The sequence below is a fragment of the Schistocerca serialis genome, unplaced genomic scaffold, assembly GCF_023864345.2.
Source record: "Schistocerca serialis cubense isolate TAMUIC-IGC-003099 unplaced genomic scaffold, iqSchSeri2.2 HiC_scaffold_1417, whole genome shotgun sequence".
NCBI lineage: Eukaryota > Metazoa > Arthropoda > Insecta > Orthoptera > Acrididae > Schistocerca > Schistocerca serialis.
In genome coordinates this window covers 18474465-18546553 of record NW_026047644.1, presented here as the reverse complement: position 1 = coordinate 18546553, position 72089 = coordinate 18474465, and positions in this window count along the sequence as shown.

Genomic DNA, 72089 nt, shown 5'->3' with positions numbered 1-72089 from the left:
CGAAACACAGAAATTGCATCGGTATTACATTGAAAAGGCGCAATGCCGACTTAAGCTCGAGAAGACTGACCCTTCCTATTGTCTATGATTGAACCATTCCTGTGACACTAGTTATAGATTCCGATGCTTCACTTCAGGTTTACTGTATCCCTCTGACCTTCCTATTGAAGATGAAACAAAGAAATTGCATCGGAATTAAATCGACAAGGCACAATGCCGACTTAAGTACAAGAAGACTAACTCATCTTACTGTCTATGATTTGAACCATTCCTGTGACACTAGTTATAGATTCCGATGCTTCATATCAGGTTTACCTTATCCCTTGGACCTTCTTATTGACGATGAATCACAGATATTACATCGGAATAAATTAGAAAAGGCACAATGCCGACTTATGTACAAGAAGACTGACACATCTTACTGTCTATGATTTGAACTATTCCTGTGACACTAGTTATAGATTCCGATGACTCACTTCAGGTTTACTGTATCCCTCTGGCCTTCTTATTGACGATAAAACACAAAAATTTCATCGGAATTAAATACAAAAGGCACAATGCCGACTAAAGTACAAGAAGACTGACTCTTCTTACTGTCTATGTTTTGAACCATTCCTGTGACACTAGTTATAGATTCCGATGCTTAACTTCAGGTTTACTGTATCCCACTGACACTCTTATTGACGATGAAACACAGAAATTGCATCGGAATTAAATAAAAAAATGGCACAATGCCGACATAAGTACAAGAAGACTGACTCTTCGTACTGTCTATGTTTTGAACCATTCCTGTGACACTAGTTACAGATTCCGCTGCTTCACTTCAGGATTACTGTATCCCTCTGACCTTATTTTTGACGCTGAAACACAGAAATTGCATCATAATGAAATACAAAAGGCACAATGCCGACTTAAGTACAAGAAGACTGACTCTTATTACTGTCTATGTTTTGAACCTTTCCTGTGACACTAGTTATAGATTCCGATGCTTCACTTCAGATTTACTGTATCCCTTGGACCTTCATATTGACGATGAAGCACAGAAATTGCATCGGAATTAAATACAAAAGGCACAATGCCGACTTAAGTACAAGAAGACTGACTCATCTTACTGTCTATGTTTTGAACCATTCCTCTGACGCTAGTTATAGATTCTGATGCTTCACTTCAGGTTTACTGTATCCCTTGGACCTTCTTATTGACGGCGATACACAGAAATTGCATCGGAATTAAATAGAAAAGGCACAATGCCGACTTAAGTACAAGAAGACTGACTCTTCGTACTGTCTATGTTTTGAACCATTCCTGTGACACTAGTAATAGATTCCGATGCTTTACTTCAGGTTCACTTTATCCCTCTAAAATTCTAATTGACGATGAAACACAGAAATTGCATCGGAAATAAATACAAACGGCACAATGCCGACTCAAATTCAAGTAGACTGACTCTTCTTACTGTCGATGTTTTAAATCATTCCTGTGACACTAGGTATACATTCCGATGCTTCACTTCAGGTTTACTGTATACCTCTGCCCTTCTTATTGACGATGAAACACAGAAATTGCATCGGAAATAAATAGAAAAGGCACATTGCCGACTTAAGTACAAGAAGACTGACTCTTCTTACTGACTATGTTTTGAACCATTCCTGTGACACTAGTTATAGATTCCGATGCTTCACTTCACGTTTACTGTATCCCTATGACCTTCTTAATGACGATGAAACACAGAAATTGCACCGGAATTAAATAAAGAAGGCACAATGCAGACTTAAGTACAAGAAGACTGACTCTTCCTACTCTCTATGATTTGAACCATTCCTGTGACACTAGTTATAGGTTCCGATGCTTCACGTTAGGTTTACTGTATCCCTCTGACCTTCCTATTGAAGATGAAACAAAGAAATTGCATCGGAATTAAATAGACAAGGCACAATGCCGACTTAAGTACAAGAAGACTAACTCATCTTACTGTCTATGTTTTGAACCATTCCTGTGACACTAGTTATAGATTCCGATGCTTCACATCAGGTTTACCTTATCCCTTGGACCTTCTTATTGACGATGAATCACAGATATTACATCGGAATAAATTAGAAAAGGCACAATGCCGACTTATGTACAAGAAGACTGACACATCTTACTGTCTATGATTTGAACTATTCCTGTGACACTAGTTATAGATTCCGATGACTCACTTCGGGTTCACTGTATCCCTCTGGCCTTCTTATTGACGATAAAACACAAAAATTTCATCGGAATTAAATACAACAGGCACAATGCCGACTAAAGTACAAGAAGACTGACTCTTCTTACTGTCTATGTTTTGAACCATTCCTGTGACACTAGTTATAGATTCCGATGCTTAACTTCAGGTTTACTGTATCCCACTGACACTCTTATTGACGATGAAACACAGAAATTGCATCGGAATTAAATAAAAAAATGGCACAATGCCGACTTAAGTACAAGAAGACTGACTCTTCTTACTGTCTATGTTTTAACCATTCCTGTGACACTAGTTATAGATTCCGATGCTTCACTTCAGGTTTACTATATCCCTCTGACCTTCTATTGACGATGAAACACATATATTGCATCGGAACTAAATACAAAATGCTCAATGCCGACTCAAATACAAGATGACTGGCTCTTCTTACTCTCTATGTTTTGAACCTTTCCTGTGAGACCGGTGTTAGATTCCGATGCTTCACTTCAGGCTTACTGTATTACTTGTACCTTCCTATTGACGACGAAACACAGAAATTGGATCGGAATTAAATAGAAAAGGCACAATGCCGACTTAAGTACAAGAAGACTGACTCTTCTTAATGACTATGTTTTGAACATTTCCTGTGAGATTCCGATGCTTCACTATATGTTTACTGTATACCTTGGACCTTCTCATTGACGATGAAACACAGAAATTGCATCGGAATTAAATACAAAAGGCACAATGCCGACTTAAGTACAAGAAGACAGACTCTTCTTACTGTCTCTGATTTGAACCATTCCTGTGACACTAGTTATAGATTCCGATGCCTCACTTCAGGTTTACCTGATCCCTTGGACAATCTTATTGACGATGAAACACAGAAATTGCATCGGAATTAAATACAAAAGGCACAATGCCGACTTGAGTACAAGAAGACTGACTCTTCCTACTGTCTATGTTTTGAACCATTAGTGTGACACTAGTTATAGATTCCGATTCTTCACTTCAGGTGTACTGTATCCCTCTGACCTTCTTATTGACGATAAAACACAGAAATTGCATCGGAATTAAATACAAAATGAACCATGCCGACTTAAGTACAAGAAGACTGACTCTTCCTACAGTCTATGTTTTGAACCATTCCTGTGACACTAGTTATAGATTCCGATGCTTCACTTCAGGTTTACTCTATCCCTCTGACCTTATTATTGATGATGAAACACAGATATTGCATCGGAATCAAATAGAAAAGGCACAATGCCGACTTAAGTACAAGAAGACTGACTCTTCTTACTGACTATGTTTTGAAACATTCCTGTGACAATAGTTATAGACTCCGATGCTTCACTTCAGGTTTACTGTTTCCCTCTGACCTTCTTATTGATGATGAAACACAGAAATTGCATCGGAATTAAATAGAAAAGGCACAATGCCGACTTAAGTACAGGAAAACTGACTCTTCTTAATGACTATGTTTTGAACATTTCCTGTGAGACAAGTTTTAGATTCCGATGCCTCACTATATGTTTACTGTATCCCTTGAACCTTCTCATTGACGAACACAGAAAATGCATCGGAATTAAATACAAAAGGCTCAATGCCGACTTAAGTACAAGAAGCCCCACTCTTCTTACTGACTATGTTTGAACCATTCCTGTGACACTAGTTATAGATTCCGATGCCTCACTTCAGGTTTACTGTATCCCTTGGACCTTCTTATTGACGATGAAACACAGAGATTGCATCGAAATTAAATACAGAAGGCACAATGCAGACATAAGTACAAGAAGACTGACTCTTCCTACTCTCTATGATTTGAACCATTCCTGTGACACTAGTTATAGATTCCGATGCTTCACTTTAGGTTTACTGTATCCCTCTAACCTTCTTATTGACGATGAAACACAGAAATTGCAGCGGAATTAAATACAAAAGGCACAATGCCGACTTAAGTACAAGAAGACTGACTCTTACTACTGTCTATGTTTTGAACCATTCCTGCGACACTAGTTATAGATTCCGATGCTTCACTTCAGGTTTACTGTATCCCTCTGACCTTCTTATTGACGCCGAAACACAGAAATTGCATCGGAAATAATTAGAAAAGGCACAATGGCGACTTAAGTACAAGAAGACTGACTCTTCTTACTGACTATATTTTGAACATTTCCTGTGAGACCAGTTTTAGATTCCGATGCATCACTATATGTTTACTGTATCCTTTGGACCTTCTTACTGACGATGAAACACAGAAATTGCAACGGAATTAAATACAAAAGGCACCATGACGACTTAAGTACAAGAAGACTGACTCTTCCTACTGTCTATGTTTTGAACCATTCTTGTGACACTAGTTATAGATTCCGATGCTTCACTTCAGGTTTACTGTATCGCTCTGACCTTCTTATTGACGATGAATCACAGAAATTGCATAGGAATTAAATACAAAAGGCACAATGCCGACTTAAGTACATGTAGACTGACTCTTCTTACTGTCTATGCTTTGAACCATAACAGTGACACTAGTTATACATTCTGATACTTCACTTCAGGTTTTCTGTATCCCTCTGACCTTCTCATTTACGATGAAACACAGAAATTGCATCGGAATTAAATACAAAAGGCACAATGCCAGCTTAAGTACAAGAAGACTGATCCTTCCTACTGTGTATGTTTTGATCCGTCCCTGTGACACAAGTTATAGATTCCGATGCTTCACTTCAGGTGTACTGTATCCCTCGGACCTTCTTATTGACGATGAAACACAGAAATTGCATCGGAATAAAATAAAAAAAGGCTCAATGCCGACTTAAGTACAAGAAGACTGACTCTTCCTACTGTTCATGTTTTTAACCATTCCTGTGACACTAGTTATAGATTGCGATGCATCACTTCAGGTTTACTGTATTCCTGCGACCTTCTTATTGACGATGAAACACAGATATTGCATCGGAATTAAATGGAAAAGGCACAATGCCGACTTAAGTACAAGAAGACTGACTCTTCTTACTGACTATGTTGTTAACATTTCCTGTGAGACCAGATTTAGATTCCGGTCAGAGGGATACAGTAAACCTGAAGTGAAGCATCGGAGTCTATAACTAGTGTCACAGGAATGGTTCAAATCATAGTCAGTAAGAAGAGTCAGTCTTCTTGTACTGAAGTCGGCGTTGTGCCTTTTCTATTTAATTCCGATGCAATTTCTATTTTTCATCGTCAATAAGAACGTCCAAGGGGTGCAGTACACCGGAAGTGAAGCATCGGAAACTATAACTAGTGTCACAGGAATGGTTCAAAACATAGTCAGTAAGACGAGTCAGTCTTCTTGTACTCAAGTCGGCATGGTGCCTTTCGCATATAAATCCGATGCAATTTCTGTGTTTCATCATCAATAAGAAGGTCCAAGGGATACAGTAAACCAGAAGCGAGGCAGCGGAATCTATAACTAGTGTCACAGGAATGGTTCAAAACATAGACAGTAGGAAGAGTCCGTCATCTTGTACTTAAGTCGGCATTGTGCCTTTTCCATTTAATTCCGATGCAATTTCTGTGTTTCATCGTCAATAAGAAGGTCAGAGGTATACAGTAAACCTGAAGTGAAGGATCGGAATCCATAACTAGTGTCACAGGTATGGTTCAAACCATAGACAGTAAGAAGAGTCAGTTTTCTTGACATAAGTCGGCATTGTGCCTTTTGTATTTAATTCCGGTGCAATTTCTGTGTTTCATCGTCAATAAGAAGGTCAGAGGTATACATTACACCTGAAGTTAAGCATCGGAATCTCTTACTAGTGTCCCAGGAATGGTTCAAATCATAGACAGTAAGAAGAGTCAGTCTTCTTGTACTTAAGTCGGCATTGTGCCTTTTCTATTTAATTCCGATGCAATTTCTGTGATTCATCGTCAATAAGAAGGTCAGAGGGATACAGTAAACCTGAAGTGAAGCATCGGAATCTATAACTAGTGTCACAGGAATGGTTTAAAACATAGTCAGTAAGAAGAGTCAGTCTTCTTGTACTTAAGTCGGCATTGTTCCTTTTCTATTTAATTCCGATGCAATTTCAGTGTTTCATCGTCAATAAGAAGGTCCAAGGGATGCAGTACACCTGACGTGAAGCATCGGAATCTATAACTAGTGTCACAGGAATGGTTCAAAGCATAGACAGTAAGAAGAGTCAGTCTTCTTTTACTTAAGTCGGCATTATGCCTTTTCTATTTATTTGCGATGCAATTTCTGTGTTTCATTGTCCATAAGGAGGTCAGAGGGATACAGTAAACCTGAAGTGAAGCATCGGAATCTATAAGTGGTGTCACAGGAATGGTTCAAAACATAGTCAGTAAGAAGAGACAGTCTTCTTGTACTTGAGTTGGCATTGTGCCTTTCGTATTTAATTCAGATGCAATTTCGGTGTCTCATCGTCAATAAGAAGGCCCAAGCGATACAGTAAACCTGAAGTGAAGCATCGGAATCTATAACTAGTGTAACAGGAATGGTTCAAAGCATAGACAGTAAGAAGAGTCAGTCCTCTTGTACTTAAGTCGGCATTGTGCTTTTTGTATTTAATTCCGATGCAATTTCTGTCTTTCATCGTCAATAAGAAAGTCAGAGGGATACAGTAAACCTGAAGTGAAGCATCGGAATCTATAACTAGTGTCACAGGAATGGTTTAAAACATAGTCAGTAAGAAGAGTCAGTCTTCTTGTACTTAAGTCGACATTGTGCCATTTCTATTTAATTCTGATGCCATTTCTGTGTTTCATCATCAACAAGAAGGTCAGGGGGATACAGTAAACCTGAACTGAAGCATCGGAGTCTATAACTAGTGTCACAGGAATGGTCCAAAACATAGACAGTAGGAAGAGTCAGTCTTCTTGTACTTAAGTCGGCATTGTGCCTTTTCTATTTAATTCCATGCAATATCTGTTTTTCATCGTCAATAAGAAGGTCAAAGGGATACAGGAAACCTGAAGTGAGGCATCGGAATCAATAACTAGTGTCACAGGAATGGTTCAAAACATAGTCAGTAAGACGAGTCAGTCTTCTTGTACTTAAGTCGGCATGGTGCCTTTCGTATATAATTCCGATGCAATTTCGGTGTTTCATCGTGAATAAGAAGGTCCAAGGTATACAGTAAACCTGAAGTGAAGCATCGGAATCTGTAACTAGTGTCACAGGTTCGGTTCAAAACATAGACAGTAAGAAGAGTTCGTCTTCTTGTACTTAAGTCAGCATTGTGCCTTTTCTATTTAATTCCGATGCAATTTCTGTGTTTCATCATCAATAAGAATGTCAGAGGGATACAGTAAACCTAAAGTGAAGCATCGGAGTTTATAACTAGTGTCACAGGAATGGTTCAAAACATAGTCAGTAAGAAGAATCAGTCTTCTTGTACTTAAGTCGGCATTGTGCCTTTTCTATTTAATTCCGATGCAATAACTGTGTTTCATCGTCAATAAGAAGGTTAGAGGGATACAGTAAACCTGAAGTGAGGCATCGGATTCTAAAATTAGTGTAACAGGAATGGTTCAAAATTAGTCAGTAAGAAGAGTCAGTCTTCTTGTACTTCAGTCGGCATTGTGCCTTTTGTATTTAATTCCGATGCAATATCTGTGTTTCATCGTCAATACGACGGTCAGAGGGATACAGTAAACCTGAACTGAAGCATCAGAATCGATAACTAGTGTCACAGGAATGGTTCAAAACATAGACAGTAGGAAGAGTCAGTCTTCTTGTACTTAAGTCGGTATTGTGCATTTTGTATTTAATTCCGATGCAATTTCTGTTTTTCATCGTCAATAAAAACGTCAGAGGGATACAGTACTCCAGAAGTGAAGCATCGGAATCAATCACTAGTGTCACAGGAATGGTTTAAAACATAGTCAGTAAGAAGAGTCAGTCTTCTTGTACTTAAGTCGGCATTGTGCCTTTTCTATTTAATTCCGATTCAATTTCTGTGTTTCATCGTCAATAAGAAGGTCCAAGGGATGCAGTACACCTGACGTGAAGCATCGGAATCTATAACTAGTGTCACAGGAATGGTTCAAAGCATAGACAGTAAGAAGAGTCAGTCTTCTTTTACTTAAGTCGGCATTGTGCCTTTTCTATTTATTTGCGATGCAATTTCGGTGTTTCATCGTCAATAAGAAGGTCCAAGGGATACAGTAAACCTGAAATGAAGCATCGGAATCTATAACTAGTGTCACAGGTATGGTTCAAACCATAGACAGTAAGAAGAGTCAGTTTTCTTGACATAAGTCGGCATTGTGCCTTTTGTATTTAATTCCGGTGCAATTTCTGTGTTTCATCGTCAATAAGAAGGTCAGAGGTATACAGTACACCTGAAGTTAAGCATCGGAATCTCTTACTAGTGTCCCAGGAATGGTTCAAATCATAGACAGTAAGAAGAGTCAGTCTTCTTGTACTTAAGTCGGCATTGTGCCTTTTCTATTTAATTCCGATGCAATTTCTGTGATTCATCGTCAATAAGAAGGTCAGAGGGATACAGTAAACCTGAAGTGAAGCATCGGAATCTATAACTAGTGTCACAGGAATGGTTTAAAACATAGTCAGTAAGAAGAGTCAGTCTTCTTGTACTTAAGTCGGCATTGTTCCTTTTCTATTTAATTCCGATGCAATTTCAGTGTTTCATCGTCAATAAGAAGGTCCAAGGGATGCAGTACACTTGACGTGAAGCATCGGAATCTATAACTAGTGTCACAGGAATGGTTCAAAGCATAGACAGTAAGAAGAGTCAGTCTTCTTTTACTTAAGTCGGCATTATGCCTTTTCTATTTATTTGCGATGCAATTTCTGTGTTTCATTGTCCATAAGAAGGTCAGAGGGATACAGTAAACCTGAAGTGAAGCATCGGAATCTATAAGTGGTGTCACAGGAATGGTTCAAAACATAGTCAGTAAGAAGAGACAGTCTTCTTGTACTTGAGTTGGCATTGTGCCTTTCGTATTTAATTCAGATGCAATTTCGGTGTCTCATCGTCAATAAGAAGGCCCAAGCGATACAGTAAACCTGAAGTGAAGCATCGGAATGCATAACTAGTGTCAAAGATTCGGTTCAAAAGATAGACAGTAAGAAGAGTCAGTCTTCTTGTACTTAAGTCGGCATTGTGCCTTTACTATTTAATTCCGATGCAAGTTCTGTGTTTCATCATCAATAAGAAGGTCAGAGGCATACAGTAAACCTGAAGTGAAGCATCGGAGTCTATAACTAGTGTCACAGGAATGGTTCAAATCATAGTCAGTAAGACGAGTCAGTCTTCTTGTACTTAAGTCGGCATTGTTCCTTTTCTATTTAATTCCGATGCAATTTCAGTGTTTCATCGTCAATAAGAAGGTCCAAGGGATGCAGTACACCTGACGTGAAGCATCGGAATCTATAACTAGTGTCACAGGAATGGTTCAAAGCATAGACAGTAAGAAGAGTCAGTCTTCTTTTACTTAAGTCGGCATTATGCCTTTTCTATTTATTTGCGATGCAATTTCTGTGTTTCATTGTCCACAAGAAAATCAGAGGGATACAGTAAACCTGAAGTGAAGCATCGGAATCTATAAGTGGTGTCACAGGAATGGTTCAAATCATAGTCAGTAAGATGAGACAGTCTTCTTGTACTTGAGTCGGCATTGTGCCTTTCGTATTTAATTCCGATGCAATTTCGGTGTTTCATCGTCAATAAGCAGGTCCAAGGGATACAGTAAACCTGAAGTGAAGCACCGGAATCTATAACTAGTGTCACAGGTTCGGTTAAAAACATGGACAGTAAGAAGAGTCAGTCTTCTTGTACTTAAGTCGACATTGTGCCATTTCTATTTAATTCTGATGCCATTTCTGTGTTTCATCATCAACAAGAAGGTCAGGGGGATTCAGTAAACCTGAACTGAAGCATCGGAGTCTATAACTAGTGTCACAGGAATGGTCCAAAACATAGACAGTAGGAAGAGTCAGTCTTCTTGTACTTAAGTCGGCATTGTGCCTTTTCTATTTAATTCCATGCAATATCTGTTTTTCATCGTCAATAAGAAGGTCAAAGGGATACAGTAAACCTGAAGTGAGGCATCGGAATCAATAACTAGTGTCACAGGAATGGTTCAAAACATAGTCAGTAAGACGAGTCAGTCTTCTTGTACTTAAGTCGGCATGGTGCCTTTCGTATATAATTCCGATGCAATTTCGGTGTTTCATCGTGAATAAGAAGGTCCAAGGTATACAGTAAACCTGAAGTGAAGCATCGGAATCTGTAACTAGTGTCACAGGTTCGGTTCAAAACATAGACAGTAAGAAGAGTTCGTCTTCTTGTACTTAAGTCAGCATTGTGCCTTTTCTATTTAATTCCGATGCAATTTCTGTGTTTCATCATCAATAAGAATGTCAGAGGGATACAGTAAACCTAAAGTGAAGCATCGGAGTTTATAACTAGTGTCACAGGAATGGTTCAAAACATAGTCAGTAAGAAGAATCAGTCTTCTTGTACTTAAGTCGGCATTTTGCCTTTTCTATTTAATTCCGATGCAATAACTGTGTTTCATCGTCAATAAGAAGGTTAGAGGGATACAGTAAACCTGAAGTGAGGCATCGGATTCTAAAATTAGTGTAACAGGAATGGTTCAAAATTAGTCAGTAAGAAGAGTCAGTCTTCTTGTACTTCAGTCGGCATTGTGCCTTTTGTATTTAATTCCGATGCAATATCTGTGTTTCATCGTCAATACGACGGTCAGAGGGATACAGTAAACCTGAACTGAAGCATCAGAATCGATAACTAGTGTCACAGGAATGGTTCAAATCATAGACAGTAAGAAGTGTCAGTCTACTTGTACTTAAGTCGGCTTTGTGCCTTTTGTATTTAATTCCGATGCAATTTCTGTGTTTCATCGTCAATAAGAAGGTCAGAGGTATACAGTACACCTGAAGTGAAGCATCGGAATCTATAACTAGTGTCACAGGAATGGCTAAAATCATAGACAGTAAGAAGAGTCAGTCTTCTTGTACTTAAGTCGATATTGTGCCTTTTCTATTTAATTCCGATGCAATTTCTGTGTTTCATCGTCAATAAGAAGGTCAGAGGGATACAGTAAACCTGAAGTGAAGCATCGGAATCTATAACTAGTGTCACAGGAATGGTTCAAAACATAGACAGTAGGAAGAGTCAGTCTTCTTGTACTTAAGTCGGCATTGTGCCTTTTCTATTTAATTCCGATTCAATTTCTGTGTTTCATCGTCAATAAGAAGGTCCAAGGGATGCAGTACACCTGACGTGAAGCATCGGAATCTATCACTAGTGTCACAGGTGTCACAGGAATGGTTTAAAACATAGTCAGTAAGAAGAGTCAGACTTCTTGTACTTAAGTCGGCATTGTGCCTTTTCTATTCAATTCCGATTCAATTTCTGTGTTTGATCGTCAATAAGAAGGTCCAAGGGATACAGTAAACCTGAAGTGAAGCATCGGAATCTATAAGTGGTGTCACAGGAATGGTTCAAAACATAGTCGTTGAAGAGTCAGTCTTCTTGTACTTACGTCGGCATTGTGCCTTTTGTATTTAATTCCGATGCAATTTCTAAGTTTCATGGTCAATATGAAGGTCAGAGGGATACCGTAAGCCTGAAGTGATGCATCGGAATCAATAACTAGTGTCACAGGAATGGTTCAACACATAGACAGTAAGAAGAGTCAGTCTTCTTGTACTTAAGTCGGCATTGTGCCTTTTGTATTTAATTCCGATGCAATTTCAGTGTATCATCGTCAATGAGAAGGTCCAAGGGATACAGTAAACCTAAAGTGAAGCATCGGAATCAAAAACTAGTGTCACAGGAATGGTTCAAAACATAGACAGTAGGGAGAGTCAGTCTTCTTGTACTTAAGTCGGCATTGTGCCTTTTGTATTTAATTCCGATGCCGTTTCTGTGTTTCATCGTCAATAAGAAGGTCAGAGGTATACAGTACACCTGAAGTGAAGCATCGGAATCTCTAACTAGTGTCTCAGGAATGGTTCAAATCATAGACAGTAAGAAGAGTCAGTCTTCTTGTACTTAAGTCGGCATTGTGCCTTTTCTATTTAATTCCGATGCAATAACTGTGTTTCATCGTCAATAACAAGGTTAGAGGGATACAGTAAACCTGAAGTGAGGCATCGGATTCAAAAATTAGTGTCACAGGAATGGTTCAAAAATAGTCAGTAAGAAGAGTCAGTCTTCTTGTACTTAAGTCGGCATTGTGCCTTTTGTATTTAATTCCGATGCAATTTCTGTGTTTCATCGTCAATAAGAAGGTCAGAGGTATACAGTACACTTGAAGTGAAGCATCGGAATCTATAACTAGTGTCACAGGAATGGCTCAAATCATAGACAGTAAGAAGAGTCAGTCTTCTTGTACTTAAGTCGGCATTGTGCATTTTCTATTTAATTCCGATGCAATTTCTTTGTTTCATCGTCAATAAGAAGGTCGGAGGGATACAGTAAACCTGAAGTGAAGCATCGGAATCTATAACTAGTGTCACAGGAATGGTTCAAATCATAGACAGTAGGAAGAGTCCGTCTTCTTGTACTTAAGTCGGTATTGTGCATTTTGTATTAAATTCCGATGCAATTTCTGTTTTTCATCGTCAATAAGAAGGTCAGAGGGATACAGTACTCCAGAAGTGAAGCATCGGAATCTATCACTAGTGTCACAGGTGTCACAGGAATGGTTTAAAACATAGTCAGTAAGAAGAGTCAGACTTCTTGTACTTAAGTCGGCATTGTGCCTTTTCTATTCAATTCCGATTCAATTTCTGTGTTTGATCGTCAATAAGAAGGTCCAAGGGATGCAGTACACCTGACGTGAAGCATCGGAATCTATAACTAGTGTCACAGGAATGGTTCAAAGCATAGACAGTAAGAAGTCAGTCTTCTTTTACTTAAGTCGGCATTGTGCCTTTTCTATTTATTTGCGATGCAATTTCGGTGTTTCATCGTCAATAAGAAGGTCCAAGGGATACAGTAAACCTGAAGTGAGGCAGCGGAATCTATAACTAGTGTCACAGGAGTGGTTCAAAACATAGTCAGTAAGAACAGTCAGTCTTCTTGTACTTAAGTCAGCATGGTGCCTTTTGTATTTAATTCCGATGCAATTTCTGTGTTTCATCGTCAATAAGAAGGCCAGGGGATACAGTAAACATATAGTGATGCATCGGAATCTAAAACTGCTCTCACAGGAAATGTTCAAAATGTAGTCAGTAAGAAGAGTCAGTCTTCTTGTACTTAAGTCGGCATTGTGCAATTTCTAATTAATTCCGATGCAATTTCTGTGTTTCGTCGTCAATAAGAAGGTCCAAGGGATACAGTAAACCTGAAGTGAAGCATCGGAAACTATAAGTGGTGTCACAGGAATGGTTCAAAACATAGTCGTAAGAAGAGTCAGTCTTCTTGTACTTACGTCGGCATTGTGCCTTTTGTATTTAATTCCGATGCAATTTCTAAGTTTCATGGTCAATATGAAGGTCAGAGGGATACCGTAAGCCTGAAGTGATGCAACGGAATCAATAACTAGTGTCACACGAATGGTTCAAATCATAGACAGTAAGAAGTGTCAGTCTACTTGTACTTAAGTCGGCATTGTGCCTTTTGTATTTAATTCCGATGCAATTTCAGTGTATCATCGTCAATAAGAAGGTCCAAGGGATACAGTAAACCTAAAGTGAAGCATCGGAATCAAAAACTAGTGTCACAGGAATGGTTCAAAACATAGACAGTAGGAAGAGTCAGTCTTCTTGTACTTAAGTCGGCATTGTGCCTTTTGTATTTAATTCCGATGCAGTTTCTGTGTTTCATCGTCAATAAGAAGGTCAGAGGTATACAGTACACCTGAAGTGAAGCATCGGAATCTCTAACTAGTGTCCCAGGAATGGTTCAAATTATAGACAGTAAGAAGAGTCAGTCTTCTTGTACTTAAGTCGGCATTGTGCCTTTTCTATTTAATTCCGATGCAATAACTGTGTTTCATCGTCAATAACAAGGTTAGAGGGATACAGTAAACCTGAAGTGAGGCATCGGATTCTTAAATTAGTGTCACAGGAATGGTTCAAAAATAGTCAGTAAGAAGAGTCAGTCTTCTTTTACTTAAGTCGGCATTGTGCCTTTTGTATTTAATTCCGATGCAATTTCTGTGTTTCATCGTCAATACGAGGGTCAGAGGGATACAGTAAACCTGAAGTGAAGCATCAGAATCCATAACTAGTGTCACAGGAATGGTTCAAATCATAGACAGTAAGAAGTGTCAGTCTACTTGTACTTAAGTCGGCATTGTGCCTTTTGTATTTAATTCGAATGCAATTTCTGTGTTTCATCGTCAATAACAAGGTCAGAGATATACAGTACACCTGAAGTGAAGCATCGGAATCTATAAATAGTGTCACAGGAATGGCTCAAATCATAGACAGTAAGAAGAGTCAGTCTTCTTGTACTTAAGTCGGCATTGTGCATTTTCTATTTAATTCCGATGCAATTTCTTTGTTTCATCGTCAATAAGAAGGTCGGAGGGATACAGTAAACCTGAAGTGAAGCATCGGAATCTATAACTAGTGTCACAGGAATGGTTCAAATCATAGACAGTAGGAAGAGTCCGTCTTCTTGTACTTAAGTCGGTATTGTGCATTTTGTATTTAATTCCGATGCAATTTCTGTTTTTCATCGTCAATAAGAAGGTCAGAGGGATACAGTACTCCTGAAGTGAAGCATCGGAATCTATCACTAGTGTCACAGGAATGGTTTAAAACATAGTCAGTAAGAAGAGTCAGTCTTCTTGTACTTAAGTCGGCATTGTGACTTTTCTATTTAATTCCGATTCAATTTCTGTGTTTCATCGTCAATAAGAAGGTCCAAGGGATGTAGTACACCTGACGTGAAGCATCGGAATCTATAACTAGTGTCACAGGAATGGTTCAAAGCATAGACAGTAAGAAGAGTCAGTCTTCTTTTACTTAAGTCGGCATTGTGCCTCTTCTATTTATTTGCGATGCAATTTCGGTGTTTCATCGTCAATAAGACGGAGCAAGGGATACAGTAAACCTGAAGTGAGGCATCGGAATCTGTAACTAGTGTCACAGGAATGGTTCAAAACATAGTCAGTAAGACGAGTCAGTCTTCTTGTACTAAAGTCGGCATGGTGCCTTTCGTATATAATTCCGATGCAATTTCTGTGTTTCATCATCAATAATAAGGTCCAAGGGATACAGTAAACCAGAGGCGGGGCAGCGGAATCTATAACTAGTGTCACAGGAATGGTTCAAAACATAGTCAGTAAGAAGAGTCAGTCTTCTTGTACTTAAGTCGGCATGGTGCCTTTTGTATTTAATTCCGATGCAATTTCTGTGTTTCATCGTCAATAAGAAGGCCAGGGGAGACAGTAAACATATAGTGATGCATCGGAATCTAAAACTGGTCTCACAGGTAATGTTCAAAATATAGTCAGTAATAAGAGTCAGTCTTCTTGTACTTAAGTCGGCATTGTGCCATTTCTAAATAATTCCGATGCAATTTCTGTGTTTCGTCGTCAATAAGAAGGTCCAAGGGATACAGTAAACCTGAAGTGAAGCATCGGAATCTATAAGTGGTGTCAAAGGAATGGTTCAAAACATAGTCGTAAGAAGAGTCAGTCTTCTTGTACTTACGTCGGCATTGTGCCTTTTGTATTTAATTCCGATGCAATTTCTAAGTTTCGTCGGCAATATGAAGGTCAGAGGGATACCGTAAGCCTGAAGTGATGCATCGGAATCTATAACTAGTGTCACAGGAATGGTTCAACACATAGACAGTAAGAAGAGTCAGTCTTCTTGTACTTAAGTCGGCATTGTGCTTTTGTATTTAATTCCGATGCAATTTTAGTGTATCATCGTCAATAAGAAGGTCCAAGGGATACAGTAAACCTAAAGTGAAGCATCGGAATCAAAAACTAGTGTCACAGGAATGGTTCAAAACATATACAGTAGGAAGAGTCAGTCTTATTGTACTTAAGTCGGCATTGTGCCTTTTGTATTTAATTCCGATTCAATTTCTGTGTTTCATCGTCAATAAGAAGGTCAGAGGTTTACAGTACACCTGAAGTGAAGCATCGAAATCTCTAACTAGTGTCCCAGCATTGGTTCAAATCATAGACAGTAAGAAGAGTCAGTCTTCATGTACTTAAGTCGGCATTGTGCCTTTTCTATTTAATTCCGATGCAATTTCTGTGTTTCATCGTCAATAAGAGATTCCGATGCTTCACGTCAGGTGTACTGCACCCCTTGGAATTTCTTATTGACGATGAAACACAGAAATTGCATCGGAATTAAATAGAAAAGGCACAATGCCGACTTAAGTACAAGATGACTGACACTTCTTACTGACTATGTTTTAAACCATTCCTGTGACACTAGTTATAGATTCCGATGCTTCACTTCTGGAGTACTGTATCCCTCTGACCCTCTTATTGACGATGAAAAACAGAAATTGCATCGGAATTAAATACAAAATGCACAATACCGACTTAAGTGCAAGAAGACTGACTCTTCCTACTGTCTATGTTTTGAACCATTCCTGTGACACTAGTTATAGATTCCGATGCTTCACTTCAGGTTTACTGTATCCCTCTGACTTTCGTATTGACGATGAAACACAGAAATTGCATCGGAATTAAATAGAAAAGGCGTAATGCCGACTTAAGTACAAGAAGACTGACTCTTCTTACTGTCTATGATTTGAACCATTCCTGTGACACTAGTTATAGATTCCGATGCTTCACCTCAGGTGTACTGTATACCTCTGACCTTCTTGTTGACGATGAAACACAGAAATTGCTTCGGAATTAAATACAAAAGGCACAATGCCGACTTGAGTACAAGTAGACTGACACTTCTTACTGTCTATGATTTGAACCATTCCTGTGACACTAGTTATAGATTCTGATGCTTCACTTCAGGTTTACTGTATCCCTCTGACACTCGTATTGACGATGAAACACAGAAATTGCATCGGAATTAATTAGAAAAGGCACAATGCCGACTTAAGTACAAGAAGACTGACTCTTCTCACTGACTATATTTTGAACATTTCCTGTGAGACGAGTTTTAGATTCCGATGCATCACTATATGTTTACTGTTTCCCTTGGACCTTCTTATTGACGATGAAACACAGAAATTGCATCGGAATTAAATACAAAAGGCACCATGCCGACTTAAGTACAAGACGCCTGACTCTTCTTAGTGACTATGTTTTCAACCATTCCTGTGACACTAGTTATAGATACTGCTGCCTCGCTTCTGGTTTACTGTATCCCTTGGACCTTCTTATTGATGATGAAAAACAGAAATTGCATCGGAATTAAATACAAAATGCACAATACCGACTTAAGTACAAGAAGACTGACTCTTCCTACTGTCTATGTTTTGAACCATTCCTGTGACACTAGTTATAGATTCCGATGCTTCACTTCAGGTTTACCGTATCCCTCTGACCTTCTTATTGACGATGAAACACAGAAATTGCATCGGAATTAAATAGAAAAGGCACAATGCCGACTTAAGTACAAGAAGACTGACTATTCTTACTGTCTATGATTTGAACCATTCCTGTGACACTAGTTATAGACTCCGATGCTGCACTTCAGGTGTACTGTATACCTCTGACCTTCTTATTGACGATGAAACGCAGAAATTGCATCGGAATTAAATACAAAAGGCTCAATGCCAACTTAAGTACAAGTAGACTGACACTTCTTACTGTCTATGATTTGAACCATTCCTGTGACACTAGTTATAGATTCTGATGCTTCACTTCAGGTTTACTGTATCCCTCTAACCTTCTTATTGACTATGAAACACAGTTATTGCATCGGAATTAAATAGAAAAGGCACAATGCCGACTTAAGTACAAGAAGACTGACTCTTCTTACTGACTATGATTTGAACCATTCCTGTGACACTAGTTATAGGTTCCGATGCTTCACTTCAGGTTTACTGTGTCCCTCTAACCTTCTTATTGACGATGAAACACAGAAATTGCATCGGAATTAAACAGAAAAGGCACAATGCCGTCTTAATTAAAAGAAAACTGTTTCTTCTTACTGTCTATGTTTTGAACCATTCCTGTGACACTAGTTATAGATTCCGATGCCTCACTTCAGGTTTACTGTATCCCTTGGACCTTCTTATTGACGATGAAACACAGAAATTGCATCGGAATTAAATACAAAAGGCACAATGCCGACTTAAGTACAAGAAGACTGACTCTTCCTACTGTCTATGTTTTGAACCATTCCTGTGACACTAGTTATAGACTCCGATGCTTCACTTCAGGTTTACTGTATCCCTCTGCCCTTCTTATTGACGATGAAACATAGAAATTGCATCGGAATTAAATAGAAAAGGCACAATGCCGACTTATGTACAAGAAGCCAACTCTTCCTACTGTCTATGTTTTGAACATTTCCTGTGACACTAGCTATAGATTCCGATGCTTCACTTCAGGTTTACTGTATCCCTCTGACCTTCTTATTGACTATGAAAAACAGAAATTGCATCGGAATTAAATACAAAAGGCACAATGCCGACTCAAGTGCAAGAAGACTGACTCTTCCTACTGTCTATGTTTTGAACCATTCCTGTGACACTAGTTATAGATTCCGATGATTCACTTCAGGTTTACTGTATCTTTCTGACCTCCTTATTGACGATGAAACACAGAAATTGCATCGGAATTAAATAGAAAAGGCACATTGCCGACATAAGTACAAGAAGACTGACTCTTCCTACTGTCTATGTTTTGAACCATTCCTGTGACACTAGTTATAGATTCCGATGATTCACTTCAGGTTTACTGTATCCCTCAGACCTTCATATTGAAGATAAAACATAGAAATTGCATCGAAATTAAATACAAAAAGCACAATGCCGACTTAAGTACAAGAAGACTGACTCTTCCTACTGTCTATGTTTTGAACCATTCCTGTGACACTAGTTATAGATTCCGATGCATCACTTCAGGTTTACTGTATCCCTTGGACCTTCTTATTGATGATGAAACACAGAAATTGCGTCGGATGTAAATACGAAAGGCACCATGCCGACTTAAGTACAAGATGACTGGCTCGTCTTACTCTCTATGTTTTGAACCTTTCCTGTGAGACCGGTTTTCGATTCCGATGCTTCACTTCAGGTATACTGTATCCCTTGGACCTTGTTATTGACGACGAAACACAGAAATTGGATCGTAATTAATTTGAAAAGGCACAATGCCGACTTAAGTACAAGAAGACTGACTCTTCTTACTGACTATATTTTGAACATTTCCTGTGAGACCAGTTTTAGATTCCGATGCATCACTATATGTTTACTATTTCCCTTGGACCTTCTTGTTGACGATGAAACATAGAAATTGCATCGGAATTAAATACAAAAGGCACCATGCCGACTTAAGTACAAGACGACTGACTCTTCTTAGTGACTATGTTTTGAACCATTCCTGTGACACTAGTTATAGATTCTGCTGCCTCGCTTCTGGTTTACTGTATCCCTTGGACCTTCTTATTGATGATGAAACACAGAAATTGCATCGGAATTAAATACGAAAGGCACCATGCCGACTTAAGTACAAGAAGACTGACTCGTCTTACTGACTATGTTTTGAACCATTCCTGTGACACTAGTTATAGATTCCGATGCTTCACTTCAGGTTTACTGTATCCCTCTGACCTTCTTATGGACGATGAAACACCGAAATTGCATCGGAATTAAACAGTAAAGGCACAATGCCGACTTAAGTACAAGAAAACTGACTCTTATTACTGTCAATGTTTTGAACCATTCCTGTGACACTAGTTATAGATTTCGATGCCTCACTTCAGGTTTGCTGTATCCCTTGGACCTTCTTATTGACGATGAAACACACAAATTGCATCGGAATTAAATACAAAAGGCACAATGCCGACATAAGTTCAAGAAGACTGACTCTTCTTACTGACTATGATTTGAACCATTGCTGTGACACTAGTTATAGATTCCGATTCTACACTTCAGGTGTACTGTATCCCTTGGACCTTCTTGTTGACGATGAAACACAGATATTGCATCGGAATTAAATACAAAAGGCACAATGCCGACTTAAGTACAAGTAGACTGACTCTTCTAACTGTCTATGTTTTGAACCATTCCTGTGACACTAGTTAAAGATTCTGATGCTTCACTTCAGGTTTACTGTATCCCTCTGACCCTCTTATTGACGATGAAACACAGAAATTGCATCGAAATTAAATACAAAGGTACAATGCCGATTTAAGTACAAGAAGACTGACTCTTCTTACTGTGTATGTTTTGAACCATTCCTGTGACACTAGTTATAGATTCCGATGCTTAAATTCAGGTTTACTGTATCCCTTGGAACTTCTTATTGAAGATGAAACACAGAAATTGCATCAGGATTAAATACAAAAGGCACAATGCCGCCTTAAGTACAAGTAGACTGACTCTTCTTACTGTCTATGTTTTGAACCATTCCTGTGACACTAGTTATAGATTCTGATGCTTCACTTCAGTTTTACTGTATCCCTCTGACCTTCTCATTGACGATGAAACACAGAAATTGCATCGGAATTAAATACAAAAGGCACAATGCCGACTTAAGTACAGGAAGACTGACTCTTCCTACTGTCTATGTTTTGAACCATCCCTGTGAAACTAGTTGTAGATTCCGATGCTTTACTTCAGGTTTATTGTATCCCTTGGACCTTCTTATTGACGACGAAACACAGATATTGCATCGGAATTAAATAGGAAAGTCACAATGCCGGCTTAAGTACAAGATGACTGACTCTTCCTATTGTCTATATTTTGAACCAATCCTGTGTCACTAGTTATAGATTCCGATGCTTCATTTCAGGTTTACTGTATCCCTTGGACCTTCTTATCGACGATGAAACACAGAAATTGCATCGGAATTAAATACAAGTGGCACAATGCCGACTTAAATACAAGACGACTGACTCTTCTTACTGTCTATGCTTTGAATCATTCCTGTGACACTAGTTATAGATTCCGATACTTCATTTTAAGTGTACTGTACCCCTTGGACCTTCTTATTGACGACGAAACACAGAAATTGCATCGGAAGTAAATAGAAAAGGCACAATGGCGACTTAAGTACAAGAAGACTGATTCTTCCTTCTGTCTATGTTTTGAACCATTCCTGTGACACTAGTTATAGTTTCCGATTCTTCACTTCAGGTTGACTGTATCCCTCTGACCTTCTTATTGATGATGAAACACAGAAACTGCATCGGAATTAAATACAAATTGCACAATGCCGACTTAAGTACAAGAAGACCGACTCTTCATACTGACTATGATTTGAACATTTCCTGTGAGACCAGTTTTAGATTCATATGCATCATTATGTGTTTACTGTATCCCTTGGACCTTCTTATTGACGATGAATCACAGAAATTGCATCGTAATTAAATACAAAAGGCACAATTCCGACTTATGTACAAGAAGACTGACTCTTCTTACTGTGTATGTTTTTAACCATTCCTGTGACACTAGTTATAGATTCTGATGCATCACTTCAGGTTTAGTGTATCCTTTGGACCTTCTTATTGACGACTAAACACAGAAATTGCATCGGAATTAAATAGAAAAGGCACAATGGCGACTTAAGTACAAGAAGACTGACTCTTCCTGGCGTCTATGTTTTCAACCGTTCCTGTGACACTAGTTATAGATTCCGATGCTTCACTTCAGGTTTACTGTATCCCTCTGACATTCTTATTGTCGATGAAACACAGAAATTGCATCGGGATTAAATACAAAAGGCACAATGCCGACTTAAGTGCAAGTAGACTGCCTCACCTTACTCTCTATGTTTTGAACCATTCCTGTGACACTAGTTATAGATTCTGATGCTTCACTTCAGTTTTACTGTATCCCTCTGAACTTCTTATTGACGATGAAACACAGAAATTGAATCGGAATGAAATACAAAAGGCACAATGCCGACTTAAGTAAAAGAAGACTGACTCTTCCTACTGTCTATGTTTTGCACCATCCCTGTGACACTAGTTAGAGATTCCGATGCTTCACTTCAGGTTTACAGTATACCTCTGACCTTCTGACTGACGATGAAACACAGAATTTGCATCGGAATTAAATAGAATAGGCACAATGCCCACTTAAGTACAAGAAGACTGACACTTCTTACTAACTATGTTTTGAACCATTCCTGTGACACTAGTTATAGATTCCGATGCTTTACTTCAGGTTTACTGTATCCCTTGGACCTTCTTATTGATGAGACACAGAAATTGCATCGGAATTAAATACAAAAGGCACAATGCCGACTTAAGTACAAGAAGACTGACTCTTCTTCCCGACTATGTTGTGAACATTTCCTGTGAGACCAGATTTAGATTCCGATGCTTCACTATATGTTTATTGTATCCCTTGGACCTTCTTATTGACGATGAAACACAGAAATTGCATCGGAATTAAATACAAAAGGCACAATTCGACCTAAGTTCAAGAAGACTGACTCTTCTTACTGTCTATGTTTAGAACCATTCCTGTGACACTAGTTAGAGATTCCGATGCTTCACTTCAGGTTTACTGTATACCTCTGACCTTTTTATTTACGATGAAACACAGGAATTGCATCGGAATTAAATACAAAAGGCACTATGTCGACATAAGAACAAGAAGACTGACTCTTCCTATTGTCAATGTTTGAACCATTCCTGTGACACTAGTTATAGATTCCGATGCTTCACTTCAGGTTTACTGTATCCCTCTGACCTTCTTATTGACGATGAAACGCAGAAATTGCATCGGAATTAAATAGATAAGGCACAATGCCGACTTAAGTACAAGAAGACTGACTCTTCTTACTGTCTATTTTTGAACCATTCCTATGACGCTAGTTATAGATTCCGATGCTTCACTTCAGGTTTACTGTATCCCTTGGACCTTCTTATTGACGACGATTCACAGAATTTGCATCGAAATTAAATAGTAAAGGCACAAAGCCGACTTAAGTACAAGAAGACTGACTCTTCCAATTGTCTCTGTTTTGAACCGTTCCTGTGACACTAGTTATAGATTCCGATGCTTCACTTCAGGTTTACTGAATCCCTCTGACCTTCTTATTGACGATGAAACACAGAAATTACATCGGAATTAAATACAAAAGGCACAATGCCGACTTAAGTACGAGAAGACTGACTCTTCTTCCCGACTATGTTGTGAACAATACCTGTGAGACCAGTTTTAGATTCCGATGCTTCACTATATGTTTATTGTATCCCTTGCACCTTCTTATTCACGATGAAACACAGAAATTGCATCGGAATTAAATTCAAAAGGCACAATGCCGAATTAAGTACAAGAAGACTGACTCTTCTTACTGTCTATGATTTGAACCATTCCGGTGACACTTGCTATAGTTTCCGATGCTTCACTTCAGGTTTACTGTATCAGTTGGACCTTCTTATTGACGATGAAATACAGAAATTGCATCTGAATTAAATACAAAAGGCACAATGCCGACTTAAGTTGAAGAAGACTGACTCTTCTTACTGTCTATGCTTTGAACAATTCCTGTGACACTAGTTATAGATTCCAATGCATCACTTCAGGTTTACTGTATCGCTTGGACCTTCTTATCGACGATGAAACACAGAAATTGCATCGGAATTAAATACAAGAGGCACAATGCCGACTTAAGTCTAAGAAGACTGACTCTTCTTACTGTCTATATTTTGAACCATTCCTGTGACACTAGCTATAGATTCCGATACTTCATTTTAGGTTTACTGTATCCCTTGGACATTCTTAATGACGACGAATAACAGAAATTGCATCGGAATTAAATAGAATAGGCACAATGCCGACGTAAGTACAAGAAGACTGACTCTTCCTACTGTCTATGATTTGAACCATTCCTGTGACCCTAGTTATAGATTCCGATGCTTTACTTCAGGTTTACTGTATCCCTTGGACCATCTTATTGACGATGAAACACAGAAATTGCATCGTAATTAAATACAAAAGGCACAATGCCGACTTAAGTACAAGAAGATTGACTCTTCTAACTGTCTATGTTTTGAACCTTTTCTGTGACACTAGTTATAGATTCCGATGCTTCACTTCAGGTTTAGTGTATCCTTAGGACCTTCTTATTGACGACGAAACACAGAAATTGCATCGGTATTAAATAAAAAAGGCACATTGCTGACTTAAGTACAAGAAGACTGACTCTTCCTGGTGTCTATGTTTGAACCGTTACTGTGACACTAGTTATAGATTCCGATGCTTCACTTCAGGTTTACTGTATAACTCTGACCTTCTCATTGACGATGAAACACAGAAATTGCATCGGAATTAAAAACAAAAGGCACAATGCCGACTCAAATACAAGATGACTAGCTCTTCTTACTCTCTATGTTTTGAACCTTTTCTGTGAGATCGGTTTTAGATTCCGATGCTTCACTTCAGGTTTACTGTATCCCGTGGACCTTATTGACGACGAAACACAGAAATTTCATCGGAATTAAATAGAAAAGGCACAATGGCGACTTAAGTACAAGAAGACTGACTCTTCCTGGTGTCTATGTTTTCAACCGTTCCTGTGACACTAGTTATAGATTCCGATGCTTCACTTCAGGTTTACTGTATCCCTCTGACATTCTTATTGTCGATGAAACACAGAAATTGCATCGGGATTAAACACAAAAGGCACAATGCCGACTTAAGTGCAAGTAGACAGACTCTTCTTACTGTCTATGCTTTGAACCATTCCTCTGACACTAGTTATAGATTCTGATGCTTCACTTCAGTTCTACTGTATCCCTCTGACCTTGTTATTTACGATGAAACACAGAAATTGCATCGGAATTAAATACAAAAGGCACAATGTCGACTTAAGTTCAAGAAGACTGACTCTTCCTACTGTCAATGTTTTGAACCACTCCTGTGACACTAGTTATAGATTCCGATGCTTCACTATTTGTTTACTGTATCCCTTGGACCTTCTTATTGACGATGAAACACAGAAATTGCATCGTAATTAAATACAAATGGCACAAAGCCGACTTAAGTATAAGAAGACTGACTCATCTTACTGACAATGATTTGAACATTTCCTGTGGGACCAGTTTTAGATTCCGATGCTTCACTATATGTTTACTGTATCCCTTGGACCTTCAAATTGCCGATAAATCACAGAAATTGCATCGGAGATAAATACAAAAGGCACAATGCCGACTTAAGTACAAGAAGACTGACTTTCTTACTGTCTATGATTTGAACCATTCCGATGACACTAGTTATTGTTTCCGATGTTTCACTTCAGATTTACTGTATCAGTTGGACCTTCTTATTGTCGATGAAATACAGAAATTGCATCTGAATTAAATACAAAAGGCACAATGCCGACTTAAATAGAAGAAGACTGACTCTTCTTACTGTCTATGCTTTCAACAATTCCTGTGACACTAGTTATAGATTCCGATGCTTCACTTCAGGTTTACTGAATCGCTCTGACCTTCTTATTGACGATGAAACACAGAAATTACATCGGAATTAAATACAAAAGGCACAATGCCGACTTAAGTACAAGAAGACTGACCCTTCTTTCTGACTATGTTGTGAACATTTCCTGTGAGACCAGTTTTAGATTCCGATGCTTCACTATATGTTTATTGTACCCATTGGACCTTCTTATTGATGATGAGACACAGAAATTGCATCGGAATTAAATACAAAAGGCACAATGCGACTTAAGTACAAGAAGACTGACTCTTCTTACTGTCTATGTTTAGAACCATTCCTGTGACACTAGTAATAAATTCCGATGCTTCACTTCAGGTTTACTGTATCCCTTGGACCTTCTTATCGACGATGAAACACAGAAATGGCATCGGAATTAAATACAATGCCGACTTAAGTCCAAGAAGACTGACTCTTCTTACTGTCTATGTTTTGAACCATTCCTGTGACACTAGTTATGGATTCCGATACTTTATTTTAGGTTTACTGTATCCCCTGGACTTTCTTATTGTCGCCGAAACACAGAAATTGCATCGGAATTAAATAGAATAGGCTCAATGCCGCCTTAAGTAAAAGAAGACTGACTCATCCTAATGTCTATGATTTGAACCATTCCTGTGACACTAGTGATAGATTCCGATGCTTCACTTCAGGTTTACTGTATCCCTCTGACCTTGTTATTGATGATGAAACACTGAAATTGCATCGGAATTAAATACAAAACGCACAATGCCGACTTAAGTACAAGAAGACTGACTCTTCTTACTGACTATGTTGTGAAAATTTCCTGTGAGACCAGTTGTAGATTCCGATCCTTCACTATATATTTACTGTATCCCTTGGACCTTCTTATTGACGATGAATCACAGAAATTGATTCGGAATTAAATACAAAAGGCACAATGCCTATTCAAATACTAAATGACTGGCTCTTCTTACTCTCAATGCTTTGAACCTTTCTCGAGAGACCGGTTTTGGATATCTCTGAATCACTTCAGGTTTACTGTATCCCTTGGACCTTCTTACTGACGACGAAACACAGAAATTGCATCGGAATTAAATAGAAAAGGCACAATGCCGCCTTAAGTACAAGAAGACTGACTCATCTTACTGTCTATGTTTTGAACCATTCCTGTGACACTAGTTATAGATTCCGAAGCTTCACTTCAGGTTTCCTGTATCCCTTGGACCTTCTTATCGACGATGAAACACAGAAATTGGATCGGAATTAACTACAAAAGGCACAATGCCGACTTAAGTACAAGAAGACTGACCCTTCTTTCTGACTATGTTGTGAACATTTCCTGTGAGACCAGTTTTAGATTCCGATGCTTCACTATATGTTTATTGTACCCATTGGACCTTCTTATTGCCGATGAAACACAGAAATTGCATCGGAATTAAATACAAAAGGCACAATGCGACTTAAGTACAAGAAGACTGACTCTTCTTACTGTCTATGTTTAGAACCATTCCTGTGACACTAGTAATAAATTCCGATGCTTCACTTCAGGTTTACTGTATCCCTTGGACCTTCTTATCGACGATGAAACACAGAAATGGCATCGGAATTAAATACAATGCCGACTTAAGTCCAAGAAGACTGACTCTTCTTACTGTCTATGTTTTGAACCATTCCTGTGACACTAGTTATGGATTCCGATACTTTTTTTTAGGTTTACTGTATCCCTTGGACTTTCTTATTGTCGCCGAAACACAGAAATTGCATCGGAATTAAATAGAATGGGCTCAATGCCGCCTTAAGTAAAAGAAGACTGACTCATCCTAATGTCTATGATTTGAACCATTCCTGTGACACTAGTTATAGATTCCGATGCTTCACTTCAGGTTTACTGTATCCCTCTGACCTTGTTATTGATGATGAAACACTGAAATTGCATCGGAATTAAATACAAAACGCACAATGCCGACTTAAGTACAAGAAGACTGAATCTTCTTACTGACTATGTTGTGAAAATTTCCTGTGAGACCAGTTTTAGATTCCGATCCTTCACTATATATTTACTGTATCCCTTGGACCTTCTTATTGACGATGAATCACAGAAATTGATTCGGAATTAAATACAAAAGGCACAATGCCTATTCAAATACTAAATGACTGGCTCTTCTTACTCTCAATGCTTTGAACCTTTCTCGAGAGACCGGTTTTGGATATCTCTGAATCACTTCAGGTTTACTGAATCCCTTGGACCTTCTTACTGACGACGAAACACAGAAATTGCATCGGAATTAAACAGAAAAGGCACAATGCCGACTTAAGTACAAGAAGACTGACTCATCTTACTGTCTATGTTTTGAACCATTCCTGTGACACTAGTTATAGATTCCGAAGCTTCACTTCAGGTTTCCTGTATCCCTTGGACCTTCTTATCGACGATGAAACACAGAAATTGGATCGGAATTAACTACAAAAGGCACAATGCCGACTTATGTGCAAGAAGACTGACTCTTCTTACTGTCTATGTTTGAACCATTCCTGTGACACTAGTTATAGTTTCCGATGCTTCACGTCAGGTTTACTGTATCCCTTGGACCTTGTTATTGACGATGAAACAGAAATTGCATCGGACTTAAATACAAAATGCACAATGCCGACTTAAGTACAAGAAGACTGACTCTTCTTACTGACTATGTTGTGAACATTTCCTGTGAGACCAGATTTAGATTCCGAAGCTTCACTATATGTTTACTGTATCCCTGGGACCTTCTTATTAACGATGAAACACAGAAACTTCATCGGAATTAAATACAAAAATCACAATGCCGACTTAAGTACAAGAAGACTGACTCTTCCTACTGTCTATGTTTTAACCATTCCTGTAACATTAGTTATAGGTTCCGATGCTTCACTTCAGGATTACTGTATCCCTCTGACCTTCTTATTGACGATGAAACACAGAAATTGCATCGGAATAAAATACAAAAGGCGCAATGCCGACTCAAATACAAGATGACTGTCTCTTCTTACTCTCTATGTTTTGAACCTTTCCTGTGAGACCAGTTTTAGATTCCGATGCTTCACTTCAGGTTTACTGTATCCCGTGGACCTTCTTATTGACGACGAAACACAGAAACTTCATCGGAATTAAGTAGAAAAGGCACAATGCCGACATAAGTATAAGAAGACTGACTCTTCTTACTGACTAAGATTTGAACATTTCCTGTGAGACCAGTTTTAGATTCCGATGCTTCACTACATTTATAATGTACCCCTTGGTCCTTCTTATTGACGATGAAACACAGAAATTGCATCGGAAGTAAATACAAAAGGCACAATGCCGACTTAAGTACAAGAAGACTGAATCTTCTTACTGTCTATGTTTTGAACCATTCCTGTGCCACTAGTTATAGATACCGATGCTTCACTTCAGGTCTACCGTATCCCTTGGACCTTGTTATTGTCGATGAAACACAGAAATTACTTCGGAATTAAATACAAAAGGCACAATGCCGACTTAAGTACAAGAAAACTAACTCTTCCGACTGTCTATGATTTGAACCATTCCCGTGACACTACTTACAGATTCCGATGCTTCACTTCACGTTTACTGTATCCCTCTGACCTTCTTATTGACGATGAAACACAGATATTGCATCGGAATTAAATACAAAAGGCACAATGCCGACTTAAGTACAAGAAGACTGAATCTTCTTACTGTCTATGTTTTGAACCATTCCTGAGACACTAGTTATAGATTCCGATGCTTCACTTCAGGTTTACTGTATCCTTTGGACCTTATTATTGATGATGAAACACAGAAATTCCCTCGGAATTAAATACCAAAGGCACAAGGCCGAATTAAGTACAAGAAGTCTGACTCTTCCTAGTGTCTATGTTTTGAACCTTTTCTGTGACACTAGTTATAGATTCCGATGCTTCACTTCAGGTTTACTATATCCCTCTGACATTCTTACTGAAGATGAAACACAGAAATTGCAACGGAATTAAATACAAACGGCACAGTGCCGACTTAAGTACAAGAAGACTGACTCTTCTTACTGACTATGTTGTGAAAATTTCCTGTGAGACCAGTTGTAGATTCCGATGCTTCACTATATGTTTACTGTATCCCTTGGACCTTCTTATTGGCGATGAAACACAGAAATTGCATCGGAATTAAATACAAATGGCACAAGGCCGACTTAAGTATAAGAAGACCGACTCTCCTTACTGACTATGATTTGAACATTTCCTGTGAGACTAGTTTTAGATTCCGATGCTTCACTATATGTTTACTGTATCCCTTGGACCTTTTTATTGCCGATGAAACACAGAAATTGCATCGGAATTAAATACTAAATGCACAATGCCGACTTAAGTACAAGAAGATTGACTCTTCTTACTGTCTATGTTTTGAACCATTCCTGTGATACTAGTTATAGATTCCGATGCTTCACTTCAGGTTTACTGTATCCCTTGGACCTGGTTATTGACGATGAAAGACAGAAATTGCATCGGAATTAAATGCAAAAGGCACAATGCCGACTTAAGTACAAGAAGACTGACTCTTGCTACTGTCCATGTTTTGAACCACTCCTGTGACACTAGTTATAGATTCCGATGCATCACTTCAGGTTTACTGTATCCCTTGGACCTTGTTATTGACGATGAAACACAGAAATTGAATCAAAATTAAATACAAAAGGCCCAATGTCGACTTTGGTACAAGAAGACTGACTCTTCTACCTGTGTATGTTTTCAACCATTTCTGTGACACTAGTTATAGATTCCGATGCTTCACTTCAGGTTTACTGTATCCCTCTGACCTTCGTATTGACGACGAAACACAGAAATTGCATCGGAATTAAATAGATAAGGCACTATGCCGACTTACATACAAGAAGACTGACTCTTCCTACTGTCTATGTTTTGAACCATTCCTGTGTCTCTAGTTATAGATTCCGAGGCCTCACTTCAGGTTTACTGTATCCCTCTGACCTTCTTATTGACGATGAAACACATAAATTGCATAGGAATTAAATGAAAAAGGCACAATGCCGACTTAAGTACAAGAAGACTGACTCTTCTTACTGACTATGGTGTGAACATTTCCTGTGAGACAAGTTTTACATTCCGATGCTTCAGTATATGTTTACTGTATCCCTTGGACATTCTTATTGACGATGAAACACAGAAATTGCATCGTAATTAAATACAAATGGCACAAAGCCGACTTAAGTATAAGAAGACTGACTCTTCTTACTGACAATGATTTGAACATTTCCTGTGAGACCAGTTTTAGATTCCGATGCTTCACTATATGTTTACTGTATCCCTTGGACCTTCATATTGCCGATAAATCACAGAAATTGCATCGGAGTTAAATACAAAAGGCACAATGCCGACATAAGTACAAGAAGACTGACTTTCTTACTGTCTATGATTTGAACCATTCCGGTGACACTAGTTATTGTTTCCGATGTTTCACTTCAGGTTTTCTGTATCAGTTGGACCTTCTTATTGACGATGAAATACAGAAATTGCATCTGAATTAAATACAAATGGCACAATGCCGACTTAAATAGAAGAAGACTGACTCTTCTTACTGTCTATGCTTTGAACAATTCCTGTGACACTAGTTATAGATTCCGATGCTTCACTTCAGGTTTACTGAATCGCTCTGACCTTCTTATTGACGATGAAACACAGAAATTACATCGGAATTAAATACAAAAGGCACAATGCCTATTCAAATACAAAATGACTGGCTCTTCTTACTCTCAATGCTTTGAACCTTTCCCGAGAGACCGGTTTTCGATATCGGTGAATCACTTCAGGTTTACTGTATCCCTTGGACCTTCTTACTGACGACGAAACACAGAAATTGCATCGGAATTAAATAGAAAAGGCACAATGCCGACTTAAGTACAAGAAGACTGACTCATCTTACTGTCTATGTTTTGAACCATTCCTTTGACACTAGTTATAGATTCCGATGCTTCACTTCAGGTTTACTGTATCCCTTGGACCTTCTTATTGATGATGAAACACAGAATATGCATCGAAATTAAATACAAAAGGCACAATGCCGAATTAAGTACTAGAAGTCTGACTCTTCCTAGTGTCTATGTTTGAACCGTTCCTGTGACACTAGTTGTATATTCCGGTGCTGCACTTCAGGTTTACTGTATCCCTCTGACATTCTTATTGTCGATGAAACACAGAAATTGCATCGGAATTAAATAGTCACCTGAATCAGCAGTTGTCTTGTGACAACCAGAGCGACAGCACCAGCAGCAGCGAGTACTGTTTGTATAAAGCGTTTATTTTGCATTTTGTTTACGACCTTCCACTAAGGAAGGGGTTCTATTTGTGTTTATCTGCTCTGCATAGTAACTAACAGTTCTTGATAAAACTTTACGTAGTTTTCGTGTTAGATTTCTTAGTGTTTTCTTGATCGTTTAGAACAGAAAGCGCCCTAAAACCGTCTTTTGTTTGTTTCGCGGCCGTTAGCCACTAGTCACCTGAATCAGCAGTTGTCTTGTGACAACCAGAGCGACAGCACCAGCAGCAGCGAGTACTGTTTGTATAAAGCGTTTTTGTACTTATTTGCTGCGCTTTGCTTTTAAATAGTTTTTCTGGGAAAACCTAGCGTAGTTTTCGCGTCTCGTATTTCAGTGAGTGTTTCTTGATTATCAGAGTAGCTCATCAGAAGATTATCTTGGGAATTTGTCACCGTATAGAGTAGGGTAAACATAGTCATGTGTAGGGACTGTGGTTGTTGTGAGCGGACGCAAGGAGAATTGGCCACTCTTCGGGGGCAGGTGGAGGCTTTGTCTGTTAGGCTCATCGAGCTCGAGGCGCAGGCGTCGGCTCGTAGTGGCGTTGGGGCAACTGTGGTGAGACCTATGCCTACTTCGGTGGCCTTGGAATCACATGGAACCCCTGATGTCGCTGCGTCTTCCGGCAGTGAGCATCTTACCGGTCAGCCATCACTCCAGGGTGAATGGCGGACAGTGGTGGGCTCGCGCGTGCCTGGCCGAAAGGCGAAGGTGGGATCTGGCCGCGTGGCAGCTGCCTTACCCCTTTCCAACAGGTACGGGGTGCTTCCTAGTGCTGATGACATCGTTTCCGAGCCACCACAGGGTGCCTCGCCCGTTGGGCCAGTGGCCGATTCTCCGGCAAGGTCCCGACAGTCACAGAGGGCGGGCCTATTAGTTACAGGGAGCTCCAACGTTAGGCGGGTTATGGAGCCCCTCAGGAAAATAGCGGGTAGGTCGGGGAAGAATGCCAGTGTGCACTCGGTGTGCTTGCCGGGGGGTCTCGTCCGTAATGTGGAGGAGGCCCTTCCGGCAGCTATTGAACGCACTGGGTGTGACCGGCTGCAGATAGTAGCACATGTCGGAACGAATGACGCCTGCCGCTTGGGTTCTGAGGCCATCCTTGGTTCCTTCCGGCGGCTGGCTGATTTGGTGAAGACAACCAGCATCGCACGCGGAGTGCAAGCTGAGCTTAATATCTGCAGCATAGTGCCCAGAGTCGATCGCGGTCCTCTGGTTTGGAGCCGTGTGGAGGGTCTAAACCAGAGGCTCAGACGACTCTGCGACTATAATGGTTGCAAATTCATCGACCTCCGTTATTGGGTGGAGAACTGTAGGGCCCCCCTAGACAGGTCAGGCGTGCACTACACACCGGAAGCAGCTACTAGGGTAGCAGAGTACGTGTGGCGTGCACACGGGGGTTTTTTAGGTTAGAGGGACCCCTCCTTGGGCGAAACGATAAAATACCTGACGGCTTACCAGAGAGGACATTATCATCGTTGATAAAGAATGTCCGTCCTCAGAGACCAAAAACAGGAAAAGTTAACGTAATATTGGTAAACTGCAGGAGTATCCAGGGCAAGGTTCCTGAATTAGTATCTCTTATTGAAGGAAATAGTGCGCATATAGTATTAGGAACGGAAAGTTGGTTAAAACCGGAAGTGAACAGTAACGAAATCCTAGACACAGAATGGAATATATACCGCAAGGATAGGATAAACGCCAATGGTGGAGGAGTATTTATAGCAGTAAAGAATTCAATAATATCCAGTGAAGTTATTAGCGAATGCGAATGTGAAATAATCTGGGTTAAGTTAAGTATCAAAGGTGGGTCAGATATGATAGTCGGATGCTTCTATAGACCACCTGCATCAGCAACCGTAGTAGTTGTGCGCCTCAGAGAGAACCTGCAGAACGTCGTGAAGAAGTTTCGTGATCATACTATTGTAATAGGGGGAGACTTCAATCTACCAGGTATAGAATGGGATAGTCACACAATCAGAACTGGAGCCAGGGACAGAGACTCTTGTGACATTATCCTGACTGCCTTGTCCGAGAATTACTTCGAGCAGATAGTTAGAGAACCAACTCGTGAAGCTAACGTTTTAGACCTCATAGCAACAAATAGACCGGAACTTTTCGACTCCGTGAATGTAGAAGAGGGTATCAGTGATCATAAGTCAGTGGTTGCATCAATGACTACAAGTGTAATAAGAAATGCCAAGAAAGGAAGGAAAATATATTTGCTTAACAAGAGTGATAGGGCACAAATCGCAGAATATCTGAGTGACCACCATCAAACGTTCATTTCTGAGGAAGAGGATGTGGAACAAAAATGGAAAAAATTCAGAAACATCGTCCAGTACGCCTTAGATAAGTTCGTACCGACTAAGGTCCAAAGCGAGGGGAAAGATCCACCGTGGTATAACAATCATGTACGAAAGGTACTACGGAAACAAAGAAAGCTTCATCATAGGTTTAAGAGTAGTCGAATCATAGCTGATAAGGAAAAGCTGAACGAAGCGAAAAACAGCGTAAAGAGAGCAATGAGAGAAGCAATCAACGAATTCGAACATAAAACATTGGCAAACAATCTAAACAAGAACCCTAAAAAGTTTTGGTCATATGTAAAATCGGTAAGCGGATCTAAATCCCCTATTCAGTCACTCGTTGACCACGATGGAACCGAAACAGAGGACGACCGAAGAAAGGCAGAAATACTGAATTCAGTGTTCCGAAACTGTTTCACTGCGGAAAATCGTAACACGGTCCCTGACTTCAGCCGTCGCACGGACGCCAAAATGGAAAATATTGAAATAAACGATATCGGAATTGAAAAACAACTGCTATCACTTAGTAGCGGAAAAGCATCCGGACCAGACGAGATACCCTTAAGATTCTACAGTGATTATGCTAAAGAACTTGCCCCCTTTCTATCAGCAATTTATCGTAGATCGCTGGAAGAACGTAAAGTACCTAGCGACTGGAAGAAAGCGCAGGTCGTTCCCATTTTCAAGAAGGGTCATAAATCAGATGCGAATAATTATAGGCCTATTTCGCTTACGTCAATCTGTTGTAGAATAATGGAACATGTTTTGTGTTCTCGTATTATGACGTTCTTAGATAATACAAATCTCCTTCATCATAACCAACATGGATTCCGCAAACAGAGATCATGTGAAACTCAGCTCGCCCTATTTGCCCAAGAAATTCACAGTGCCGTAGACACTGGCGAGCAGATTGATGCCGTATTCCTGGACTTCAGGAAGGCATTTGATACGGTTCCGCACTTACGTTTAGAGAAAAAAATACGAGCTTACGGAATATCGGACCAGGTTTGTGATTGGATTCAGGATTTCCTAGAAGAAAGAACACAACATGTCATTCTTAACGGTTCAAAATCTGCAGATGTAGAGGTAATTTCGGAAGTACCGCAGGGAAGCGTGATAGGACCTTTATTGTTTACAATATACATAAATGACTTAGTTGACAACATCGGTAGCTCCGTGAGGCTATTTGCAGATGACACGGTTGTCTACAAGAAAGTAGCAACATCAGAAGACTCGTACGTACTCCAGGAGGACCTGCAGAGGATTAATGCATGGTGCGACAGCTGGCAGCTTTCCCTAAACGTAGATAAATGTAATATAATGCGCATACATAGGGGCAGAAATCCATTCCAGTACGATTATGCCATAGGTGGTAAATCATTGGAAGCGGTAACGACCGTAAAATACTTAGGAGTTACTATCCGGAGCGATCTGAAGTGGAATGATCACATAAAACAAATAGTGGGAAAAGCAGGCGCCAGGTTGAGATTCATAGGAAGAATTCTAAGAAAATGTGACTCATCGACGAAAGAAGTAGCTTACAAAACGCTTGTTCGTCCGATTCTTGAGTATTGCTCAGCAGTATGGGACCCTTACCAGGTTGGATTAATAGAAGAGATAGACATGATCCAGCGAAAAGCAGCGCGATTCGTCATGGGGACATTTAGTCAGCGCGAGAGCGTTACGGAGATGCTGAACAAGCTCCAGTGGCGGACACTTCAAGAAAGGCGTTACGCAATACGGAGAGGTTTATTATCGAAATTACGAGAGAGCACATTCCGGGAAGAGATGGGCAACATATTACTACCGCCCACATATATCTCGCGTAATGATCACAACGAAAAGATCCGAGAAATTAGAGCAAATACGGAGACTTACAAGCAGTCGTTCTTTCCACGCACAATTCGTGAATGGAACAGGGAAGGGGGGATCAGATTGTGGTACAATAAGTACCCTCCGCCACACACCGTAAGGTGGCTCGCGGAGTATAGATGTAGATGTAGATGTAGAAATAGAAAAGGCACAATGCCGACTTAAGTACAAGAAGACTGACTCTTCTCACAGTCTATGTTTTGAACCATCCCTGTAACACTAGTTATAGAATCCGATGCATCAATTCAGGTTTCCTGTATCCCTCTGACCTTCTTATTGACGATGAATCACAGAAATTGCATCGGAATTAAATACAAAAGGCACAATGCCGACTTAAGTACAAGAAGACTGACTCTTCTTGCTGCGTATGTTTTGAACCATTCCTGTGACACTAGTTATAGATTCCGATGCTTCACTTCAGGGTAACTGTATCCCTCTGACCCTCTTATTGACGATGAAACACAGAAATTGCATTGGATTTAAATACAAAAGGCACAATGCCGACTGAAGTACAAAAAGACTGACTCTTCTTACTGTCTATAATTTGAACCATTCCTATGACAGTAGTAATAGATTCCGATGCTTTACTTCTGGTTTACTGTATCCCCTGGACCTTCTTATTGACGACGAAACACAGAAATTGAATCGGAATTAAATATAAAAGGCACAATGCCAACTAAAGTACAAGAAGATTGACTCTTCTTACTGACTATGATTTGAACATTTCCTGTGAGACCAGTTTTAGATTCCGATGCATCACGATATGTTTACTGTATCCCTTGGACCTTCTTCTTGACGATGAAACACAGAAATAGCATCGGAATTAAATACAAGAGGCACAATGCCGACTTAAGTACAAGAAGACTGACTCTTCCTACTGTATATGTATTGAACCATTCCTGAGACACTAGTTATAGATTCCGATGCTTCACTTCAGGTTTACTGTATCCCTCTGACATTCTTATTGACGATGAAACACAGAAATTGCATCGGAATTAAATAGAAAAGGCACAATGCCGACTTAAGTTCATGAAGACTAACTCATCCCACTCTCTATGTTTTGAACCATTCCTGTGAGACTAGTTATAGATTCCGATGGTTCACTTCAGGTTTACTCTATAACCTTGACCATCTTATTGACGACGAAACACAGAAATTGCATCGGAATTAAATAGAAAAGGCACAATGCCGACTTAAGTACAAGAAGACTGACTCTTCATTCTGACTGTGATTTTAACCATTCCTGTGACACTAGTTGTAGATTCGGATGCTTCACTTTAGGTTTACTGTATCCCTCTGACCTTCTTATTGACGATGAAACACAGAAATTGCATCGGAATTAAATAGAAAAGCACAATGCCGACTTAAGTACAAGAAGACTGACTCTTCTTACTGTCTATGATTTGAACCTTTCCTGCGACACTAGTTATAGATTCCGATGCTTTACTTCAGGTTTACTGTATCTCTTGGACCTTCTTATTGACGATGAAACACAGAAATTGCATCGGAATAAAATAGGAAAGGCACAATGCCGACTTAAGTACAAGAAGACTGACTCTTTTTACTGTCTATGATTTGACCATTCCTGTGACACTAGTTATAGATTCCGATGCTTCACTTCAGGTGTACTGTATCCCTCTGACCTTCTTATTGACGATGAAACACAGAAATTGCATCGGAATTAAATAGAAAAGCACAATGCCGACTTAAGTACAAGAAGACTGACTCTTCCCACTGTCTATGTTTTGAACCATTCCCTTGACACTAGTTATAGATTCCGATGCTTCACTTCGGGTTTACTGTATCCCTTGGACCTTCTTATTGCCGACGAAACACAGAAATTGCATCGGGATTAAATACAAAAGGAACTATGCCGACTTAAGTACAAGAAGATTGACCCTTCCTACTGTCTATGTTTTAACCATTCCTGTGACACTAGTTATAGATTCCGATGCGTTACTTCAGGTTTTCTGTATCCCTCTGACCTTCTTATTGACGAAGAAACACAGAAATTGCATCAAAACTAAATACAAAAGGCACACTGCCGACTCAAATACAAGATGACTGGCTCTTCTTACTCTCTAGGTTTTGAACCTTTCCTGTGTGACCGGTTTTAGATTCCGATGCTTCACTTCAGGTTTACTGTATCCCTTGGATCTTCTTATTGACGACGAAACACAGATTTTGCATCGGAATTAAATAGAAAAGGCACAATGCCGACATAAGTACAAGAAGATTGACTCTTCTTACTGACTATGATTTGAACATTTCCTGTGAGACCAGTTTTAGATTCCGATGCATCACGATATGTTTACTGTATCCCTTGGACCTTCTTCTTGACGATGATACACAGAAATATCATCGGAATTAAATACAAAAGGCACAATGCCGACTTAAGTACAAGAAGACTGACTCTTCTTGCTGCGTATGTTTTGAACCATTCCTGTGACACTAGTTATAGATTCCGATGCTTCACTTCAGGTTTACTGTTTCCCTTGGACCTTCTTATTGACGATGAAACACAGAAATTGCATCGCAATTAAATACATAACTCACAATGTCGACTTAAGTACAAGAAGACTGACTCTTCCTACTGTCTATGTTTTGAACCATTCCTGTGACACTAGTTATAGATTCCGATGCATCACTTCAGGTTTACTGTATCCCTTGGGCCTTGTTATTGACGATGAAACACAGAAATTGCATCGGAATTAAATACAAAAGGCACAATACCGACTTAAGTAGAACAGGACTGACTCTTCTTATCGTCTATGTTTTGAACCATTCCTGTGACACTAGTTATAGATTTCAATGCTTCACTTCAGGTTTACTGTATCCCTCTGACCTTCTTATTGACGACGAAAGACAGAAATCGCATCGCAATTAAACAGAAAAGGCACAATGCCGAAGTAAGTACTATAAGACTGACTCTTCCTACTGTCTATGTTTTGAACCATTCCTGTGACACTAGTTATAGATTCCGACGCTTCACTTCAGGCTTACTGTATCCCCGTGACCTTCTTATTGACGATGAATCACAGAAATTGCATCGGAATTAAATACAAAAGGCACAATGCCGACTTAAGTACAAGAAGACTGGCTAATCTTACTGTCTATGTTTTGAACATTTCCTGTGACACTAGTTATAGATTCCGATGCTTCAATTCAGGTTTACTGTATCCCTTGGACATTCTTATTGAGGACGAAACACAGAAATTGCATCGCAATTAAATAGAAAAGGCACAATGCCGAAGTAAGTACATTAAGACTGACTCTTCCTACTGTCTATGTTTTGACCCATTCCTGTGACACTAGTTATAGATTCCGACGCTTCACTTTAGGCTTACTGTATCCCCATGACCTTCTTATTGACGATGAATCACAGAAATTGCATCGGAATTAAATACAAAAGGCTCAATGCCGACTGAAGTACAAGAAGACTGACTAATCTTACTGTCTATGCTTTGAACCTTTCCTGTGACACTAGTTATAGATTCCGATGCTTCAATTCAGGTTTACTGTATCCCTTGGACATTCTTATTGACTACGAAACACAGAAATTGCGTCGGAATGAAATAGAAAAGGCACAATGCCGACTTAAGTACAAGAGGACTGACTCTTCTTACTGACTATGTTTTGAACATTTCCTGTGAGACCAGTTTTAGGTTCCGATGCTTCACTATATGTTTACTGTATCCCTTGGACCTCCTTATTGACGACGAAACACAGATATTGCATCGGAATTAGATAGAAATGGCACAATGCCGACTTAAGTTCATGAACACTAACTCTTCCCACTCTCTATGTTTTGAACCATTCCTGTGACACTAGTTATAGATTCCGATGCTTCACTTCAGGTTTACTGTATCCCTTGGACCTTCTTATTGACGACGAAACACAGAAATTACATCGGAATTAAATAGAAAAGGCACAAGCCGACTTAAGTACAAGAAGACTGACTCTTCTTACTGACTGTGATTTGAACCATTCCTGTGACACTAGTTACAGATTCGGATGCTTCACTTTAGTTTTACTGTATCCCTCTGACCTTCTTATTGCCGATGTAACACAGAAATTGCATCGGAATTAAATACAAAGCGCACATTGGCGACTTAAGTACAAGAAGACTGACTCTTCTTACTGTCTATGTTTTGAACCTATCCTGTGACACTAGTTATATATTCCTATGCTTCACTTCAGGTTTGCTGTATCCCTTGGACCTTCTTATTGACGACGAAACCCAGAAGTTGCATCGGAATTAAATAGAAAAGGCACAATGCTGAAGTAAGTACAATAAGACTGACTCTTCCTACTGTCTATGTTTTGAACCATTCCTGTGACACTAGTTACAGATTCCGATGCATCACTTCAGGTTTACGATATCCCTTGGACCTTCTTATTGACGATGAAACACAGAAATTGCATCGGAATTAAATACAAAAGGCACAATACCGACTTAAGTAGAAGAAGACTGACTCTTCTTATTGTCTATGTTTTGAACCATTCCTGTGACACTAGTTATAGATTTCGATGCTTCACTTCTGGTTTACTGTATCCCTCTGACCTCCTTATTGACGACGAAAGAAAGAAATTGCAACGCAATTAAATAGATAACGCACAATGCCGAAGTAAGTACAATAAGACTGACTCTTCCTACTGTCTATGTTTTGAACCATTCCTGTGACACTAGTTATAGATTCCGACGCTTCACTTCAGGCTTACTGTATCCCCGTGACCTTCTTATTGACGATGAATCACAGAAATTGCATCGGAATTAAATACAAAAGGCCAATGCCGACTTAAGTACAAGAAGACTGACTAATCTTACTGTCTATTTCTGATACTTTCCTGTGACACTAGTTATAGATTCCGATGCTTCAATTCAGGTTTACTGTATCCCTTGGACATTCTTATTGACGGCGAAACACAGAAATTGCATCGGAATGAAATAGAAAAGGCACAATGCCGACATAAGTACAAGAGGACTGACTCTTCTTACTGACTATGTTTTGAACATTTCCTGTGAGTCCAGTTTTAGGTTCCGATGCTTCACTATATGTTTACTGTATCCCTTGGACCTCCTTATTGACGACGAAACACAGAAATTGCATCGGAATGAAATAGAAAAGGCACAATGCCGACTTAAGTTCATGAAGACTAACTCTTCCCACTCTCTATGTTTTGAACCATTCCTGTGACACTAGTTATAGATACCGATGCTTCACTTCAGGTTTACTGTATGCCTTGGACCTTCTTATTGACGACGAAACACAGAAATTGCATCGGAATTTAATAGAAAATCACAATACCGACTTTAGTACAAGGAGACTGACTCTTCCTACTGACTGTGATTTGAGCCATTCCTGTGACACTAGTTATAGATTCGGATGCTTCACTTTAGGTTTACTGTAGCCCTCTGACCTTCTTATTGACGATGAAACACAGAAATTGCATCGGAATTAAATTCAAAAGTCACAATGCCGACTTACGTACAAGAAGCCTACCTCTTCTTACTGTCTATGTTTTGAACAGTTCCTGTGACACTAGTTATAGATTCCGATGCTTCACCTCAAGTTTACTGTAACCCTCTGACCATCTAATTGACGATGAAGCACAGAAATTGCATTGGAATTAAATACAAAAGGCATAATGCTGACTTAAGTACAAGAAGACTGACTCTTCTTACTGTCTATGTTTTGAACCATTCCTGTGACACTAGTTATAGACTCCGATGCTTCACTTGAGATTTACTGTATCCCCCTGACATTCTTATTGACGATGAAACACAGAAATTGCATCGGAATTAAATAGAAAAGGCACAAAGCCGACATAACTAAAAGAAGACTGACTCCTCTTACTGTCTATGATTTGAACCATTCCTGTGACACTAGTTATAGATTCCGATGCTTCACTTCAGGTGTACTGTATCCTTCTGACCTTCTTATTGGCGATGAAACACAGAAATTGCATCGGAATTAAATACAAAAGGCATAATGCTGACTTAAGTACAAGAAGACTGACTCTTCTTACTGTCTATGTTTTGAGCAATTCCGGTGACACTAGTTATAGATTCCGATACTTCAATCAGGTTTACCGTATCCCTTGGACCTTCTTATTGACGACGAAACACAGAAACTGCATCGGAATTAAATAGAAAAGGCACAATGCCGACTTAAGTTCAAGAACACTGACTCTTCCAACTGACTATGCTTTGAACCAATTCTGTGACACTTGTTATAGCTTCCGATGCTTCACTTCAGGTTTACTGTATCCCTTGGACCTTCTTATTGACGATGAAACGCAGAAATTGCATCGGAATTAAATACAAAAGGCACAATGACGACTTAAGTACATGAACACTGACTCTTCCTAATGTCTATGTTTTGAACCATTCCTGTGACACTAGTTATAGATTCCGATGCCTCACTACAGGTTTACTGTATCCCTTGGACCTTCTTATTGACGTTGAAAAACAGAAATTGCATCGGAATTAAATACAAATGCATAATGCTGACTTAAGTACAAGAAGACTGACTCTTCTTACTGTCTATGATTTGAACCATTCCTGTGACACTAGTTATAGATTCCGATGCTTCACATCAGGTTTACTTGTCCCTCTGACCTTCTTATTGCCGATTAAACAGAGAAATTGCATCGGAATTAAATACAAAAGCACAATGCCGACTTAAGTACAAGAAGACTGACTCTTCTTACTGTCTATAATTTGAACCATTCCTTTGACACTAGTTATAGATTCCGATGCTTCACTTCAAGTTTACTGTATCCCTCTGACCTTCTTATTGACGATGAAACACAGGAATTGCATCGCAATTAAATACAAAAGGCACAATGCCGACTCAAGTACAAGAAGACTAGCTCTTCTTACTGCCTGTGGTTTGAACCTTTCCTGTAAGACAGGTTTTAGATTCCGATGCTTCACTTCAGGTTTACTGTATCCCATGGACAATCTTATAGACGTCGAAACTAAGAAATTGCATCGGAATTAAAAAGAAAAGGCACAATGCCGACTTAAGTTCAAGAAGACTGACTGTTCCTACTGTCTATGTTTTGGACCTTTCCTTTGACACTAGTTATAGATTCCGATGCTTCTCTTCAGGTTTACTGTATCCCTTGGACCTTCTTATTGACGACGAAACACAGAAATTGCATCGGAATTGCATAGAAAAGGCACAATGCCGACTTTAGTACAAGAAGACTGACTCTTCTTACTGACTGTGATTTGAACCATTCCTGTGACACTAGTTATAGATTCGGATGCTTCACTTTAGGTTTACTGTATCCCTCTGACTTTCTTATTGACGATGAAACACAGAAATGTAATCGGAATTAAATACAAAACGCACATTGGCGACTTAAGTACAAGAAGACTGACTCTTCTTACTGTCTATGTTTTGAACCTATCCTGTGACACTAGTTATATATTCCTATGCTTCACTTCAGGTTTTCTGTATCCCTTGGACCTTCTTATTGACGACGAAACTCAGAAATTGCATCGGAATTAAATAGAAAAGGCACAATGCCAACTTATGTACAAAAGACTGACGCTTCTTACTGACAAAGTTTTGAACATTTCCTGTGAGACCAGTTTTAGATTCCAATGCTTCACTATATGCTTTCTGTATCCCTTGGACCTTCTTATTGACGTCGAAACACAGAAATTGCATCGGATTTAAATAGAAGAGGCACAATGTCGACTTAAGTTCAAGAAGACTGACTGTTCCTACTGTCTATGTTTTGAACCATTCCTGTGACGCTAGTTATAGATTCCGATGCTTCTCTTCAGGTTTACTGTATCCCTTGGACCTTCTTATTGACGATGAAACACAGAAATTGCATCGGAATTAAGTAGAAAAGGCACAATGCCGACCTAAGTACAAGAAGACTGACTCTTCTTACTGTCTATGATTTGAACCTTTCCTGTGACACTAGTTATAGATTCCGATGCTTCACTTCAGGTTTACTGTATCTCTTGGACCTTCTTATTGACGACGAAACACAGAAATGGCATCGGAATTAAATTGGAAATGCACAATGCCGACTTAAGTACAAGAAGACTGACTCTTCCTACTGTCTATGTTTTGAACCATTCCTGTGACACTAGTTATAGATTCCGATGCTTCACTTCAGGTTTACTGTATCCCTCTGACATTCTTATGGACGATGAAACACAGAAATTGCATCGTATTTAAATAGAAAAGGCACAATGCCGACTTAAGTACAAAAAGACTGACTCTTCTTACTGTCTATAATTTGAACCATTCCTGTGACAGTAGTAATAGATTCCGATGCTTCACTTCAGGTTTACTGAATCCCCTGGACCTTCTTATTGACGACGAAACACAGAAATTGCATCGGAATTAAATACAAAAGGCACAATGCCGATTTAAGTACAAGAAGACTGACTCTTCTTACTGAATATGTTCTGAACATTTCCTGTGAGACCGGTTTTAGATTCCGATGGTTCACTATATGTTTACTGTATCCCTTGGACCTTCTTATTGACGACGAAACACAGAAATTGCATCGGAATTAAATACAAAAGGCACAATGCCGACTTAAGTACAAGAAAACTGACTCTTCTTACTGTCTATGTTTTGAACCATTCCTGTGACACTAGATCTAGATTCCAATGCTTCACTTCAGGTTTTCTGTATCCCTCTGACATTCTTATTGAGGATGAAACACAGAAATTGCATCGGAATTAAATTCAAAAGGCACAATGCCGACTTACGTACAAGAAGACTGACTCTTCTTACTGTCTATGTTTTGAACAATTCCTGTGACACTAGTTATAGATTCCGATGCCTTACCTCAGGTTTACTGTAACCCTCTGACCTTCTAATTGACGATGCAGCACAGAAATTGCATCGGAATGAAATACAAAAGGCATAATGCCCACTTAAGTACAAGAAGACTGACTCTTCTTACTGTCTATGTTTTGAACCATTTCTGTGACACTGGTTGTCGACTCCGATGCTTCACTTGAGGTTTACTGTATCCCTCTGACATTCTTATTGACGATGAAACACAGAAATTGCATCGGAATGAAATAGAAAAGGTACAAAGCCGACTTAACTACAAGAAGACTGACTCTTCTTACTGTCTATGATTTGAACCATTCCTGTGACACTAGTTATAGATTCCGATGCTTCACTTCAGGTGTACTGTATCCCTCTGACCTTCTTATTGACGATGAAACACAGAAATTGCATCGGAATTAAATACAAAAGGCACAATGCCGACTTAAGTACAAGAAGACTGACTCTTCTTACTGTCTATGTTTTGAGCAATTCCTGTGACACTAGTTATAGATTCCGATACTTCACTTCAGGTTTACTGTATCCCTTGGACCTTCTTATTGACGACGAAACACAGAAATTGCATCGGAATTAAATAGAAAAGGCACAATGCCGACTTAAGTTCAAGAACACTGACTCTTCCAACTGTCTATGCTTTGAACCATTTCTGTGACACTTGTTATAGCTTCCGATGCTTCACTTCAGGTTTACTGTATCCCTTGGAACTTTTTATTGGCGATGAAACACAGAAATTGCATCGGAATTAAATACAAAAGGCACAATGCCGACTTAAGTACAAGAACACTGACTCTTCCTACTGTCTATGCTTTGAACCATTCCCTTGACACTAGTTATAGATTCCGATGCTTCACATCAGGTTTACTAATCCCCATGACCTTCTTATTGCCGATGAAACAGAGAAATTGTATCGGAATTAAATACAAAAGCACAATGCCGACATAAGTACAAGAAGACTGACTCTTCCTACTGTCTATAATTTGCACCATTCCTTTGACACTAGTTATAGATTCCGATGCTTCACTTCAGGTTTACTGTATCCCTCTGACCTTCTTATTGACGATGAAACACAGAAATTGCATCGCAATTAAATACAAAAGGCACAATGCCGACTCAAGTACAAGAAGACTGGCTCTTCTTACTGTCTATGGTTTGCACCTCTCCTGTAAGACAGGTTTTTTGATTCCGATGCTTCACTTCAGGTTTACTGTATCCCATGGACAATCTTATAGACGTCGAAACAAAGAAATTGCATCGGAATTAAAAAGAAAAGGCACAATGCCGACTTAAGTACAAGAAAACTGACTCTTCTTACTGTCTATGTTTTGAACCATTCCTGTGACACTAGATCTAGATTCCAATGCTTCACTTCAGGTTTTCTGTATCCCCCTGACCTTCTTATTGACGATGTAAGACGAAAATTGCATCGGAATTAAAAACAAAAGGCACAATGCCGACTCAGGTACAAGTAGACTGGCTCTCCTTACTGTGTATGCTATGAAGCTTTCCTGTGAGACCGGTTTCAGATTCCGATGCTTCAGTTCAGGTTTACTGTATCCCTTGGACCTTCTTATCGACGATGAAACACAGAAATTGCATCGGAATTAAATTCAAAAGGCACAATGCCGACTTAAGGGGATACGGAATCGGATTTTGGGTTAAAAAATCGAATTTTTTTTTATTGGCGTATTATATTCTGCCATGTTTCCTCTTTAAAATGACGTATCATACATAGCTCTACTACAATTATAACTATTTTATTTTTATATATTTGTGAGATCGGGTATTGCGCTTTAGTTATACACGTCTCTCGTGGCTGACCATGAACTTTTTGGCAGTACCTTTAAAGTGACATGAATTCAAATATCCCGGTTTCCAGCGTCTATTTATACACTAGTTACCCGAAAATGTTTCTCTCTGGTTTCCTCAAGTTACTCTTTGACTTTGTGGCGGGACTGTTTTGTAAACAGTGTGATATAAGAAAGTAGTTGTTGTTGAGTTATTTCGTATTTAGTGCTTCATTTTTCGCAGTGAAAATGCCTAGAGCTAAAGCAAAAGTATTTCAAAAGCGTGTGAACTGGCAAAAGAAAAGAAATAATGATTCATTAGCAAAGCAAAGCAGTTCATCATCATCACTGTTGGAAAATGTGAATCCACTTATTACTGATTTGCCGAACGAACTTACACCAAATGAAAACAGTGCTTCTCATAAAAAACTAAGAGATTTGGAAGAGAAATATAATTTACTTGATAGAGAGAATGAAGTTTTTGAACTCATTGATACAAATATATTGTGTGAAGCTCTTGAAAACAGTTTGTGCTGCAAAAAATGTCATGGAAACGTTTCTCTGAAAGTAGAATCCCATGTTGGCCTGGCTGCCCAGTTTAATTTAATATGCAGTGTTTGTAAATACAGCTGTAAGTTTCCAAGTTCGGTTTCAGTAACTGTAAATAATGGATACAAGAAAACTGAACTTTATAGTGTAAATATTAGGTTAGTTTATGGATTGCGAGCAATTGGTAAGGGCAAAGCAGCTGGTGATATGCTATGTGGTGTTCTAAATCTTCCAAGTGCACCTTCAAAGTTTGAAGCTTACAATTATGTACTAGGATCTGCAGTTGAAGATGTAGCACAGAAGTCAATGCAGGTTGCTGTGGAAGAAGCAGTGGAAGAAAATGACGGCAGTCGTGACCTCACAGTGGCGTTTGATGGCACGTGGCAGAAAAGGGGCCACACCTCCAACAATGGTGTTGTAACAGCAACTAGTGTTGATACTGGCAAGGTTATTGATGTTGCAATAATGTCTAAATACTGTAGGTGCACAGGCAGGCTGAAAAATGAACACAGTGATGACTGTATTGCTAATTATTATGGTAGTAGTGGTGGCATGGAGGTTGCTGGGGTGAAGAAAATTTTTCATCGCTCTTCACAGTGGTATAATGTTCGCTATGTCAAATACCTGAGAGATGGTGACTCTAAAGCATTCAAAGAAGTTTTGGAAAGCAAACCATATGGGAACAGTGTAAATATAAGCAAACTTGAATGTATAGGACATGTGCAGAAGAGAATGGGTGCCAGGCTGAGAAGGTTAAAATCAGTTATGAAAGGGAAAAAACTAGATGATGGGAAAACCTTGGATGGCAGAGGAAGATTGACTGATTCCATAATAGACCACATTCAGAACTGCTATGGCCTTGCAATCAGGCAAAATACAGGCAATCTTGAAGAAGTGAGGAGAGCTATATGGGCTTTATATTTCCACACCGCATCCACGGATGAGCATCCACAACATGGTTTGTGCCCCAAAGGTGAAAACAGCTGGTGTAAATACAATAGGGGACTAACAACAGGAGAGAAATACATTCACCACCACAGTCTACCATCAGCCATCATGGCAGAAATAAAGCCCATTTTCAGAGATCTGGCTGACAGAAGTCTTCTGATGAAATGTCTTCACGGAAAAACGCAGAACCCCAACGAGTGCTTGAATAGTGTGATATGGCATCGTCTCCCAAAAACAGTGTTTGTCGGAATTAATACACTACATTTTGGTGTGTATGATGCTGTGGCAACCTTCAATCTTGGAAATATAACTAAATGCCAGGTCCTTCAAAAGTTGGGTATGTGTGTTGGTTCCCGTACGGTACGTGCTATGTTCTTTTTAGATCAGCACAGACTAAGGCATGCTGATAATATAATCAAGACATTAGTGAAAAAAGCAAGACAGGTGCAGAGGGGTGCCAAAAGAAGACTTGAAGATGATTATGAAGACTGTGAAGGGGGTATTAGCTACGGATCAGGAATGTTTTAATCTTCTTTCTCCGTTTCCCGTAAGTTTACTTTTTACTTCATCTAGGAACATTATCTCAGGTACTGGTCAACCTAGAAGTCTGAAATTTTTATGACGTAGTGACATAGGTCCCTATTACATACTGAAACAACGATTTTTTAATTACTTGATTTACAAAAGACTTAGGGGTGATAGTCTAGTAAAAAGCGATGGAAAAAATTTACTTAAAAATAAATGTACAATATCTCTGTAAGAAAATACTTTGACAATAAACTGTTGTTTCAGTATTGTTGTAACATATGAATGCACATACAGTAAAATTTTTACCTCTCTGTCTCCAGTAGTTTGTGAGAAAATGTTCCCTATAGTAGGCATATATTAACATTGCGGGGATAGGTAATTCCGTATCCCCTTAAGTACAAGAAGACTGACTCCTCTTACTGTCTATGTTTTGAACAATTCCTGTGACACACGTTATAGATTCCGATGCTTCACCTCAGTTTTACTGTAACCCTCTGACCTTCTAATTGACGATGAAACACAGAAATTGCATCGGAATTAAATACAAAAGGCATAATGCCGACTTAAGTACAAGAAGACTGACTCTTCTTACTGTCTATATTTTGAACCATTCCTGTGACACTGGTTATAGACTCAGATGCTTCACCTGAGGTTTACTGTATCCCTCTGACATTCTTATTGACGATGAAACACAGAAATTGCGTCGGAATTAAATAGAAAAAGCACAAAGCCGACTTAACTACAAGATGACTGACTCTTGTTACTGTCAATGATTTGAACCATTCCTGTGACATTAGTTATAGATTCCGATGCTTCACTTCAGGTGTACTGTATATCTCTGACCTTGTTAAAGACGATGAAACACAGAATTTGCGTCGGAATTAAATACAAAACTCACAATGTCGACTTAAGTAGAAGAAGACTGACTCTTCTTATTGTCTATGTTTTGAACCATTCCTGTGACACTAGTCATAGATTCCGATGCTTCACTTTAGGATTACTGTATCCCATTCACCTTCTTATTGACGACGAAACACAGAAATTGCATCGGAATTAAATAGAAAAGGCACAATGCCGACTTAAGTACAAGAAGACTGACTCTTCTTACTGACTGTGATTTGAACCATTCCTGTGACACTAGTTATAGATTCGGATGCTTCACTTTAGGATTACTGTATCCCATTCACCTTCTTATTGACGACGAAACACAGAAATTGCATCGGAATTAAATAGAAAAGGCACAATGCCGACTTAAGTACAAGAAGACTGACTCTTCTTACTGACTGTGATTTGAACCATTCCTGTGACACTAGTTATAGATTCGGATGCTTCACTTTAGGTTTACTGTATCCCTCTGACCTTCTTATTGACGATGTGACACAGAAATTGCATCGGAATTAAATACAAAACGCACATTGGCGACTTAAGTACAAGAAGACTGACTGTTCTTACTGTCTATGTTTTGAACCTATCCTGTGACACTAGTTATACATTCCTATGCTTCACTTCAGGTTTGCTGTATCCCTTGGACCTTCTTATTGACGACTAAACACAGAAATTGCATCGGAATTAAATAGAAAAGGCACAATGCCAACTTAAGTACAAAAGACTGACTCTTCTTACTGACTATGTTTTGAACATTTCCTGTGAGACCAGTTTTAGATTCCAATGCTTCACTATATGTTTACTATATTCCTTGGACCTTCTTATTTACGTCGAAACACGGAAATTGCATCGGATTTAAATAGAAGAGGCACAATGCCGACTTAAGTTCAAGAAGACTGACTGTTCCTACTGTCTATGTTTTGAACCATCCCTTTGACACTAGTTATAGATTCCGATGCTTCTCTTCAGGTTTACTGTATCCCTTGGACCTTCTTATTGACGATGAAACACAGAAATTGCAACGGAATTAAGTAGAAAAGTCACAATGCCGACTTAAGTACAAGAAGACTGACTCTTCTTACTGTCTATGATTTGAACCTTTCCTGTGACACTAGTTATAGATTCCGATGCTTCACTTCAGGTTTACTGTATCTCTTGGACCTTCTTATTGACGACGAAACACAGAAATGGCATCGAAATTAAATTGGAAAGGCACAATGCCGACTTAAGTACAAGAACACTGACTCTTTCTACTGTCTATGTTCTGAACCATTCCTGTCACACTAGTTATAGATTCCGATGCTTCACTTCAGGTTTACTGTATCCCTCTGACATTCTTATTGACGATGAAACACAGAAATTGCATCGCACTTAAATAGAAAAGGCACAATGCCGACTTAAGTACAAAAAGACTGACTCAACTTACTGTCTATAATTTGAACCATTCCGGTGACAGTAGTAATAGATTCAGATGGTTCACTTCAGGTTTACTGTATCCCCTGGACCTTCTTATTGACGACGAAACACAGAAATTGCATCGGATGTAAATACAAAAGGCACATTGCCGATATAAATACAAGAAGACTGACTCTTCTTAAAGAATATGTTTTGAACATTTCCTGTGAGACCTGTTTTAGGTTCCGATGCTTGTTTATATGTTTACTGTATCCCCTGGACCTTTTTATTGACGACGAAACACAGAAATTGCATCGGTTTAAATAGAAAAGGCACAATGCCGACTTAAGTTCAAGAAGACTAACTCTTCCTACTCTCTAAGCTTTGAACCATTCCTCTGACAGTAGTTATAGATTCCGATGCTTCACTTCAGGTTTACTGTATCCCTTGGACCTTCTTATTGGCGATGAAACACAGAGATTGCATCGGACTTAAATACAAAAGGCACAATACCGACTTAAGTAGAAGAAGACTGACTCTTCTTATTGTCTATGTTTTGAACCATTCCTGTGACACTAGTTATAGATTTCGATGCTTCACTTCAGGTTTACTGTATCCCTCTGACCTTCTTATTGACGACGAAAGACAGAAATTCCATCGCAATTAAATAGAAAAGGCACAATGCCGAAGTAAGTACATTAAGACTGAATCTTCCTACTGTCTATGTTTTGAACCATTCCTGTAACACTAGTTATAGATTCCGACGCTTCACTTCAGGTTTACTGTATCCCACTGACCTTCTTATTGACGACGAAACACAGAAATTGCATCGGAATTAAATACAAAAGGCACAATGCCGACTTAAGTACAAGAAGACTGACTAATCTTACTGTCTATGTTTTGAACCTTTCCCTTTGACACTAGTTATAGATTCCGATGCTTCAATTCAGGTTTACTGTATCCCTTGGACATTCTTATTGAGGACGAAACACAGAAATTGCATCACAATTAAATACAAAAGGCATAATGCCGACTTAAGTACAAGAAGACTGACTCTTCTTACTGTCTATGTTTTGAACCATTCCTGTGACACTGGTTATAGACTCAGATGCTTCACTTGAGGTTTACTGTATCCCTCTGACATTTTTATTGACGATGAAACACAGAAATTGCGTCGGAATTAAATGGAAAAGGCACAAAGCCGACTTAACTACAAGATGACTGACTCTTGTTACTGTCAATGATTTGAACCATTCCTGTGACACTAGTTATAGATTCCGATGCTTCACTTCAGGTGTACTTTATATCTCTGACCATATTATTGACGATGAAACACAGAATTTGCATCGGAATTAAATACAAAACTCACAATGTCGACTTAAGTACAAGAAGACTGACTCTTCCTCCTTTCTATGTTTTGAACCATTCCTGTGACACTAGTTATAGATTCCGATGCATCACTTCAGGTTTACTGTATCCCTTGGACCTTCTTATTGACGATGAAACACAGAAATTGCATCGGAATTAAATACAAAAGGCACAATACAGACTTAAGTAGAAGAAGACTGACTCTTCTTATTGTCTATGTTTTGAACCATTCCTGTGACACTAGTAATAGATTCCGATGCTTCACTTCATGTTTACTGTATCCCATGGACCTTCTTATTGACGACGAAACACAGAAATTGCATCGGAATTAAATAGAAAAGGCACAATGCCGACTTAAGTACAAGAAGACTGACTCTTCTTACTGACTGTCATTTGAACCATTCCTGTGACACTAGTTATAGATTCGGATGCTTCACTTTAGGTTTACTCGTATCTCTTGGACCTTCTTATTGACGACGAAACACAGAAGTTTCATCTTAATTAAATAGAAAAGCACAATGCCGACTTAAGTACAAGAAGACTCACTCTTCCCACTGTCTATGTTTTGAACCATTCCTGTGACACTAATTATAGATTCCGATGCATCACTTCAGGTTTACTGTATCCCTCTGACATTCTTATTGACGATGAAACACAGAAATTGCATCGGAATTAAATTCAAAAGGCACAATGCCGACTTAAGTACAAGAAGACTGACTCTTCTTACTGTCTATGTTTTGAGCAATTCCTGTGACACTAGTTATAGATTCCGATACTTCACTTCAGGTTTACTGTATCCCTTGGACCTTCGTATTGACGACGAGACACAGAAATTGCATCGGAATTAAATAAAAAAGGCACAATGCCGAAGTAAGTACATTAAGTCTGACTCTTACTACTGTCTATGTTTTGAACCATTCCTGTTACACTAGTTATAGATTAGGACGCTTCACTTCAGGCTTACATAATCCCCGTGACCTTCTTATTGACGATGAAGCACAGAAATTGCATCGGAATTAAATACAAAAAGCACAATGCCGACTTAAGTACAAGAAGACTGACTAATCTTACTGTCTATGTTTTGAACCTTTCCTGTGACACTAGTTATAGATTCCGATGCTTCAATTCAGGTTTACTGTATACGTTGGACATTTTTATTGAGGACGAAACACAGAAATTGCATCGCAATTAAATAGAAAAGGCACAATGCCGAAGTAAGTACAATAAGACTGACTCTCCCTACTGTCTATGTTTTGAACCATTCCTGTGACACTAGTTATAGATTCCGATGCTTCAATTCAGGTTTACTGTATCCCTTGGACATTCTTATTGACGACGAAACATAGAAATTGCATCGGAATGAAATAGAAAAGGCACAATGTCGACTTAAGTACAAGAGGACTTACTCTTCTTACTGACTATGTTTTGAACCTTTCCTGTGACACTAGTTATAGATTCCGATGCTTCAATTCAGGTTTACTGTATCCCTTGGACATTCTTATTGACGACGAAACACAGAAATTGCATCGGAATGAAATAGAAAAGGCACAATGTCGACTTAAGTACAAGAGGACGGACTCTTCTTACTGACTATGTTTTGAACATTTCCTGTGAGACCAGTTTTTGGTTCCGATGTTTCACTATATGTTTACTGTGTCCCTTGGACCTCCTTATTGACGACGAAACACAGAAATTGCATCGGAATTAAATAGAAAAGGCACAATGCCGACTTAAGTACAAGAAGACTGACTCTTCTTACTGACTGTCATTTGAACCATTCCTTTGACACTAGTTATAGATTCCGATGCTTCTCTTCAGGTTTACTGTATCCCTTGGACCTTCTTATTGACGATGAAACACAGAAATTGCATCGGAATTAAATACAAAAGGCACAAGGCCGACATAAGTACAAGAAGACTGACTCTTCTTACTGTCTATGTTCTGAACCTTTCCTGTAACACTAGTTATAGATTCCGATGCTTCACTTCAGGTTTACTGTATCCCTTGGACTTTCTTATTGACGACAAAACACAGAAATTGCATCGGAATTAAATACAAAAGGCACAATGCCGACATAAGTACAAGAAGACTGACTAATCTTACTGTCTATGTTTTGAACCTTTCCTGTGACACTAGTTATAGATTCCGATGCTTCAATTCAGGTTTACTGTATCCCTTGGACATTCTTATTGACGACGAAACATAGAAATTGCATCGGAATGAAATAGAAAAGGCACAATGCCGACTTAAGTACAAGAGGACTGACTCTTCTTACTGACTATGTTTTGAACATTACCTGTGAGACCAGTTTTAGGTTCCGATGCTTCACTATATGTTTACTGTATCCCTTGGACCTCCTTATTGACGACGAAACACAGAAATTGCATCGGATTTAAATAGAAGAGGCACAATGCCGACTAAAGTTCAAGAAGACTGACTGTTCCTACTGTCTATGTTTTGAACCATTCCTTTGACACTAGTTATAGATTCCGACGCTTCACTTCAGGCTTACTGTATCCCCGAGACCTTCTTATTGACGATGAATCACAGAAATTGCATCGGAATTAAATACAAAAGGCACAATGCCGACTTAAGTACAAGAAGACTGACTCTTCTTACTGTCTATGTTCTGAACCATTCCTGTGACACTAGTTATAGATTCCGATGCTTCACTTCCGGTTTACTGTATCCCTTGGACCTTCTTATTGACGACGAAACACAGAAGTTACATCTTAATTAAATAGAAAAGCACAATGCCGACTTAAGTACAAGAAGACTGACTCTTCCCACTGTCTATGTTTTGAACGATTCCTGTGACACTAGTTATAGATTCCGATGTTTCACTTCAGGTTTACTGTATCCCTTGGACCTTCTTATTGGCGACGAAACACAGAAATTGCATCGGAATTAAATAGAAAAGGCACAATGCCGACTTAAGTACATGAAGACTAACTCTTCCCACTCTCTATGTTTTGAACCATTCCTGTGACACTAGTAATAGATTCCGATGCTTCACTTCAGGTTTACTGTATCCTTTGGACCTTCTTATTGACGACGAAACACAGAAATTGCATCGGAATTAAATAGAAAAGGCACAATGCCGACTTAAGTACAAGAAGACTGACTGTTCTTACTGACTGTGGTTTGAACCATTCCTGTGACACTAGTTATAGATTCGGATGCTTCACTTTAGGTTTACTGTATCCCTCTGAAATTCTTATTGACGATGTAACACAGAAATTGTATCGGAATTGAATACAAAACGCACATTGGCGACTTAAGTACAAGAAGACTGATCCTTCTTACTGTCTATGTTTTGAACCTATCCCGTGACACTAGTTATATATTCCTATGCTTCACTTCAAGTTTGCTGTATCCCTTGGACCTTCTTATTGACGACTAAACACAGAAATTGCATCGGAATTAAATAGAAAAGGCACAATGCCAACTTAAGTACAAAAGACTGGCTCTTCTTACTGACTATGTTTTGAACATTTCCTAATACCAGTTTTAGATTCCAATGCTTCACTATATCTTTACTATATTCCTTGGACCTTCTTATTGACGTCGAAACACAGAAATTGCATAGGATTTAAATAGAAGAGGCACAATGCCGACTTAAGTTCAAGAAGACTGACTGTTCCTACTGTCTATGTTTTGAACCATTCCTTTGACACTAGTTATGGATTCCGATGCTTCACTTCAGGTTTACTGTATCCCTCTGACCTTCTTATTGACGATGAAACACAGAAATTGCATCGGAATGAAGTAGAAAAGGCACAATGCCGACTTAAGTACAAGAAGACTGACTCTTCTTACTGTCTATGATTTGAACCTTTCCTGTGATACTAGTTATAGATTCCGATGCTTCACTTCAGGTTTACTGTATCCCTTGGACCTTCTTATTGACGACGAAACACAGAAATTGCATCGGAATTAAATAGAAAAGGCACAATGCCGACTTAAGTACAAGAAGACTGAATCTTCTTACTGACTGTGATTTGACCCCATTCCTGTGACACTAGTTATAGATTCGGATGCTTCACTTTAGGTTTACTGTATCCCTTTGACCTTCTTATTGACGATGTAACACAGAAATTGCATCGGAATTAAATACAAAACGCACATTGGCGACTTAAGTACAAGAGGACTGACTCTTCTTACTGTCTATCTTTTGAACCTATCCTGTGACACTAGTTATATATTCCTATGCTTCACTTCAGGTTTGCTGTATCCCTTGGACCTTCTTGTTGACGACTAAACACAGAAATTGCATCGGAATTAAATAGAAAAGGCACAATGCCAACTTAAGTACAAAAGACTGACTCTTCTTACTGTCTATGCTTTGAACAATTCCTGTGACATTAGTTATAGATTCCGATGCATCACTTCAGGTTTACTGTATCCCTCTGACATTCTTATTGACGATGTAACACAGAAATTGCATCGGAATTAAATTCAAAAGGCACAATGCCGACATAAGTACAAGAAGACTGACTCTTCTTACTGTCTATGTTTTGAGCAATTCCTGTGACACTAGTTATATATTCCGAAACTTCACTTCAGGTTTACTGTATCCCTTGGACCTTCGTATTGACGAGGAGACACAGAAATTGGATCGGAATTAAATAGAAAAGGCACAATGCCGAAGTAAGTACAATAAGACTGACTCTTCCTACTGTCTATGTTTTGAACCATTCCTGTTACACTAGTTATAGATTCCGACGCTTCACTTCGGGCTTATTGAATCCCCGTGACCTTCTTATTGACGATGAATCACAGAAATTGCATCGGAATTAAATACAAAAAGCACAATGCCGACTTAAGTACAAGAGGACTGACTCTTCTTAATGACTATGTTTTGAACATTTCCCGTGAGACCAGTTTTAGGTTCCGATGCTTCACTATATGTTTACTGTATCCCTTGGACCTCCTTACTGACGACGAAACACAGAAATTGCATCGGAATTAAATAGAAAAGGCACAATGCCGAATTAAGTTCACGAAGACTAACTCTTCCCACTCTCTATGTTTTGAACCATTCCTGTGACACTAGTAATAGATTCCGATGCTTCACTTCAGGTTTACTGTATCCCTTGGACCTTCTTATTGACGACGAAACACAGAAATTGCATCGGAATTAAATAGAAAAGGCACAATGCCGACTTAAGTACAAGAAGACTGACTCTTCTTACTGACTGTGATTTGAACGATTCCTGTGACACTAGTTATCGATTCGGATGCTTCACTTTAGGTTTACTGTATCCCTCTGACCTTCTTATTGACGATGTAACACAGAAATTGCATCGGAATTAAATACAAAACGCACATTGGCGACTTAAGTACAAGAAGACTGACTCTTCTTACTGTCTATGTTCTGAACCTTTCCTGTGACACTAGTTATAGATTCCGATGCTTAAATTCAGATTTACTGTATCCGTTGGACATTCTTATTGACGACGAAACACAGAGTTTGCACCGCAATTAAATAGAAAAGGCACAATGCCGAAGTAAGTACAATAAGACTGAATCTTCCTACTGTCTATGTTTTGAACCATTCCTGTGACACTAGTTATAGATTCCGACGCTTCACATCAGGCTTACTGTATCCCCGTGACCTTCTTATTGACGATGAATCACAGAAATTGCATCGGAATTAAATACAAAAGGCACAATGCCGACTTAAGTACAAGAAGACTGACTCTTCTTACTGTCTATGTTCTGAACCTTTCCTGTGACACTAGCTATAGATTCCGATGCTTCACTTCAGGTTTACTGTATCCCTTGGACCTTCTTATTGACGACGAAACAAAGAAGTTTCATCTTAATTAAATAGAAAAGCACAATGCCGACTTAAGTACAAGAAGACTGACTCTTCCCACTGTCTATGTTTTGAACCATTCCTGTGACACTAGTTATAGATTCTGATGCTTCACTTCAGGTTTACTGTATCCCTCTGACATTCTTATTGACGATGAAACACAGAAATTGCATCGGAAATAATTTCAAATGGCACAATGCCGACTTTAGTACAAAAAGACTGACTCTTCTTACTGTCTATGTTTTGAGCAATTCCTATGACACTAGTTATAGATTCCGATACTTCACTTCAGGTTTACTGTATCCCTTGGACCTTCTTATTGACGACGAAACACAGAAATTGCATCTGAATTAAATAGAAAAGGCACAATGCCAACTTAAGTTCATGAAGACTAACTCTTCCCACTCTCTATGTTTTGAACCATTCCTTTGACACTAGTAATTGATTCCGATGCTTCACTTCAGGTTTACTGTATCCCTTGGACCTTCTTATTGACGACGAAACACAGAAATTGCATCGGAATTAAATAGAAAAGCACAATGCCGACTTAAGTACAAGAAGACTGACTCTTCCCACTGTCTATGTTTTGAACCATTCCTGTGACACTAGTTATAGATTCCGATGCTTCACTTCAGGTTTACTGTATCACTCTGACATTCTAATTGACGATGAAACACAGAAATTGCATCGGAATTAAATTCAAAAGGCACATTGCCGACTTAAGCACAAGAAGACTGACTCGTCTTACTGTCTATGTTTTGAGCAATTCCTGTGACACTAGTTATAGATTCCGATACTTCACTTCAGGTTTACTGTATCCCTTGGACCTTCTTATTGACGACTAAACACAGAAATTGCATCGGAATTAAATAGAAAAGGCACAATGCCAACTTAAGTCCAAAAGACTAACTCTTCTTACTGACTATGTTTTGAACATTTCCTGTGAGACCAGTTTTAGATTCCATTGCTTCACTATATGTTTACTGTATCCCTTGGACCTTCTTATTGACGTCGAAACACAGAAATTGCATCGGATTTAAATAGAAGAGGCAAAATGCCGACTTAAGTTCAAGAAGACTGACTGTTCCTACTGTCTATGTTTTGAACCATTCCTTTGACCCTAGTTATAGATTCCGATGCTTCTCATCAGGTTTACTGTATCCCTTGGACCTTCTTATTGACGATGAAACACAGAAATTGCATCGGAATTAAATACAAAAGGCACAATGCCGACTTAAGTACAAGAAGACTGACTCTTCTTACTGTCTATGTTCTGAACCTTTCCTGTGAAACTAGTTATAGATTGCGATGCTTCAGTTCAGGTTTACTGTATCCCTTGGACTTTCTTATTGACGACGAAACACAGAAGTTTCATTTTAATTAAATAGAAAAGCACAATGCCGACTTAAGTACAAGAAGACTGACTCTTCCCACTGTCTATGTTTTGAACCATTCCTGTGACACTAGTTATAGATTCCGATGCATCACTTCAGGTTTACTGTATCCCTCTGACATTCTTATTGACGATGTAACACAGAAATTGCATCGGAATTAAATTCAAAAGGCACAATGCCGACTTAAGTACAAGAAGACTGACTCTTCTTACTGTCTATGTTTTGAGCAATTCCTGTGACACTAGTTATATATTCCGAAACTTCACTTCAGGTTTACTGTATCCCTTGGACCTTCGTATTGACGACGAGACACAGAAATTGGATCGGAATTAAATAGAAAAGGCACAATGCCGAAGTAAGTACAATAAGACTGACTCTTCCTACTGTCTATGTTTTGAACCATTCCTGTTACACTAGTTATAGATTCCGACGCTTCACTTCAGGCTTACTGAATCCCCGTGACCTTCTTATTGACGATGAATCACAGAAATTGCATCGGAATTAAATACAAAAAGCACAATGCCGACTTAAGTACAAGAAGACTGACTAATCTTACTGTCTATGTTTTGAACCATTCCTGTGACACTAGTAATAGATTCCGATGCTTCACTTATGGTTTACTGTATCCCTCTGACATTCTTATTGATGATGTAACACAGATATTGCATCGGAATTAAATACAAAACGCACATTGGCGACTTAAGTACAAGAAGACTGACTCTTCTTACTGTCTATGTTCTGAACCTTTCCTGTGACACTAGTTATAGATTCCGATGCTTCAATTCAGGTTTACTGTATCCGTTGGACATTCTTATTGACGACGAAACACAGAGTTTGCACCGCAATTAAATAGAAAAGGCACAATGCCGAAGTAAGTACAATAAGACTGACTCTTCCTACTGTCTATGATTTGAACCATTCCTGTGACACTAGTTATAGATTCCGACGCTTCACTTCAGGCTTACTGTATCCTCGTGACCTTCTTATTGACGATGAATCACAGAAATTGCATCGGAATTAAATACAAAATGCACAATGCCGACTTAAGTACAAGAAGACTGACTCTTCTTACTGTCTATGTTCTGAACCTTTCCTGTGACACTAGTTATAGATTCCGATGCTTCACTTCAGGTTTACTGTATCCCTTGGACCTTCTTATTGACGACGAAACACAGAAGTTTCATCGTAATTAAATAGAAAAGCACAATGCCGACTTAAGTACAAGAAGACTGACTCTTCCCACTGTCTATGTTTTGAACCATTCCTGTGACACTAGTTATAGATTCCGATGCTTCACTTCAGGTTTACTGTATCTCTCTGACATTCTTATTGACGATGAAACACAGAAATTGCATCGGAATTAAATTCAAAAGGCACAATGCCGACTTAAGTACAAGAAGACTGACTCTTCTTACTGTCTATGTTTTGAGCAATTCCTATGACACTAGTTATAGATTCCGATACTTCACTTCAGGTTTACTGTATCCCTTGGACCATCTTATTGACGACGAAACACAGAAATTGCATCTGAATTAAATAGAAAAGGCACAATGCCAACTTAAGTTCATGAAGACTAACTCTTCCCACTCTCTATGTTTTGAACCATTCCTGTGACACTAGTAATAGATTCCGATGCTTCACTTCAGGTTTACTGTATCCCTTGGGCCTTCTTATTGACGACGAAACACAGAAATTGCATCGGAATTAAATAGAAAAGGCACAATGCCGACTTAAGTACAAGAAGACTGACTCTTCTTACTGACTGTGATTTGAACCATTCCTGTGACACTAGTTATAGATTCGGATGCTTCACTTTAGGTTTACTGTATCCCTCTGACCTTCTTATTGACGATGTAACACAGAAATTGCATCGGAATTAAATACAAAACGCACATTGGCGAATTAAGTACAAGAAGACTGACTCTTCTTACTGTCTATGTTTTGAACCTATCCTGTGACACTAGTTATATATGCCTTTGCTTCACTTCAGGTTTGCTGTATCCCTTGGACCTTCTTATTGACGACTAAACACAGAAATTGCATCAGAATTAAATAGAAAAGGCACAATGCCAACTTAAGTCCAAAAGACTGACTCTTCTTACTGACTATGTTTTGAACATTTCCTGTGAGACCAGTTTTAGATTCCAATGCTTCACTATATGTTTACTGTATCCCTTGGACCTTCTTATTGACGTCGAAACACAGAAATTGCATCGGATTTAAATAGAAGAGGCAAAATGCCGACTTAAGTTCAAGAACACTGACTGTTCCTACTGTCTATGTTTGAACCATGCCTTTGACCCTAGTTATAGATTCCGATGCTTCTCTTCAGGTTTACTGTATCCCTTGGACCTTCTTATTGACGATGAAACACAGAAATTGCAACGGAATTAAATTCAAAAGGCACAATGCCGACATAATTACAAGAAGACTGACTCTTCCTACTGTCTATGTTTTGAACCATTCCTGTTACACTAGTTATAGATTCCGACGCATCACTTCAGGCTTACTGAATCCCCGTGACCTTCTTATTGACGATGAATCACAGAAATTGCATCGGAATTAAATACAAAAGGCACAATGGCGACTTAAGTACAAGAAGACTGACCAATCTTACTGTCTATGTTTTGAACCTTTCCTGTGACACTAGTTATAGATTCCGATGCTTCAATTCAGGTTTACTGTATCCGTTGGACATTCTTATTGAGGACGAAACTCAGAGTTTGCATCGCAATTAAATAGAAAAGGCACAATGCCGAAGTGAGTACAATAAGACTGACTCTTCCTACTGTCTATGTTTTGAACCATTCCTGTGACACTAGTTATAGATTCCGACGCTTCACTTCAGGCTTACTGTATCCCCGTGACCTTCTTATTGACGATGAATCACAGAAATTGCATCGGAATTAAATACAAAAGGCACAATGCCGACTTAGGTACAAGAAGACTGTATAATCTTACTGGCTATGTTTTGAACCTTTCCTGTGACACTAGTTATAGATTCCGATGCTTCAATTCAGGTTTACTGTATCCGTTGGACATTCTTATTGACGACGAAACACAGAAATTGCATCGGAATGAAATAGAAAAGGCACAATGCCGACTTAAGTACAAGAGGACTGACTCTTCTTACTGACTATGCTTTGAACATTTCCTGTGTGACCAGTTTTAGGTTCCGATGCTTCTCTATACGTTTAGTGTATCCCTTGGAAATCCTTATTGACGACGAAACACAGAAATTGCATCGGAATTAAATAGAAAAGGCACAATGCCGACTTAAGTTCATGAAGACTAACTCTTCCCACTCTCTATGTTTTGAACCATTCCTGTGACACTAGTAATAGATTCCGATGCTTCACTTCAGGTTTACTGTATCCCTTGGACCTTCTTATTGACGACGAAACACAGAAATTGCATCGGAATTAAATAGAAAAGGCACAATGCCGACTTAAGTACAAGAAGACTGACTCTTCTTACTGACTGTGATTTCAACCATTCCTGCGAAACTAGTTATAGATTCGGATGCTTCACTTTAGGTTTACTGTATCCCTCTGACCTTCTTATTGATGATGTAACACAGAAATTGCATCGGAATTAAATACAAAACCCACATTGGCGACTTAAGTACAAGAAGACTGACTCTTCTTACTGTCTATGTTTTGAACCTATCCTGTGACACTAGTTATATATTCCTATGCTTCGCTTCAGGTTTTCTGTATCCCTTGGACCTTCTTATTGACGACTAAACACAGAAAGAGCATAGGAATTAAATAGAAAAGGCACAATGCCAACTTAATTACAAAAGACTGACTCTTCCTACTGACTATGTTTTGAACATATCCTGTGAGACCAGTTTTAGATTCCAATGCTTCACTATATGTTTACTGTATCCCTTGGACTTTCTTATTGACGACGAAACACAGAAGTTTCATCTTAATTAAATAGAAAAGCACAATGCCGACTTAAGTACAAGAAGACTGACTCTTCCCACTGTCTATGTTTTGAACCATTCCTGTGACACTAGTTATAGATTCCGATGCTTCAATTCAGGTTTACTGTATCCGTTGGACATTCTTATTGACGACGAAACACAGAGTTTGCACCGCAATTAAATAAAAAAGGCACCTTCTTATTGACAATGTAACACAGAAATTGCATCGGAATTAAATACAAAACGCACATTGGCGAATTAAGTACAAGAAGACTGACTCTTCTTACTGTCTATGTTTTGAGCAATTCCTGTGACACTAGTTATAGATTCCGATACTTCACTTCAGGTTTTCTGTATCCCTTGGACCTTCGTATTGACGACGAAACACAGAAATTCCATCGGAATTAAATAGAAAAGGCACAATGCCGAAGTAAGTTCAATAAGACTGACTCTTCCTACTGTCTATGTTTTGAACCATTCCTGTTACACTAGTTATAGATTCCGACGCTTCACTTCAGGCCTACTGAATCCCCGTGACCTTCTTATTGACGATGAATCACAGAAATTGCATCGGAATTAAATACAAAAGGCAGAATGCCGACTTAAGTACAAGAAGAATGACCAATCTTACTGTCTATGTTTTGAACCTTTCCTGTGACACTAGTTATAGATTCCGATGCTTCAATTCAGGTTTACTGTATCCGTTGGACATTCTTATTGAGGACGAAACACAGAGTTTGCATCGCAATTAAATAGAAAAGGCACAATGCCGAAGTAAGTACAATAAGACTGACTCTTCCTACTGTCTTTGTTTTGAACCATTCCTGTGACACTAGTTATAGATTCCGACGCTTCACTTCAGGCTTATTGTATCCCCGTGACCTTCTTATTGACGATGAATCACAGAAATTGCAACGGAATTAAATACAAAAGGCACAATGCCGACTTAAGTACAAGAAGACTGACTAATCTTACTGTCTATGTTTTGAACCATTCCTGTGACACTAGTTATAGATTCCGATGCTTCACTTCAGGTTTACTGTATCACTCTGACATTCTAATTGACGATGAAACACAGAAATTGCATCGGAATTAAATTCAAAAGGCACATTGCCGACTTAAGCACAAGAAGACTGACTCGTCTTACTGTCTATGTTTTGAGCAATTCCTGTGACACTAGTTATAGATTCCGATACTTCACTTCAGGTTTACTGTATCCCTTGGACCTTCTTATTGACGACTAAACACAGAAATTGCATCGGAATTAAATAGAAAAGGCACAATGCCAACTTAAGTCCAAAAGACTGACTCTTCTTACTGACTATGTTTTGAACATTTCCTGTGAGACCAGTTTTAGATTCCATTGCTTCACTATATGTTTACTGTATCCCTTGGACCTTCTTATTGACGTCGAAACACAGAAATTGCATCGGATTTAAATAGAAGAGGCAAAATGCCGACTTAAGTTCAAGAAGACTGACTGTTCCTACTGTCTATGTTTTGAACCATTCCTTTGACCCTAGTTATAGATTCCGATGCTTCTCATCAGGTTTACTGTATCCCTTGGACCTTCTTATTGACGATGAAACACAGAAATTGCATCGGAATTAAATACAAAAGGCACAATGCCGACTTAAGTACAAGAAGACTGACTCTTCTTACTGTCTATGTTCTGAACCTTTCCTGTGAAACTAGTTATAGATTGCGATGCTTCAGTTCAGGTTTACTGTATCCCTTGGACTTTCTTATTGACGACGAAACACAGAAGTTTCATTTTAATTAAATAGAAAAGCACAATGCCGACTTAAGTACAAGAAGACTGACTCTTCCCACTGTCTATGTTTTGAACCATTCCTGTGACACTAGTTATAGATTCCGATGCATCACTTCAGGTTTACTGTATCCCTCTGACATTCTTATTGACGATGTAACACAGAAATTGCATCGGAATTAAATTCAAAAGGCACAATGCCGACTTAAGTACAAGAAGACTGACTCTTCTTACTGTCTATGTTTTGAGCAATTCCTGTGACACTAGTTATATATTCCGAAACTTCACTTCAGGTTTACTGTATCCCTTGGACCTTCGTATTGACGACGAGACACAGAAATTGGATCGGAATTAAATAGAAAAGGCACAATGCCGAAGTAAGTACAATAAGACTGACTCTTCCTACTGTCTATGTTTTGAACCATTCCTGTTACACTAGTTATAGATTCCGACGCTTCACTTCAGGCTTACTGAATCCCCGTGACCTTCTTATTGACGATGAATCACAGAAATTGCATCGGAATTAAATACAAAAAGCACAATGCCGACTTAAGTACAAGAAGACTGACTAATCTTACTGTCTATGTTTTGAACCGTTCCTGTGACACTAGTTATAGATTCCGATGCTTCAATTCAGGTTTACTGTATCCCTTGGACATTCTTATTGACGACGAAACACAGAAATTGCATCGGAATGAAATAGAAAAGGCACAATGCCGACTTAAGTACAAGAGGACTGACTCTTCTTACTGACTATGTTTTGAACATTTCCCGTGAGACCAGTTTTAGGTTCCGATGCTTCACTATATGTTTACTGTATCCCTTGGACCTCCTTATTGACGACGAAACACAGAAATTGCATCGGAATTAAATAGAAAAGGCACAATGCCGAATTAAGTTCATGAAGACTAACTCTTCCCACTCTCTATGTTTTGAACCATTCCTGTGACACTAGTAATAGATTCCGATGCTTCACTTATGGTTTACTGTATCCCTCTGACATTCTTATTGACGATGTAACACAGATATTGCATCGGAATTAAATACAAAACGCACATTGGCGACTTAAGTACAAGAAGACTGACTCTTCTTACTGTCTATGTTCTGAACCTTTCCTGTGACACTAGTTATAGATTCCGATGCTTCAATTCAGGTTTACTGTATCCGTTGGACATTCTTATTGACGACGAAACACAGAGTTTGCACCGCAATTAAATAGAAAAGGCACAATGCCGAAGTAAGTACAATAAGACTGACTCTTCCTACTGTCTATGATTTGAACCATTCCTGTGACACTAGTTATAGATTCCGACGCTTCACTTCAGGCTTACTGTATCCTCGTGACCTTCTTATTGACGATGAATCACAGAAATTGCATCGGAATTAAATACAAAATGCACAATGCCGACTTAAGTACAAGAAGACTGACTCTTCTTACTGTCTATGTTCTGAACCTTTCCTGTGACACTAGTTATAGATTCCGATGCTTCACTTCAGGTTTACTGTATCCCTTGGACCTTCTTATTGACGACGAAACACAGAAGTTTCATCGTAATTAAATAGAAAAGCACAATGCCGACTTAAGTACAAGAAGACTGACTCTTCCCACTGTCTATGTTTTGAACCATTCCTGTGACACTAGTTATAGATTCCGATGCTTCACTTCAGGTTTACTGTATCTCTCTGACATTCTTATTGACGATGAAACACAGAAATTGCATCGGAATTAAATTCAAAAGGCACAATGCCGACTTAAGTACAAGAAGACTGACTCTTCTTACTGTCTATGTTTTGAGCAATTCCTATGACACTAGTTATAGATTCCGATACTTCACTTCAGGTTTACTGTATCCCTTGGACCATCTTATTGACGACGAAACACAGAAATTGCATCTGAATTAAATAGAAAAGGCACAATGCCAACTTAAGTTCATGAAGACTAACTCTTCCCACTCTCTATGTTTTGAACCATTCCTGTGACACTAGTAATAGATTCCGATGCTTCACTTCAGGTTTACTGTATCCCTTGGGCCTTCTTATTGACGACGAAACACAGAAATTGCATCGGAATTAAATAGAAAAGGCACAATGCCGACTTAAGTACAAGAAGACTGACTCTTCTTACTGACTGTGATTTGAACCATTCCTGTGACACTAGTTATAGATTCGGATGCTTCACTTTAGGTTTACTGTATCCCTCTGACCTTCTTATTGACGATGTAACACAGAAATTGCATCGGAATTAAATACAAAACGCACATTGGCGAATTAAGTACAAGAAGACTGACTCTTCTTACTGTCTATGTTTTGAACCTATCCTGTGACACTAGTTATATATGCCTTTGCTTCACTTCAGGTTTGCTGTATCCCTTGGACCTTCTTATTGACGACTAAACACAGAAATTGCATCAGAATTAAATAGAAAAGGCACAATGCCAACTTAAGTCCAAAAGACTGACTCTTCTTACTGACTATGTTTTGAACATTTCCTGTGAGACCAGTTTTAGATTCCAATGCTTCACTATATGTTTACTGTATCCCTTGGACCTTCTTATTGACGTCGAAACACAGAAATTGCATCGGATTTAAATAGAAGAGGCAAAATGCCGACTTACGTTCAAGAACACTGACTGTTCCTACTGTCTATGTTTGAACCATGCCTTTGACCCTAGTTATAGATTCCGATGCTTCTCTTCAGGTTTACTGTATCCCTTGGACCTTCTTATTGACGATGAAACACAGAAATTGCAACGGAATTAAATTCAAAAGGCACAATGCCGACATAATTACAAGAAGACTGACTCTTCTTACTGTCTATGTTTTGAGCAATTCCTGTGACACTAGTTATAGATTCCGATACTTCACTTCAGGTTTTCTGTATCCCTTGGACCTTCGTATTGACGACGAAACACAGAAATTCCATCGGAATTAAATAGAAAAGGCACAATGCCGATGTAAGTACATTAAGACTGACTCTTCCTACTGTCTATGTTTTGAACCATTCCTGTTACACTAGTTATAGATTCCGACGCATCACTTCAGGCTTACTGAATCCCCGTGACCTTCTTATTGACGATGAATCACAGAAATTGCATCGGAATTAAATACAAAAGGCACAATGGCGACTTAAGTACAAGAAGACTGACCAATCTTACTGTCTATGTTTTGAACCTTTCCTGTGACACTAGTTATAGATTCCGATGCTTCAATTCAGGTTTACTGTATCCGTTGGACATTCTTATTGAGGACGAAACTCAGAGTTTGCATCGCAATTAAATAGAAAAGGCACAATGCCGAAGTGAGTACAATAAGACTGACTCTTCCTACTGTCTATGTTTTGAACCATTCCTGTGACACTAGTTATAGATTCCGACGCTTCACTTCAGGCTTACTGTATCCCCGTGACCTTCTTATTGACGATGAATCACAGAAATTGCATCGGAATTAAATACAAAAGGCACAATGCCGACTTAGGTACAAGAAGACTGTATAATCTTACTGGCTATGTTTTCAACCTTTCCTGTGACACTAGTTATAGATTCCGATGCTTCAATTCAGGTTTACTGTATCCGTTGGACATTCTTATTGACGACGAAACACAGAAATTGCATCGGAATGAAATAGAAAAGGCACAATGCCGACTTAAGTACAAGAGGACTGACTCTTCTTACTGACTATGCTTTGAACATTTCCTGTGTGACCAGTTTTAGGTTCCGATGCTTCTCTATACGTTTACTGTATCCCTTGGAAATCCTTATTGACGACGAAACACAGAAATTGCATCGGAATTAAATAGAAAAGGCACAATGCCGACTTAAGTTCATGAAGACTAACTCTTCCCACTCTCTATGTTTTGAACCATTCCTGTGACACTAGTAATAGATTCCGATGCTTCACTTCAGGTTTACTGTATCCCTTGGACCTTCTTATTGACGACGAAACACAGAAATTGCATCGGAATTAAATAGAAAAGGCACAATGCCGACTTAAGTACAAGAAGACTGACTCTTCTTACTGACTGTGATTTCAACCATTCCTGCGAAACTAGTTATAGATTCGGATGCTTCACTTTAGGTTTACTGTATCCCTCTGACCTTCTTATTGATGATGTAACACAGAAATTGCATCGGAATTAAATACAAAACCCACATTGGCGACTTAAGTACAAGAAGACTGACTCTTCTTACTGTCTATGTTTTGAACCTATCCTGTGACACTAGTTATATATTCCTATGCTTCGCTTCAGGTTTTCTGTATCCCTTGGACCTTCTTATTGACGACTAAACACAGAAATAGCATAGGAATTAAATAGAAAAGGCACAATGCCAACTTAAGTACAAAAGACTGACTCTTCCTACTGACTATGTTTTGAACATATCCTGTGAGACCAGTTTTAGATTCCAATGCTTCACTATATGTTTACTGTATCCCTTGGACTTTCTTATTGACGACGAAACACAGAAGTTTCATCTTAATTAAATAGAAAAGCACAATGCCGACTTAAGTACAAGAAGACTGACTCTTCCCACTGTCTATGTTTTGAACCATTCCTGTGACACTAGTTATAGATTCCGATGCTTCACGTCAGGTTTCCTGTATCCCTCTGACATTCTTATTGACGATGAAACACAGAAATTGGATCGGAATTAACTTCAAAAGGCACAATGCCGACATAATAAGAAGAAGACTGACTCTTCTTACTGTCTAAGTTTTGAGCAATTCCTGTGACACTAGTTATAGATTCCGATGCTTCAATTCAGGTTTACTGTATCCGTTGGACATTCTTATTGACGACGAAACACAGAGTTTGCACCGCAATTAAATAAAAAAGGCACCTTCTTATTGACAATGTAACACAGAAATTGCATCGGAATTAAATACAAAACGCACATTGGCGAATTAAGTACAAGAAGACTGACTCTTCTTACTGTCTATGTTTTGAGCAATTCCTGTGACACTAGTTATAGATTCCGATACTTCACTTCAGGTTTTCTGTATCCCTTGGACCTTCGTATTGACGACGAAACACAGAAATTCCATCGGAATTAAATAGAAAAGGCACAATGCCGAAGTAAGTTCAATAAGACTGACTCTTCCTACTGTCTATGTTTTGAACCATTCCTGTTACACTAGTTATAGATTCCGACGCTTCACTTCAGGCCTACTGAATCCCCGTGACCTTCTTATTGACGATGAATCACAGAAATTGCATCGGAATTAAATACAAAAGGCAGAATGCCTGCTTAAGTACAAGAAGACTGACCAATCTTACTGTCTATGTTTTGAACCTTTCCTGTGACACTAGTTATAGATTCCGATGCTTCAATTCAGGTTTACTGTATCCGTTGGACATTCTTATTGAGGACGAAACACAGAGTTTGCATCGCAATTAAATAGAAAAGGCACAATGCCGAAGTAAGTACAATAAGACTGACTCTTCCTACTGTCTTTGTTTTGAACCATTCCTGTGACACTAGTTATAGATTCCGACGCTTCACTTCAGGCTTATTGTATCCCCGTGACCTTCTTATTGACGATGAATCACAGAAATTGCAACGGAATTAAATACAAAAGGCACAATGCCGACTTAAGTACAAGAAGACTGACTAATCTTACTGTCTATGTTTTGAACCTTTCCTGTGACACTAGTTATAGATTCCGATGCTTCAATTCAGGTTTACTGTATCCCTTGGACATTCTTATTGACGACGAAACATAGAAATTGCATCGGAATGAAATAGAAAAGACACAATGCCGACTTAAGTACAAGAGGACTGACTCTTCTTACTGACTATGCTATGAACATTTCCTGTGAGACCAGTTTTAGGTTCCGATGCTTCACTATATGTTTACTGTATCCCTTGGACCTCCTTATTGACGACGAAACACAGAAATTGCATCGGAATTAAATAGAAAAGGCACAATGCCGACTTAAGTTCATGAAGACTAACTCTTCCCACACTCTATGCTTTGAACCATTCCTGTGACACTAGTAATAGATTCCGATGCTTCACTTCAGTTTAACTGTATCCCTTAGACCTTCTTATTGACGATGAAACACAGAAATTGCATCGGAATTAAATACAAAAGGCACAATGCCGACTTAAGTACAAGAAGACTGACTCTTCTTACTGTCTATGTTCTGAACCTTTCCTGTGACACTAGTTATAGATTCCGATGCTTCACTTCAGGTTTACTGTATCCCTTGGACTTTCTTATTGACGACGAAACACAGAAATTCCATCGGAATTAAATAGAAAAGGCACAATGCCGAAGTAAGTTCAAGAAGACTGACTGTTCCTACTGTCTATGTTTGAACCATTCCTTTGACACTAGTTATAGATTCCGATGCTTCTCTTCAGGTTTACTGTATCCCTTAGACCTTCTTATTGACGATGAAACACAGAAATTGCATCGGAATTAAATACAAAAGGCACAATGCCGACTTAAGTACAAGAAGACTGACTCTTCTTACTGTCTATGTTCTGAACCTTTCCTGTGACACTAGTTATAGATTCCGATGCTTCACTTCAGGTTTACTGTATCCCTTGGACTTTCTTATTGACGACGAAACACAGAAGTTTCATCTTAATTAAATAGAAAAGCACAATGCCGACTTAAG